Below are 72,089 nucleotides of genomic sequence, written 5' to 3' on the forward strand. Positions count from 1 at the left end.
TACAGATTGCAGTTGGTTCAAAACGCGCCAACAACACTTTTGCTCGGGGTCCCTAGGTTTGTTTCAGTGCGAGAGGGGCTTAGACAATTACACTGGTTGCCAATACCAAGACGTGCTCAGTTCAAGGCTCTGTGCACAGTTTTCAAGGCACTGAAGGGTATGGGCCCAGAGTATCTGATCAGTGGGATAAAATTGTATGTGCCGGGCAGAGCGCTTCGATCAGCCGAAGGCATACTAGTTGTTGTGCCACGTGCAAAAAAGGCCAGATGGGGAGGAAGTAGCTTCTTCGTCTGTGCTGCAAAAGCCTGGAACAACCTGCCAGGGCATCTCAGAAAGACGTCAGAGCTTCTTTTATTTCGAAAGGGGCACAAGACCTGGTTATTCATGGATTAGCCCCCCCCGTTTAGCTCTGGAGTCAGCATGCAGCGCCAGGACGCCCTTGGACATAAGTGCGCTTTATAAGCTCATAAATAAGTAAATAAATACTATGCACCACTGCTGCACCCTCTGACTGCCCCCCTGGAAGAATGCCTTCAACAAGTCTAATCTAAAATAACTTCAATCGCACATATCCTAACCAACGAACACACGGTAACTTAACTCGCTTTAAGACCTTCCACAACAGATTCCCCTTTGGACTCTGCCCTCTCTCCTGATACACACACGACTCTGTCCACACAAACTTTCTGCCTTTCCAGCCTCAATGGCACTCAGCCTCCCTATAGCATAGCTCACTCGTCTTCCTTTAACACGAGACCGGGCGCTGAAACCTTCACTGACAGAATCACCCAGCTCCTGAAACGACTAGAGCAAAAACTTGACTTCTCACAAGTAAAGAAAGAGCTTGTGATCCAGGCCAAGCGTACCCACTACCACACCCTGGGCATGGAGAAGTTGTCTCCCTTTATAGGCTCTCCAATTGTCCGCCAACATACCCACTGGACCTCTATTCCCTTGAGTCGTACGTCCCACAGACCCCTCCGAGTCCCTAGCTCCATTTCAGCTCGTAAAGCTGATGCACTCTGCGAATCCAACATTACAATGAACCAGAAAATTGTCTACAAGCCTCATCTACAATTGCAGTTACAGTGGGACCTAACATAATCCCTTGAATGATCACCTCGCCCAGACCACCAGCTCAATACACCACTTGTCATACAATTGATACCACTGATAATGGATCTGGGTCTCTAACTTAATGAGCACTCAACCCCCATATTTGACCTGCTAGCACCTCCTGGATACTCCGTCATTAGACAGGACAGACTAAAGAGGAAATGTGTCGGACTAGCAATCATCCACAAAGATGGAGTCAATCGTTCCACCTTCAAGACCGCAAAATATTCGACTTTTGAATACCTCACCTTGAGCTTCGGCAGCTTGTGCAGGACGGTGGCTGAGATATGGCTGACGCAGATGGAAGCCCTTTCTATAGCCACTATTAGGGCGAAAAGCAGACTACCTGCAAGGTGTCACTGAGAGACCCAAGGATATGGCCATAGTCTGCAAGTCCTTAAAGCATTCCAGTGCCATGTCTGCCTTCCCCTCAAAGGAGTCCCCCCAAAGTCCCATTGAAGGTCATGTTCAACAGGTTCGCCTGGACATCCCCGGAAAAAAGCCAGATGTTCTCCACCAGGCATGGTGTTGTAAGGCCACCGTTGCCAAACTGCTCTGCCCAGCGAGTCAGTCGGATCCAGACCACACCTAATGGTGAGTTTAGCTGCATCTCTCCCATCTTTCACTGCTTGGGAGAGAAAGGCTCACCACGTATTCAACAAAGCAGACGCAGCCATCTCACCCCAACTACGGAAGGTCATTAACATCTCCTTCGAAACAGCGACATTCCCGGAAAGCTAGAAGCATGCCGAAATCAACGCCCTCCTCAAGAAGCCCAAGGCGGACCCCAAGGACCTCAAGAACTTCCAGCCCATCTCCCTGCTCCCGTTCCCGGTGAAGGTCATCGAGAAAATCGTCAACATGCAATTGGCCCGCCACCTCAAAGACAACAACATCTTGGACCCGTCCCAGTCCGGATTCAGATGAAACCACAGCACCAAGAAAGCCCTCATCGCCGCCACAGATGACATCAGGCGCCAACTAGACAACGGCAAAAGATCAGCCCTCATCTTCCTGGACCTGTCAGCCGCCTTCGACACGGTCTGCCATTGCACTCTAAAGACACGCCTCCAAGAAGCCGGTATCCAAGAGAAGGCCTTTGACTGGACCACGTCCTTCCTCTCCGGCAGAACCCAGAGCGTCCGCCTCCCACCCTTCCGATCCGAAGCGTCCCCCAGGGCTCATCCCTCAGCCCGACGCTTTTCAACGTCTACATGGCCCCCCTCGCACAAGTGGCCCTCCATCACAACCTCAACATCATCTCCTACGCCGCCGACACCAAGCTCATCCTCTCCCTCACCAAGGACCCACACACTGCCAAAACCAACCTCCACGAGGGAATGAAGGCTGCTGCCGACTGGATGAGGAGCAGCCGTCTGAAACTGAACTCGGACATGATGGAGGTCCTAATCCTCGGACCCACCCTCTCAGCCTGGGATGACTCCTGGCTGGGAACAGCACCCACACCCACCGACCATGCACGCAACCTACGATTCATCCTCGACTCTTCCCTCTCCATGTCTAAGCAGGTCAACATCGTCTCCTCCTCCTGCTACAACACCCTCCACATGCTCCGCAGGACCTACAAGTGGATCCCGACCGAAAAAAAAAGAACGGTGACACAGGCCCTCGTCAGCAGCAGACTGGACTACGGCAACACACTCTATGCAGGAATCCCAGCCAAACACCTACGACGACTACAACGCATATAAAATGCCTCCGCCCGACTGATCGTCAACGTCTCCCGCCACAGCCACATCACTCCCCACCTGAGAGACCTACACTGGCTCCCCGTCGACAAGAGGATCACCTTCAAGCTCCTCACCCATGCACACAAAGCACTCCACAACGCCGGACCAGCCTACTTGAACAGCAGACTCAGCTGCTACCCCCCAACCCGCCAGCTCCGCTCCGCCAGCCTCGCCCTTGCCGCTGTCCCCCGCATCCAACGAACGACCTCGGGTGGCATATCCTTCTCCTACCTCGCCGCCAAGACCTGGAACACCCTGCCTATCCACCTACGGCAGACTCAAGACCTACTCGCCATCAGAAGACTCCTCAAGACCTGGCTCTTCGAGCAGTAGCGGCACCCCCTTCCCCTCAGCGTCTTGAGACCCTCACGGGTAAATAGCACGCTTTACAAGTAGTCTGATTGATTGATTGGTTGAAGGCTCGGGCCTCCTCCGGGACCTGTGGCAGCACTTAAGCAACCGTTTCCTATAGGTATGGGAGTAAAAACCCAAAAGGCTTGCGGTGTTTACCACCTGCAATGCTAGGCTGGTGGAAAAAAAACACTTCTTTCCAAGTTTGTCCAGCCTCTTGGATTCCCTGTCCGGGGGAGAGACAGGGAATGCACCATGGGAAGTCAATCCTTGGACCAGCAAGCTCTCTGGGGTGAAATGTTGGCTGAGAAAACTAGGATCACCCGGGGCAGGGCTATGGTGTCCTATTATCTTGTTCAAAGGATCCCTGCGATAGGCTTGAACCAAGTGCCTAGAAGGATATCAGTCAGTGCTACATTAAAGGGCAATAGGGGTTTAGATGAGGAAGCCCCAGGCTGAAGCACTTCGGTCAAGAGGTTAGTTTTGACCTTCACTGAGGGCAATTCCAGGTTAAGAACCTCGGCTGTCCTCTTTACCACCATTGCATAAGGTGCTCCCTCCTCCAGAGCCATGGTAGGTGGAGAGAGCAAATCAGAATCTGGAGAGGTGTCCAGTCCACTGGCCTCTGCTACTTCCTCATGCCAGTCCAAATTCTCACCATGGATGTGTAACTTGTGTTCTAAAGGGTCCCGTGACTCCTACCACTCTTCTCTCATGCTGGTTTGCTCTTCAAAAGGCTCAAGCAACGACCTAGGACCACTGGGCCCAGTCAGTTCCAGAATCGTCTTCGACCGATGCTGTTCCAACTCTGAATAGTCAGGATGAGAATGGGGCTGGTGCCGGGAACATCGAAGTCAGGACCGGTGCCTGTCTGAATCCAGATCGGATTGGATCCGATGCTGAGGCCAGAGTCGTCAGTGTGGAACCCAATGGGGCGTCCTCTGACACCACGGGGCCCAAAGTCACTCTGGATGGGTCAGCCCGCTCAAATACCTGGTGCATGGCCTTGTAAAACTCCTTTGTATGAGTGAGAGTCACTCCGGCTCCCAGAAACGAGGGGAGGCGTGGAGTCAGACCTGGAAACATCTCCGCCGAACCGTGCTTGGAACGTTGATGTTCCCCATTCGTCTCGCCACCTGACAGACGTGGTGAAGTAAAAGTCCATCTACACTTCTTCTTTTTGTTCTTCTTCTCCGAGTGTCCAGTAGAAGACTTTTATTTTATTTTATTTATTGATTTTGCCAATAAAGTACATAACAGTGGTCACATCTGTAACAATCACATGATGTATGTCATATTGAGAAATCCATACAGCACAGTATCCAATATCACATGGCTGAGCAGTCATAAAACAGAACAGTAGCATACAAAACAATCAAATCTTAGAATCAGCGGTTCGTCTTTAGCAGATCAGGATGCTCACGCAAGTAAACAGAAAGGGGTTCCCAAACATCTGAGGGTTTGGAAGCAGTAGGTAGTTCTTTCGCGTACATTAAAACATTGTCTCTGCAGTATATTGCATCCAGTATCCAATCTTCCAATGTAGGAGCCCCACTACTATCCCAGTACATTGCCACTCTCCGCTTGGCAAGTAGTAACATTATTGCCACTAGTTGCTTCTTCATAGACCCCAAAGGTATATTAAGGCCTAGTAGACACAGTTGTGGTGTGCAGGACAACGTGCAGGACCCAATCAAACCCAAGTGGCTAATCACAGTTTCCCAGCATTTCTTCACCTTCCCACAACACCATGAAAGATGTGCAAAATATGCCAGATCCATCCTGCATCTTTTACCGTAAGCATTGTCCCTTAAACCATATTTACATAATTTGGCCGGGGTATGGTATTGAGACCCTATAGTCAACACAACATCTCATCTCTCTCTTACCACCCTGGGTGTGAAATTTTGGTACCAAGACTACTGGACTAGCCCAAGGGCTATCTGAGGGTTCGATAACTCCCAAATCTAACATTTTCTGGACTTCAGTCCTGATACAGTCCCTGACATGGTAAAGTTGCCCGTAAATCTTATTTTTAATAGGCAGACTGTCCCCAGTGTCCACTTTATGAGTGCACCAGGTAGTCTGGCTCGGAGTCGGAGAGAACATGTTCCTATACTGATTGAGCACCTGTCTACAATCAGCTTGTTGCTGAGCAGTGAGGCAGCCTGCCAAGGCTACACCATCTACAGACCCATCATCAGGGTTCTGTGAGAGCAGGTCAGGGAGTGGATCACTCCCTTCCTCCTGTCCCTCAACAGTAGCCATGAGTAAGCCCATGTCTACCCTGTTAACATAAGGTTTCAGTCTGTTGACATACAGCACACTATGGGGGCTCCTGGGAGTTTCAAGGTCCACCAAGTAGGTAACCTCTCCCTTCTGTTCAAAAATTATATGGGGGCCACTCCACTTGTCTTGGAGAGCTGCTGGGGCCACAGGCTCCAACACCCACACCTTCTGTCCTGGCTGGTAAAAAGTCAGCACAGCCTTTTGGTCATGACAGGCCTCTTGCAATTCCTGGCTAGCCTCAGGTCTTTGGTTGCCTTTTTCATATTCTCAGTCATCCTGGAGCGGAGACCAAGTACATAGTCCACTATGTCCTGTTTAGGGGGTTTGAGAGGTAACTCCCATCCCTCCTTAACCAGACACAAAGGACCTGTTACAGGATGCCCAAACAGAAGTTCAAACCCCCTTCTGAGTAACCTCCCTGTATGCAAAGAAAAGGCAGGGCAGTAGGATTACCCATCTCCGCCTAAGCTTTTCTGGGAGACCCTTGATCATTCCCTTTAACGTTTTGTTGAACTTTTCAACTAAACCATTGCATTGTGGGTGATAGAGTGTGGTGAATTTGTAATTAACCCACACTCCTTTCACATTGCAGTTAAGAAACTAGACATACATTGTGCACCTCTGTCTGAGACTACTTCCTTAGGGAAACCCACTGTTAAGAATACTCCCAAAAGGACCCTTGCCACCACAGGTGCTGTAGGTTTCCTAAGGGAAATGGCTTCTGGGTACCTGGTGGCATGGTCCGCCATCTCCAAGATAAATCTGTGCCCAGATGCTGTCTGAGGATCCATTGGCCCATCTATATAAATCCCAACCCTCTCAAAGGGAACCCACACCACAGGTAGTGGTATCAGGGGGGCCTTTGTAGTACCACCTGATTTGCCACTGGCTTTACAGGTGACACAGGAGCGACAAAACTCCTTGGTGTCTTCACACATATGGAGCAAATCAAAGTGAGGGACAAGCCTGTCCCAAGTCTTGTTTTGGCCCAGGGGTCCTGCTAGGGGAATATCATGGGCTAGTGTCAATAGGAAACCCCTGAACTTCAGAGGTATAACCAACCTCCTGGCTGCACCAGGCTTGAGGTCTCTACTCTCTGAGTACAGGAATCCATCATCCCAATATATTTTATGGGTTCCACTAGCATTCCCAGCAGCCTCAGCAGCAGCTTGCTGTCTGAGGGGTTCAAGAGAAGGGCTGCCCCAGAGATCTGCCTTGGAAAGGCCTCCTGTCCCAAGAAACTCAACCTGATCAGGCTCAAGCTCATCTGGGACAGTTTCTTCTTCAGGACTAAGATCATCTCCCTCAAGAGACTGATCTGTATTCTGAGTCACTGGTGAAGGCACTGCCATAACCCTACTGCTTCTTTGCTTGGAAGGCACCTGGTCCATTCTTGCAGAATCTAGGGCCTGTTCAGTGTTAGACATTTTGGCCTCTGACCTAGTCACAGAAAAAACATGTGCAGATATTCCTAACATTTCTGCATGAGTCCTAAGCTCCACTTCAGCCCAGGCTGAAGTTTCCAAATCATTGCCAAGAAAGCATTCAACAGTGAGGTCTGCACTTACCACAACCTTCTTGAGGCCAGTTACCCCTCCCCAGGAGAAATTAACAATTGCCAGGGCATGGTTGGTCCTGACATTGCTAGCATTGGTCACTTGGTAAGTTTCACCAAGAATGATCTGCTCAGGAGCCACAAGGTCTCGTGTCACCATTGTGCCACTTGCCCCTGTGCCCCTGTATGCCAAAACCTCTTTTCCATTGATTAAGGGCTGCTGTCTGTATTTGCCCAGATTACTGGGACTCACAAAGGAGGACATATCCATGCCTCATCACAGATCCGGTTAGCCTGAGTTGGAACTCTGACTAGTCCAGAGTCCATCTCAAAACCCAGGGGTAACCTGCCAAACACCCTTATTCCGTGTACCACCATTTTGAGCTGAACTAGGGGGAACAGTTGCCTTAGGGGCAATGGTGGCTGGCGTTGAGTCGTTGGACCTATTACAGGGTCCAATGACTGTTCTGTTTACAGACTTTACACCATGGTTTCTTTTGCCCTGTCTTTTTGGATGATTGGGATTCCCCACCAGTTGAAATTTTCGGGGGACCTTGAGAAGACTTCTGGTCTTTACTCTTTTCCCCATGCTTATAAGGATCCTGCTTCTTCTGGTCACCACCCTGGTTCTGTACCTTCTGCTTCACCCTGGTTCTGACCCATTTGTCTGCCTTCTTTCCCAATTCTTGGGGAGAGGTCAGATCAGAGTCTACCAGGTACTGATGCAACAGCTGATTCTGACAATTATTAAGGATATGCTCCCCTGGGTATCTCTGAACGTTATCCTGTATTGTTCAGTGGTTAGGCCAAACCCTTCAATCAGAGCCCTCTTCAGGGCTGTATAATCATCAGCATCCTCTTCTCTAACAGTGGAGAGCTTATCTCACCCTTTGTCTGCACAGGAGAGCCACAAGATTGCTGCCCACTGCTCCTGGTGGACCTTCTGAACTTTGCAGGCCCTTTCCAGTGCAGTTATCCATTTGTGGATGTCATTCCCACTCTGGTAGGGAGTTATAATCTTGTTTAAATTTCTATGGTCATGAGATCTTTCTCTACCACTAGAGAAGTTGCTGCCACCATGGGACACTAGTCCCATCTTTTGTCTAGCTCTTTCAAGCTCTAGCGACTCCCTTTTCTAAGACTACCTGCTGTCTTCTAACCCTCAGCTGGGCTTCCTGATACTTCAGTTGCCTTTCTCTCTACTCCTGGGAGGATTCCCTCCTATGAGAAGAGACAGAGATCCCTACAGATACACCAGAATGGTCAGACTCCACAGAAGGATATCTGGGCCTTCTAGGTGTACCTCCAACCCTTCCCGGTGGAACAAACAGAGGGCCTATAAGCCTTCATCCTCATTTCCAGGAGGAGCTGCACTGTCAAGGTCAAAGTCATTGTCACCTCCCGGGTCAGCATCAGAGTCTTGATTCTGGTGGTTTTCAGCACTGGGCTCTTCCTCATCTGCCGCCCCATCCCCACTGCCTAACCCTGCAGGCTCTGAAGCCTTTCTAAGATCATCTAGCAGTAGCACCTCCTTGAGGCGTTGGGTGTTGGCACTTTTGCCAGTCTTCAATTTCCTCATAGTGCACAAGGCCCTCAATTCTAAGAATGAGAATGTATCATACTTGGATGCCTGTAATATACTGATATCTGGCAGGGACCAACTGGTTCCTGGCCTTAAAGACATTACTAGTGAGGTGTGATGTGTGCACCTACCTACTCTAGTGTAACCTACTAAACTCTCTTGAGTTGTAGAACGAGTGTGCTAAGCTCTTAACACACAACTCTAAGTTCAGTAGAACTTACTGTATTGAAGCTTGTATTATATGAACCTGTGGTACCTTTAGTGGTTTTCAGTTAGTCAATCACTTGAAATTATCTGGTAAAACAATGGCAATATGGAATCCACACGCTGCACACCAATGTGACTAGTTGGCCTGGCATATGCTGACCACTATTCTAGTGGGCACCTTGCACCAGTCCAAATGACCCTTATTGATGGTAGGTTGAAGAAAGCTATCCTAGTGGTAGCTATGGAGAGCAGCCTTCAGGCTAAGTCTTGCAGGAATGTAATTGTAAAGCAGCTTGTTTTACCAGTCTATAATCTCATGAATGACCAAATGAAAGGAGAACCACACCAGGTATATATATGTAAAATATATGTATTTATTCTAAACACATCCCACTAGTCTCTTTAGGAGGCTAGAGTCAAAAGTACATACAGTAAACTCAATAGCACCCAGTAAATTAGCACAATATATGTTGAGCCCTGGGGGCGTACCAAACAATATATCAATAAAGTGGTATAAGAACACAACTTCAGTAGACACAAGGCCTAGAGCCGTTAGAAGTGCTGGGCCACAAAGAACCACCCAAGGTAGTGATACAGGGGACCCACAGGGAGCGCGTGCATTGTCTAAACACAGCCGCATGTTACCAATAACTTCTAAGGGGGAAGTCACAGTTGAAAATTTACAGAAAAGGGACACTTCGAGGACGACTTGGAGCAAATTCCTTGAGACTTTGGGTTTCTAGAGCCAACATCCACGGGCGCACCGGAGTACTCGAGTTACCTCACCCAGGGAAGCCCTGGAGACGTCAACGACAACCAGGAGCTGGATTTGAGCTGTTCCCAGTTAGCGACAGCTTATAGGCTATAGCTATAGGTTTGGGGCCCGCTTTGCATGTCAGCAATATTTATCACTAATGACATGCAAAGTGGGCGTACCTAACCTGTTAGCGACTGAAAGCAGTCGCTAACACAGCTATCACCTATTAGCAAGGCAGGCGAAGCGATTAAAAAAATCGTGCTAAGCGCGAATCTCGCAAGAACCTAACGCCTGCTCAGACCATGACTTAACCTGTATATCCAATGGGAGGTGGATATTCAGGTTAAGTCCCCATTAGCGATAATGCCTGAATATCGCTGGATTTCCAGCAATATTCACGCATTGAGCCGCTATCGCCCGATATTTTATCGCTTCAGAGATAGACGTTGCTAATAGCACGTTATCTCTGCGATAATATACGCGATAGGCGGCGATAAAAAAAATGCTCTAAGCGCATTTAGCGATAAGTATCGCTATTTGGTGCTAATATGCCCCATAAATACCACAGGATATATTGGGATCTATATTTCGGCGGACGGGATATCTGTAACCGTTGTGACAGAATAACTGGTCCAACAATATCTAAATCAGGATCTAAATCTCCCGGTCCAAAAAAATATTAATGATGTGACTTTGTTGAATATGACTCGTGCTCAAGTTAAGCACCAATACCTATGGGTCTAGTTGGTAGATGTTGGACTTGGCCCTTATGGCAGGTTCACCCCTAATCTTTTTGCTTTTAATCTGTGATCTGTGTGATTATTTTCTGGTCTCTGCGCACTTTTTTCCTGTGTCCCAGGGTAAAGTGCGTGCATGTAGTTAGGCTGGCCGGCTCTCCCATAGGGATGCATGGGGAATGTCTGTGTCCCTGGTAGTTCCTGATGCGTGGGGAGTGCGAGCTCGAATTTGGTATGTGCGAACTCGTGGGAATGAATGCTTCGCAATGGTGTATGTGGCATGAGTGTGTCATGTGTAGAAATGCCACTTCTAGGACTTGGCATATTAATGTAAAATATGCCGGCCGTGTGATTGGCTGGAGCTGGCTGGTGAGCCTGACTCCAGGAAGGCTGGATGGGTCTGCCCGATGGTGAATGTGAGATTAGCATGTTGATGGCTTGGGAGGGCTGCACCTGGTCCCTGATGGGCCTGGACTCTCCCCACACAATGCTGGCTCCACCCCCTGTGGTGCGACTGATGACCCTAGCCCTGCCAGTGAATGAAATGGGTGGTTGAGCTATCAAGGGTACTTCAAAACCAGCTGCGACTGGTTTCTCCCCCACCCTGCACCTACAGACAAAGGAATTATGTGTATAAAAATGGGGCTGTGTCCCCACAGAAGTTGTTCTCTTCCAGGATCCTTGCCAGAGGGGGCTGCTGCTGTTGCTGGGGCCAGGAGGACCGCCACTTGGATTGTCTCCCTGCCTGGAGACCCAGTGAGCTGGCTCTGGTCCAGCCTTGCCCCCCTGCCTGCCTCCAGACCCTGTTGGAGCTTTGCTTTTGACCCCTAGCGCTGTGGGCGCTGGATCCTGTCCCCTAGCGCTGGGGAGCGCTTCACGTTTGCTCTTGGCGCTTGAGAGCGCTTTGTTTTGTCCCTGAGCGCTGGGGAGCGCTTTTTGTGCAGCCGGTGCCCACCCGGCATTTGCCAGCTTCAATTGCCGATGTGTGGCAGAGCGAGTGCACACCTCGCTTTATATTTTATTTGGAAGCCGGTGTCCACCCGGCATTGCCCCATTTCATTTGATTATTGAAAATCCGGTGCCCACCCGGCATTGCCCGTGATCACCGCCGCAGCACCGGGCCGAGACAAAGAGCCGCCGAGAGAAGCTTGCCAGGAGAGCCGCGCTGGGATTGGCCCAGCCGGCCGAGCCTCCCGCCGCGTCATTGGAGGAAAGAGCGAAGGAGCAGGAAGTGCCTGCCACGTCTTGCCGAGGCTGCCCCGGAGTGAGAGGAGCCCCGCGCTGCCCAGGGGAAGCCGGTGAGTGGGGCCGGGAGAGCGAGTGGAGGGAGGAGGGCGTTGGGGCACATTGCCGGTGCCCGCTCCTCCCCTCCGGTTGTGTTAGAGCCCCAAGAGGCTCGCAGGGTGCATAGTGGTTTTCGAGTGGTTTTGGGACATTGGCTGCTGATCCAGAGTCCCCCGTGAGGGACTCCAACGAAGCCCACAATTGAGATTGGAGCCCCGAGGCTCCAGCGGGCAATTTGTTTATCTAGAGCCCGAGAGGCTCCCGCCCTAATTACAGTTTACGAGCCCCGAGGCTCGAGGGGGCATTTGTTTTAAGAGCCCACAAGGCTCCAGTGCCCCGCAGGTGTTTATTGAGCCCCGAGAGTCTCACAGCCCAGATTTGTTCGTCGAGCCCTGAGAGGGGCTCACGGCGCCACAGTGATTTTTCGAGCCTGCAAGGCTCGAGTGCCAGTGCATTGATTTAGAGCCCTGAGAGGCTCTGGGGCCAGTTTCATTGTGTTAGAGCGCAGAAAGCTCTAAAGTGCCATATTTGTCGGTTCAGAGCCCCGAGGCTCCCACACAGTACTTGCCCTCAACCTTGTTCTTGAGCCCAGGAGGCTCCAACGTAGGCCATCTTGATTCACAACTGTCCAGCACTTAGTGGACAGTTGCTACGTTTAGGCTTTGTGTTCCTTGCTGCCTGCGCAGCCTTCCCTGACATTGGGCTCAGGGCATTCCACCCCTTGCGAGGCCAGTTGGCCTGAGGGACAATTCTAGTGTTGTGCCACATGCACCCTGGGCATTGTGATTTACTTGCTATTTGATTCCTGCGCAAATGTTCTACCTGCACCTCTGAATGTGTTTTAATGCCTCATGTGCAATGTATTTTATGTTTTATCCCCTTTTCTAAAAGTGACCTGCTTAGAGGATTGTTGATGTCCCATTACCTTTGCTAAATGTGACCTGCTTATGTATTTGTTTAGGTTTCCTTCCCTTTGCTAAATGTGACCTGCTTAGGTGATGGTTTTCCTTCTATAGGTCCTGATGATAAGGTCCTAGTTCCCTGCGTGATTTTCCTACAGTGTTTAGGGTTGCATAGGAGGTATTTACTCTTTACCAGTGATTACTGGTTGTGTGCTGCATTTACTATTTTAGTGGTACAGTCATTATATGTTTATGTGCTAAGTGTTATACCTACAAGTATTATTTCTAAAAAGTGCCTACCCCTGACAGTGGTCCATGTGGCCCTGTCCTGTACATAATCCCTTGTAAATTTTGCCCGTGCCTGTTGGCACATTGTAAAGTTTGTGTGTTATCTAATGTTTTTTACTATAATACAAAGGCTATTTTTTTTATAACCTTGTGTGGAGTTTCCTTTGTGGTGGGCCTTGGGTGTTGTTGCTGGGTGCGCGCGCAAACGGTTTACACATCGCCTCCGAGATTAGCCTTGCTGCTCGCGTCACGTTACCTAGAGGGTGAGCAGGGGTTATCTTGGTGTGTAACTCCCTTGCCCTGACTTAGACTTGGTGATCCCTGACTGATTTTGGAGTGAGCTTTGGCCAGCCGGGGGTCCCGGGTCTAACAGTGGAATAAAAATAAAACAGCAGAACAAAAATGCAGTGTAAGCCGCATCCCAGATTGTCTACTAACATATGAGGTCCCTCAGAGAATATATATCAGGGGTATTCAAGATTCAATAGGGTTTTTTTTGCAACCGTTGTGAAGGTGTGTGTACACAATGGCAAAACTCTGTGAAGGGTGTCGATTTTTACGCTTTGCCATATTTGTGTAAAAATCAATGTTCAACAACTAAGGGGCTATGAAGTGAATATTGGAAAACTTGTGGAGGGCTAATAATGGGCTCTTCACACAACTTTGCTTGTCCTACCCTGCAAATATCTTGGGAATCCTGTCATTGACAATTGCTACAAACTATGGAGCACTTTCATTGTTTAGTTTATTAAATGCATACATACCTTAGATTAGGTTATGTAGTTAGTATCACTTGGGTGCTCTGTGAGCTTTTGGAATCCTTTTGGGATCTGTAGTAGCAGTTCCCGAAACAGTGATGAAATGTGGGCCAAGCAAGAAGAAATATGAGTGCACAATCTATTTATATAAAAACAAAAGTATGTCTGTTTGTCCTTTATGCATTACTTCACCATTCATCCGATCAGCATGAAACTTTGGGAAGTTATCGAGTACACTCCAGCGAAGTTTTTTTAAATTGTTAAATATCGGCCCCCCCGGCCTGCCAGGGCCCTCATAATCTTTCCAATACTGAACGTTTACAGTTTCTGGTGCGACTCGCTTTTGCAATGACCATCAACAAAGCACAAGGACAATCTTTGCAAGTGTGTGGACTAGATTTGGAGAATCCGTGCTTCTCACATGGACAACTGTATGTGGCCAGCTCACGCTTCCCCTTGCGCCGCAACGCCTACATGTAGCGGAGCATGAAGCTGGCTTTGCGCCGCCGCTGCGTTACAAAAGTGACTCAACGGCGGTGTAAAAGAGGCGCAAGGGGCTTGTAAATCTGCCCTTTAGTTCATGTCCCTCTTCAGCTGGTGTGACTCGCCTGCGTGCATATGATGTTCGTTTCTGATTTTCTGCTCCTTCCAAGCTAAGGCCACAAACAGAGATTCTGAGATTATACTTGGTGAAATATATGCTGATGCCGCTAGAAGGTTCCTGCGTGATTGCCATCAGGGCATTTATGGTGATGCTGATGAAGGATTTTTGCAACACTCGAGATTTTGTCTTTTTTGTAAATTCCTCAGTACAGTAGTATGTACAAGTAAGCATCATAGCCATACAGAGCCTTTTTGATTATGGAAATGATAAAAAAATTAGCAGAGACATGAATAAATCTAATCCATCTCTACCAACGTGAGGAGAAATATCAGAACTAATCATGTCCAATATGCTACTTGTTAGAATCAGTGACAGTTGAAGTTCCCCTGAACTACCCTTTCCAGCATGCCCCACTGCCGCCCACCCTCCAAGACTCACACATGAAAACAGAAAGGGCCTGACTCACAAAGGGCCTCGCACTCATGGTGAAGACCCTGCACTCGTGGCGAAGACCCTGCACTCGTGGTGAAGTCTCCGCACTCGTGGTGAAGTCTCCGCGCTCAAGGCGGGATCCCTGCAATGAGTATTCTCATTACAGAGATTTTGCCCGGAGAAGGGAAACACACCCTCAACTGCGGGCTTCCACCACGACTGCGAAAGCCCTTTGTGAATCAGGCCCACAGTGTCTAAAAATACATGTAAACAACACAGGTAGCCGTAGAAGTTAGATTGCCAAGTGTAATATAAATAAATCTACACACTCAGCCAAGAAACATAGTCAAATCAAAATACCATCTGAACCATGACTATAGGGTAGAGATCTCCTGTGTGTAACATACATGAATGTACATGTGTCTGTGTATGTGTTGAGTGTGTGTGCGTGCCTCTCTGTGTTCCAGAATATTTGCAAAGGGAAGGAAGGATTAGGAGTTACAGTCTTTCCCAGTAGACCAATGCAGAAGAACATGGTATTTGTATAACTAATAATATTGCAGAATAACTCATGATTTGTACAACATGTAGTATTTTATATCGGATAGGGCACCGTTGGCTGTTATTGAGATGATGGATACACTGAGTTCTTGTCCCTCTTCAGCTGGTGTGACTCGCCTGCGTGCATATGATGTTCGTGTCTGATTTTCTGCTCCTTCCAAGCTAAGACCACAAGCAGAGATTCTGAGATTGTACTTGACGAAATATATGCTGATGCCGCGAGAAGGTTCCTGTGTGATTGCCATCAGGGCATTTATGGTGATGCTGATGAAGGATTTTTGCAACACTCGAGATTTTGTCTTTTTTGTAAATTCCTCAGTACAAGTGAGCATCATAGCCATACAGAGCCTTTTTGATTATGGAAATGATAAAAAACTTAGCAGAGACATGAATAAATATAATCCATCTCTACCAACGTGAGGAGAAATATCAGAACTATTCATGTCCAATATGTTACTTGTTATAATCAGTGACAGTTGAAGTTCCCCTGAACTACCCTTTCCAGCATGCCCCACTGCCGCCCACCCTCCAAGACTCACACATGAAAACAGAAAGGGCCTGACTCACAAAGGGCCTCGCACTTGTGGCAAATATCCTGCACTCGTGGCGAAGACCCTGCACTCGGCGGGGAGTCACCACACTCATGGTGAAGACCCTGCACTCATGGGGAAGTCTCTGCACTCCTGGGGGGAGTCTCCGCACTCGTGGGGGGAGTCTCTGCACTCGTGGGGGAGTCTCTGCACTCATGGGGGGAGTCTCTGCACTCGTGGGGGGAGTCTCCGCACTCGTGGGGGAGTCTCCGCACTCGTGGGGGAGCCTCCGCGCTCAAGGCGGGATCCCTGCAATGAGGATTCTCATTACAGAGATTTTGCCCGGAGAAAGAAAACGCACCCTCAACTGGGGGCCTCCACCATGAGTGCGGAGGCCCTTTGTGAGTCAGGCCCACAGTGTCTAAAAATACATGTAAACAACACAGGTAGCCGTAGAAGTTAGATCCTAACTGTAGTTCTGTGGGTTAATGCACCTGCTCACTTAGCATGAACGCATGTGCCCAGATGGACACAGGGGCCTAAAATCAGCCCCTCAATCTTATCGCTGTTTTGCTTCATATACTTGTTCTCCATCCAGGTGGAGGCTACTGCCAAACAAGAATTTAAAAAGTGTCTAGAATGTCCATAGGGTATTTATAAAAGAGATGATTAGAGTATCTTATGCACATGTCAAATATAAAAAACAAAAGAGCTGATCAGTGAGGCAAGAGGAGTAAGATATGAATTAAACAAAGTAGGGACACAGGCTAAACCCTGAGGGACCCTCAAAAATACCAGATTCTGAAAATTATTAAAGTGGAGGAGATATATCACAAGAGCCCACTAAGTAAGAAGAGATTTAAAGATAAGGCTGCAAACGACAACAACAGTTCAAATCAATCAAAACAGCACTCATAAAGCATAGTTAATCACCCGTGAGGGTCTCCAGGCATTGAGAGCCCTTATGCTTGGGGAGGGTTCAGTTGAACAGCCAGGTCTTAAGTCCTGGCCTGAATTCCACCAGAGTGGATGAGGCCCGGAGGTGAAGGTGGAGATTGTTCCAGGACATCACAGCGAGGCGGGAGAAAGAAAGTCCTCTGCTGTTGCTTCTGCGGACCCGGGTGGTGTGAGCGAGGGAGGGGCAGGCGGATTGCAGGTGCCTGGAGGGTTGGTGGAAGCTGATCCTTGGTTGTGTATGATTTGTACATGTGGATCAGCGTCTTGCATCTCTTCTGAATGGGGAGCCAGCGGGGCTTCTGGAGGTGGGAGATGATGTACTTCAACTTTTGGAGGTCGAGGGCCAGTCTGGCCGCTGAGTGCTGTTTGGTCTGCAGCCTCTTCACGAGGTGCGAGGTGATTCCCATGTACAGTGCGTTGCCATATTCCAGCCGGCTGGTGACCAGGGCTTGAGCGAGTGTCCTAGTATGGAAAGGCCACCAGGCGTTGTTCCACAAAGAGGTGTTGTGCTTGAAGATCAGCACTTCCATTTTGTTTGTGTGAGCTGCAGCTGATGTTCTCAGGTTCAGAGGTGAAAGGTGGTAGGAAAAATCTCTGGGTTTTTCCGGTGATGACAGAGGCGATCCATTTGAGGGGCTTTACTTGGATTCCAATTTGGTGAAGCCTCTTGATAAGGGTGTGGTGGGATATGGTGTGGAACGTTGCCTTCACGTCGAGGAGGATAAGGGCTGCTGTTTCACCCCAGTCGTGGAGGATTCTGGTCTTGTTGTTGATAGTTGAACATTGAGGCAAGGATGGAATTCAGCACAATCTTCTAAAAAATAATTTTTTGCGCCATGTCCCAAGTGGAATCATGCCCTTGAATTCTAAATAAAGGAAGGAGGATAGGGGTGCCAAGGAGAACTAGATGTAATACTTTAAACCAAGTCAATTGCCACATCTGTAGAACGAAAAAAATTGATTCAGAAAATAAAAAGGCATCTTTCAACATCTCCAGAAGGGAACCAAAAATATGATCAGTGTGAAAAGACTGATGTATGAGATTATTGTTTTCAAGAAAAAAATCACTGAATGACTTACAGAGACTTAAGAATGAAGAGGGGAAATTAACCGAGGTATCCAGGCTAATGAAGCTGTTTAACAGTTCTGAAAAATGCCTTGAGTAGCATTATTAGCAGCTCCAACTCTCTGAAGATAAAAAGATGTTCTTTTAAAGCTCATGAGCCACTTTATGATATTTGGTGGCTTTTCTCCGCTGTTCCATAACCTCCTGGATGGAGTTTGTGCTCCAGGAATATTCTAAAGCTTAGCAAACACACAGTTTGCTATATTCAACAGCTTTACCATGATGGTTAGCTGCAGACAGTCCCTCACTACAACAAGCTTAAAGCCGGAGCGAATCTCGGAGGACTGAAAACTGTAGGGGCTTAATTATGGGAAACTAACACAGCCAGGTGCCGTAAGTTATTTTGCTGCAGATCGTTAGTTAGTTTCCAGGCACGGGGATGCAACATATTTACAGCAACATGTTGCGTCACTCTGCCTTTCCCTGCGCTGGCGCACAGACTTCTGCCATGCGCCGGCACGCTTGCACCATAGTGCAAGGGTGCCTGTGTAGTGGGGAGATTGTTTTTGTGTAGGAAGTGGCATCTTCTCGATGCAGAGGTAACAGGGTGGCTCACAGCACATATCTACTGGCGATGAGGGGGGCTAGTAGACAGAGGCATCTCTGACACTAAGAGGCATATTTACAAGCCCCTATCAATACAACAACATCACTTTCAGTGACGTTGTGATGGCGATAAGGGCCTTGCTTTATTTACAAGGCAGCGTTAAGCCACTTAACGTGGCTTAATGTTGCCATGTAAATAAGTGAAAAACAACACTGGGTGTGGGCTTCCCACAGTAAGGCCAAGCCTCTCGATAACTAAACAACTAAACAAGTGCCAATACTGTTGTTTCTAATTAACAAACCTTGGGTTCTACACAAAAAGAGTCAAACTTAATGTGGGTTCTAGACTTAAGAATCAGTCTGAACGAATCACTTTATTTTTCATATATTTTCTGCAATTTTATGTTGGTTAAGATGCACCAAATTTCACAATTCATATAGAAGAAACAATACAAAAACACAATTTCATAAATAGACAATTTCATAAAAAACACACTTCCTCATTTACTTTCATACCTCGTTGATCAACATAAACATTCCAATCTCACATTCTCACACATACCTAACACACATTTACTTATTTACAATTGAATATTACAAAACACAGATTATTCACACCAAAGATATTTATTTGATTGATTTGAGAATTCTTATCACATGGGTGATTATTTTTTGAAGAATCTTATGGTGTAGAAGGGCGGTCTACGCGTTTCGAACCCCTAATTGGTGGGGGGTTCTCATTAGGACCTCAAAGCTGTGGGGAAGAAATGAGATCTCTGTCACTGTGGGAGGGATGGTACACTTCTGAACTAGCTACCCCTTGTTTTTGCTTCCTCTTACCTTGAGACTGGAGTGTGCCCTACTTTATGCAAAACCCGACGTGGACAACTGTAAGGAATAGAATAAACGAGCACAGTCACTCATACCATTCCCAACGTTGGATATAAGCAAAGTTTAGCCTATTAATAGCACGTGAGTGAAAACCAGTCCTACTTACATGACTTCTGAGTGCTCTTGTATTATGTAGGAAATCTGTGGAGACAATAAACTACATGAAGGTGTCCTGTCTAGAGAAAGATGACGTCTTATCTGATATGCTAAAGTGTGATTACTTGGTAGTTGCTCGTGTTCCTACGAAGATACGAGGTGCCGAAAGTCAATTCTGGGACCTGTCAACGAACGAATACGTATGTCAGAAAATGTCCATTTACATATCCGAGGTTGTGTGCAGTTTCTGGCAGACCGCGCTTGAAGGATTCCTCTTACCTCCGTATTGGAAGCGCTCTCTGTAGCGCAGTTTCTCTTCTTTACCGGCGAGTTGAATGACTGCAGTACGCCGTTGTTTGTCTCCGGAGGATATCCTGGTTTAGCTTGAATTCTGGGAGTGGGACTGCTGGGAATTGCAGTTCACTTCTTGATTCCGAGCGTCACGGGGGTCTGTCGCGTGAATCACTGAAATTGTGAATAAAATACTCTCTGTGATGGAAATTGGGTGTGCGGGCATAAACAATCTGCATGCAGTGAACCACTTGGATGCGTCATCAATATATGATGAATTATGAAAACAATGCCGGATCTGGGACCACATGTTTACCTCTAACTATTAATCTTGATTGTGTCTGTGATGAGGAAGAGGCAGAGTTCAGTCAGCAGGCTGATTGCAGTGTCACTGGGAACAATGCCAACATTGGCAGGTCTTATTGAAGACCGAGGGTGAGTGTAGCAGAGTCATTCTTAGGACAGTGGAAGATGGTGTTCCGAGGCATGATGGTAAGCACAGATCCAAGCAGAAACTGTCCATTTGGCCCAAAAGAATGCTACCGCTGACCTATTTGCAGGAATGTGGATTCATCCACATCTTCCTCCTCTGATGTGTCATGTGCCTCCCGTGTTTGTGATGGTGTATTGGCTGGAGCAGTGTGAGGCTGTGACACATCATAGGGGTGAGATGGATGTGAAAGTAGCTGCTGCAATCATCTGTTCCAAATGATGAGTCATCACTGTGGTGATGATGAGCTGCAGGGATTGCAAGACTCCAGCAACGTCTCTATGGTATGCAACCATGGCTGCCCATTGTGAGGCCTGCCTCCGCTCCAGTTGCAGTGGCATTAATTTCATCACGCTTGGACTACTGCAATAGCATATATGCAGGAGTGAATAGATCTACCCTACATAGGCTGCAGGTTGTCCAAAATGCTGCTGCACGCCTGGTGCTTAATCTTCCAAGGAGATATTCTGCTTCCGCTGCCTTAAAACAGTTACACTGGCTCCCCATACATAAGCGAGTGCTCTTTAAGATACTGGTAATTACTTTTAGAGCGTACCACAAAAAAGGGCCTAAATATCTGCTCCCATGGTTCAAGCCATACATACCAGGTCGGAACCTGAGGTCATCAGACATGTGTCTTCTAACGATCCCCAGATTTAGATTAGCCACCAAAGGAGGAAGATCCCTGGCCGTCCTTGGTACTAAGGCCTGGAATAAACTCCCACAAAGCCTACGGCAAATCTCCACTGAATTCGAATTCAGGAAGGCCCTGAAAACCTGGATTTTTAATTTACCAGACACGGTTAGCAAACAGCTAGTCTAAGCTCTAAACATCCCTCAGGTACTATGAAATTGATGTGAGTAGTGTTTACCGGCCCACCATTCTAGGCTACGGACTACAGCGCCAAGATGCTCCTTGGAGCGATAGTATGCGCTCTATAAAAATTATTTTACAATTACAATTACAATTACATGTTCTCCATGATCTTTCTCATTTTCTGCAAATGCTTGCTGAAATCCCTGGAGCCACTTTGACTGGACAGTTGTTCTTGTCTCTGAGTCAGTAGTCCAGGGATGTCAGCCATGGAATGCTGGAAAGCATGGAGCAGACTGTGGGTGCCTGTGATGGACTCTAGGTGGCCCCTAATGGGACTGAGACACCCACGAGCCACATTTAGTTTGGCTGCCAGGCTGTCAAACCCCACCCGCACCTGACCAGCCATCCCCTGCTGGACCTCTACCGCACAACGTTGAAATGTTAGTAGTGGGTCCTCAAGGTCCTAGGAGACAGCTGAGGTGGAAGGTGCTTGCTGCTGTATGTTTTGGGTAAGGGTGGAGCTTCCACGATGCTGCTCGATGTCTCCGCTTCCGGAGATGGGCTGCCAATGGAGTTGAGCAGCTCTTGGAGGGTGTCCTGGTCGATGGTTGAGATGTCTTGATCTTCATCATAGAAGAGGGGACAGGCTGCACCACAGGAGGTGATGTTTCTCCCACTGCAATGTCATGGGGAGATGCTGTTGTATGTGTGTCTCAAGTATGGTAATGCACAATGCAGTACACATGGATAAATCAAAAGCGTTGGGAACATTAGAGTTTATATACGTTTGCAAGTTATTCATCATGTTTTCCTTGCATACATTTCTTACTAACCTCCTATTGTCTTCCCCCCTTGTCAGTAGAGGCCAGGGCAGCGTGTTTTTATGTGGGTGTTGCAGTGTGGACACACAACATGACACCAATTTCCCTTAAGTTTCCCACCACTTAAAGTGTGTATGTGTGCCTTGGTTACATGGCAGTGATTTACAATGGCTTGTAAGTGATGGTAAGCCAATATCACCACCCCAACATCACAGCAAGTTACCTTGCTATGGGGAAGGATGCTTAGAAATATGCACAGCTAATGAACACATGGATGATACATGCAATTCTGCTTAGGCTGATTGGATGTCTTTGTTTATCCAAGGATGTTTGCACACATGACTGCCTATGCATTTGTTCACTGCTACTGTTGACTTTCCCCAAGGACTGGTTTCATTGTCTGATGGCCATCTAACACCAGGACTTTGATTTCTGTACAATACTGTTTACTACATGACACTTCTAGATAGTTTGGTGTGGATGACTGCATTTTGATGTATCATGTGAAGGTGACATATAGCAAGTTGACATGCATATGTACAACATTGTGAATATTGCTCTGTGTCATATTTCACTTGACATGCACCTTGAGAAGGACTGTATGGGTCAGTGAGCATGGCACACACACAAAGCATGTTTTATTTGCAATGGAACACATTCCTGATGTGTATAGTCTTTACACTGTACTTTGGATTACATTTCCCTTGTGCTCATAGTTGTACATCTCATTGGCCATCCAGTTTGTTGATTCTGGACAATATGGTCTATGTACCTTAGAGCCACAAGTGTACATATTTGCAATGCATGGGGGTTGCATGCGGTTAAGCTACAGAGACTCAAAACATGATTTGTCCCTTTAAAAACACAGGTCTGAATCTCATGAAGAGGCAAAGGGGCACATTGCCTGGAAAGTTAGCAGAGTGTGGCATAGGACTCCTAGGCACAACACCATGCTCAGCCAAATTGTCAACACAGGGCTGCATGTTATTGACAACAAAGAGACGCAGCCCTATGAAATTGCCATCTCTGTGGCCTAACTTCACAGGCCCACACTGATGCTGGCACACAGGCAGTATTGTGCAGGGGTGTATGAGTAGAGTTGAAGAGTGTGCATGTGCATGAAGGAGGACCTTGCTGCACATGCACAATCTTCTACAAAGCTCAGGCACCCCTGCGCAATACTGCAGGTGTGCCGGCATCAGTGTGGGTCTGTGAAGTTAGGCCTCAGAGATGGGAATTTCACAGGGCTGCATCTCATGAAGACGCCTGGAGAGTTTGCAGAGTGTGGCATTGGCCTCCTAGTCACAACACATCGCTCAGCCAAATTGTCAACACAGGGCTGCATATCAGTGACAACAATGAGATGCAGCCCTGTGTTGACAATTTGGTTGAGCGTGGTGTTGTGGCGTGGAGGCCAATGCCACACTCTGCAAACTCTCCAGGCAATTTGCCCCTTTGCATGTGCATGTGGCCTTATTTCTTACACTAAAGCATATGATGTTGTTTCTATATTTTTAGAGGCAGATTTCCAGTTCAGTGACACCACCATTATGTGTCTTTATATGTATTCAACAACTATGGTGACAGGCCTCTATCCCCCCAGGGACCAATGTGTGTGGAAATCGATCTGCAGACAGTCTTGGTGCACACTGAGGGATATATAGTTGGACATGACTGACATTAGTGCCCACACCAGCCTCCCCCAGTGCCTGGTTGTTACTCACCCTGTTGCTGATGTAGCTGGCCATGTGCAGCACTATCCTGTCACTGGACTCCAACCACCGACTCTTCACAGATGGCCACGGACACCTGTTCCTTCAAGGCATCCAGCTCCTCCTGTGGCACTGAACTTCCACCTCCAGTCTGCAGTGCTCCCTGGCTTTATTGGCCAGTTTCTGCTTGGTCTTGTGCTTAGCATCATGCCACCGCTTCTTGCAGTCAGTCACTTTCCTCTTGACGTCTGCTACAGCATTTACCTTGGCTACAATGGACTGCCTTATTGCATTTTCGGTCCACAATGACACACCTGGTGTTGTTTGTCGGTCACCTCTGCAATCAGGTTCTCATTTTCTTGCTGGCTAAATCTGGTTTTCCTCTTCCTCTTTCCCTGGGTCTCTGGCTGGTCCTCCTGTTTGTTCGAGAGGTTCAGGGGTTTGTTCTCTCTTGCATTACTGGGTCCAGCTTCCTCCAAGATTCTTCTCCTTTTTGTTTTTTGGGGTTTTGTGAACTTCGCAGGTGTTTTATAGTTAATTGTAGCTAACTAACGTTTGGATTAGTAAGCAGCAGTTCTTGTACAGATCCCTCTAAGTGTGCGTGGATGTCGCTGTACGTCATCTCTGAGTGTCTAAACGTGTGTTCTGTGAGAGAAAGTGTGTACTGCCTGCTTGCACGCTCTATTTCTGTGCAGATGTGGTTTGTTTTGGGTAAGTGCTATGCTTTCGTGTGTCTGCGGTTGTCTGAGCAGTGTGTATGCTGAGTGCAGAGGTATTGGGTTCAGGGTCAGCAGGTCCCTTGTCCACCCGAAAAAGTCCAAAAGGAAGCAGTAGATTCCTGGGAACTTGGACATGCAATCATGGCAAGGTTGGTGATTAAACAAAAACATAAACACTGCACTGTGCAAACAGCCAAATCCACATAGCAAGCACGACTCCAAAACACATATATTTTGATTAACAGTATCATTACTTACAGCCTATATAGCCTATCTTACCCGCACTTACAGTGTTACAAAACTAAGCAAGGACCATAAGTACAAAGTGTGTGTTTAAACATTGCTTGCAGGTTTTCAAAACAGACGCATCAAAAGCAATATCATTTACAATGCTAATAGCTCAAACTCTCTCAAATGCGAGACCTATTGCATTACAAATGCATGTTAAACCCCAAAACCGATCCTAGGATGCTTGTTTCCAGTCCAGGGATGACCTGGCTTGGCAATTCAGGCTGGGCTGTTTTAATGAGGCACAGGGTCAAGACTGATTTGCATAAAGCCAGGTCTAAACTGGGGTGGCATGGTGAGCAAACGAATTATGTATTTAACCCAGATCTCTTGACTGCCGGTGAATGTTTTGGTTTGTTCTGCAATCTGTCCATCAACTGTGTGCCTTTTGCTTTCTCGCCCTAAGTGCGCTGGGTATGCCCAGATGTAGGTCCTGGGCTCACTGTGCCACTTGATTCAATCTATCCTGGCTGATGATGGGTGAAACCCCGAAACTGGTCCTAGGATACTTCTTTCTGGTCCAGGGAGGACCTGGCTTGCATTGCGGGCTGAACTGTTCCCATGAGGCACAGAGGCAAGACTGATTTGCATATGGCCATGTCTAAACTGGGAAGGCATGGTGAGCAAAAAAATGATGGATTTATCCCAGATCTCTTGACTGGGGGTGAATATTTCGATTTATTCTGCATTCCGTCCATCAACTTTGTGTCTTTTGCTTTCTCGCCCTAAGTGTGCTGAGAATCTCCAGACGTGGGTCCCAGGCTCACTGTGCCACTAGATTCAAGCCATCCTGGCTGATGAGGGATAAAACCCCAAAACCAGACCTAGGATGCATGTTTCTGGACCAGGAAGGACCTGGTTTGGCAGTTCAGGTTGGACGGTTCCCATGAGGCACAGGGTCAAGACTGACTTGCATATGGCCAGGTCTGAACTGTGGTGGGATGAAGAGCAAAAGAATGATAGATTTAACCCAGGTCTATTGACTGGGGTGAATATTTAGATTTGTTCTGCATTCCATCCATCAACTGTGTGTCTTTTGTTTCTCTTTTCCCAGCACCTTCCCATGCACAAATATCTCTTTTTTTCCTCTCTCTCTCTGCCTTTCTTTGTCTCTCCCTCCCACCTCCCTCTTATGCCTCACTGAAGATGGGTGTTGGTGATGCTGGCCTGTTATCTTGACTCTCAGCAGCTCTCCATCTCCCACAAACTGCAGAAGGAACAACATTGTATCTGATCATTAGCATCTCCCTCCCTCCTCCAATGTGTGCAGCATGTAGAACAGCATCAGCACTTTCTAGGCCTTTTCCTGTGTCTGTATGAGATAAAAACAGATTTCTGCACGCTCTTCTTTTCACAGGGTCCTGTGGATTCGTTGAGGATCAAATGGCGTCAACCAGTGCTCAGAGGAGAGGTGAACCTGCACCCACAGGTAATTCTGATCCGGTCTGTCAAGGCCGTCCTTCTAGAAGGTATTGTGATACAGTCTGATGGGGTCAGCTTTCAGCTAGAGGTGATTATCATACCGTCTGGCAGGGAATACGTCCTAGAGTGGTAATCATTACAAAGCATGACACAGCCACGCTGCACCTAGAGGGTCACACTTCCAGCAGCAGCATTGCTTGCACAGTATGACACAATCATGTTGCACCTGGAGGGCCACACTTCCTACAGTGGTGATCCTTACACAGTATGAGACAGTAACGCTGCGGGAGGGTCACACGTGCCACAGCAGTAATACTTGAACAGTATGACACAGCCACGCTGCACCTAGAGGGTCACACTTCCTACAGCAGTAATACTTGCACAGTATGACACAGCCACACTGCACCTTGAGGTTCACACTTCCAACAGAGGTTATGCTTGTACAGTATGACACAGCCACACTGCACAAAGCGGGTCACACTTGCCACAGCGGTAATCGTTACACTGTGTCTGTATGGCACGGTCATGCTGCACCTAGATCACACTTCCCACAGCGGTAATCCATACACAGTATAACACAGCCACCTTGCACCTAGACGGTCACACTTCCTACAGCGCTTATCAATGCACAGTATAGTACCGCTGCACATAGAGGGCCACACTTCCTACAGTGGTAATCCATATACAGTATAACACTGCCACCTTGCACCTAGAGGGTCACACTTCCTACAGCACTTATCATTGCACAATATGACACCGTAACGCTGCACATAGAGGGCCACACTTCCTACAGCGGTAATCCTTACACAGTAAGACACAGTCATGCTTCACCTAGAGGGTCAAACTTCCTATGGCGCCAATCCTTACAGAGTCTGAGAGAGTCATGCTGCACCGAGTGGTAATTATCACACAATCTTACAAGGTCACACTTCCTTGGGGGAGGGGAGGAGTGGTGATGTTTATATAGTATGAGCGAGCCAGGCTGCACCTAGGGGTAATTAATATACAGTCTGGCAGGGCCACACCTCCAATGGTGGTAATCCTTACAGAGTATGAGAGAGTCAAGCTGCACCTAGGGGTAGTTATCATGATGTGTGGCTGGGTCCGACTTGCTACATTGATAATCCTCAAACAGGATGGGAGAATCACTGTGCACCAAGTGGTAATTATCATGTCACCTGGCAGGATCACATTTCCCATGGTGGTAATCCTCACAGGGCACAAGGCAGTCACTCAGATCCTATGGGCAATTGCCGTACTGCCCAGCAAGGCCACAGTGGTACTCCTTGCACAGTATGGGAAAATTACACAGCACCTAGTGTTAAATATCATACCATATGGAAGGGTCATACTTCCTATGGTGGTAATCCTGATAGTGTTTAAGAGTTGCTGCATGGAGTGGTAATTATCATACAGACTGGCACGGCCAACCTTCCTGCCTAGGTAATCCTCACAGAGTACATGAGAATTATTCTGCATCTAAGGGTATTATCCCGCTGCCTGGCGCGGCCACATTTGCTGTGCCGTTCACATTTCTAGAGTATGAGTGAGAGTCAGGTTGCGCCTAGGAGTAGTTATCATATAGCATTGTAGGATTACACTTCCCTAAGCGGTAATGCTCATGCCGTACAAGAGACACACACGCTGCACCCAGGGTTAATTATCATTTGGTCTGGCGGGGGCACACTTACTGTCAGGAATCACGGGAGGTTTCCTCCTCATACCTCCTCGATGGCTTCTACCCTCTCATTCCAAACTCAAAGAGTCATTCATCCATTAGGTTGGAGCGCTAGTTGGCACCGCAGGAACTCCAACATGGCTGCCAACCTTTTTTCACTGCAACAGCTTAATGCTGTTTAGCAGTCTAGTCCTCCACGCAATCAAGGTCTAGTGAAGTGCGCACCAACATTCTACTGCGCACTTCACCGAAGATTCCTCCCGGAGAGCATCTGAAAAAAGAGCGTCGTGTTGGTTAGTCAGGGTAGAATCGAATTACCCGGTTTTAGCTTGGTTGGTAAGGTCACAGTGTTTAAAATACATTTTCCTTGTTGAATATAATTGTGTAAAGCTGAGGAAATAAAGGTTGTTTTTTCATAGAATAGAGTTGTTTAAACGACAGCCAAGCACAGCCTTTATTCAGGAAAATCAATGTACTAAGAAATATTCTCTAGTCAAGTTGCCATGGGCGTGACCTTTCAACACGCAGTGTCTCAGAGATTATTTATGAGCCTCATTAGAGAAATAATTATTTCGAAGGTTTAATGCTTGCACATTTTTCCTAGAGAGCATTTCATCTTCATACTGCTAGAGTTAAAAGCTTATCAATCATTCACTTTGACACTCGCAGTTAATTAGTTCTAGGAACGAAGTTTGTCTTGTGCCTAATGGAAGAATAAACATGTGTAAAAGCTTTTGGCACTGCTTTGTTTATTCTTCAGAACCACATAATAATTCGAGTTCTTGGATTCTCTGAGCTACAGGTCTCTCAACAGAAATACTTTTGGCAACCAAGGCAAATCCTCTCATTAGCCCTTAATAAGAACATTTAATCTGTGCCCCCATACTAATAAGATTCTATAAAATAAGTTTGGAGGGTTGGTTTTTGGAGAGAAGTGAAAGACTCGCCCAGCAATTCAGAACCCCATTATAAGTCACTACGTATACTTGTTAAGTGAGTATGCCTTAGGAAGAAACCCCAAGATACCATATACCAGAAGAGAAAGAAGAACATTACTTACTTGTTTATTCTCATGATGACAGAGCACAGAAGAAAGTCGAAGGGCCTATAAAGAAAAGAACAAGAGACTTAGTGAAGACTTCTTTTAGTGAAAAAAGATACAGACATTAAGAGAAGTAAGAAGAGAGGCTAGCCCCAAAACTACTTTCTGGTAAGATAAGTTATTCATATGTCTAATAAGAAAGTAAGTTAAATGCAAACAGAAAAAGTTATATGAGTACTTGTTGTTTAGCCTGAAAAAAACAGAAGAAGCAGAAGACCGGAAGAAGCAGAGCCGGCAGAGCTTTAGAGCGGTCTCTTCTCTATCCCAATTCCCTTTTCCCCCCTTTAGTACTTACCTGCTAAGGAGTAAACAATCAACCAGGCAGTGGGGTTCTGAGAGGGGCATTGGGACTTAGCGGCATTCTGCTCCTGGGTGGTTCCTGGCTGTATATAGCAGCCCCTTGACATTATCAGAGCAGTTTCCGTCCCATGGCCTGGGCGGAACCCAAATTGCTCGTCCTCCAGCTTGTTATACGCCTCCATAAATTGGGACAGTGACCTGCTAACCAGGCGCTCCACTATCTTCACTGGGTATGGGATCAGAGAGATGGGCCTGTAGTTTTTTAGGCATTAGGGTCTGCTGTTTTTTCAGAAGGGGAGTTACTTTTGCCTGTTTCCAGCAGGATGGAACTAACCCGCTGCCTAAGGATTGGTCGCACAGCTGGCCAAGAACTGGAAATAGTTCCAAACCAACTTCCCTCCAAATTTTATGAGGGAGGGGGTCCAGGGGTGAGCCAGATGTAAATCCTAAAGCTATCTTTATAAATTCTTCCTTTGAGGGTAGTACAAAGTGGTCCAGGGTGGCGTCCTGCTTTGATGGTGACGCCTCTCTGTCCCTAACCCCAATGACCTTTGGTATTTGTCTGTCCTCCCGCTTTACAGTGCTAGATGTGTCCTCCGTCGTCATCCTTTCGATAATCTTGCTTATCTTCTCCTGGAAGAAGGAAGCCAGACTATCACATAATTCCTGTGTATGCAAGATCTTATTTTTAACACATTAAGGGTTGACCATGCTTTTTACTATTCCGAAGATGCTTTTAGTACTATTGGTTGACTTCTAAATTATTTTGGGGTTATGTTCTGCTTTGGTCATAACAATAGCTTTTTTATAAATTACTATTTTCTCCTTTCAAATTGCTGTTTTGTCCTCTGCATAAAGCTTCCTCCATTGCTTCTCTGCATGTTTACATGCCAGCTTATGGGTCCTTAAGTTTTCATTGTACCATGGAGCAAATGGTTTTCCAACCGGCCTAATATTTTCAAGAGGAGCAATCTGATCTAGCTTTTTGTTTACACATCCACAGAGGGCTGTATGGCTCTCATCGACCTGTTTACTCTGATCAAATGAGCTCGCCTCACTAGTCCCTTCCAGTCCCTCCCCCAAAAATTATTTCTCTTTTGGGAGAAGGCTTGTTTAGCCTGGTGTGTAACACTCCGAATTGCACCAGGTGATGGTCCGACCAGCCCACCGGCAAAATTTCGTAAAAAGGCTCCTAAGCTTCATGTAGATGATTTAGTCTGGTTGTGCACAAAACATCTCAGACTCAAAGGTCCTCGTAAATTTCAAACTCATTTTATGGGTCCTTACCCAATTGAGAAAGTCATAAACCCAGTCACCTATCGACTATCTCTTCCCAGTAGTACGAAAATTCATCCTGTCTTTCATGTTTCTCTCCTGAAGCCAATTCATTCAGGGTTGCATAGGTCTTCTCCTCCTACTCCTTTCCTCCTTCATGGTGAGACTGAATATGAACTTAAAAGAATTCTAGATTCAAAAGTCATTTGCAATGTACTCTTTTACCTCATTGACAGGAAGGGTTATGGACCTGATGAGCATTCTTGGGAAAAGAGTACAGATGTCCATGCTCCTCTCTTAATTACAGCCTTCCATGCCAAATTCCCTGCCAAACCCCGACAGGAGGAAACCCCGTTGGGAGGGGGTACTGTCAGGAATCACGGGAGGTTTCCTCCTCACACCTCCTCGGTGGCTTCTACCCTCTCATTCCAAACTCAAAGAGTCATTCATCCATTAAGTTGGAGTGCTAGTTGGCACCACAGAAACTCCAACATGGCTGCCAACCTTTTTTCACTGCAACAGCTTAATGCTGTTTAGCAGTCTACTGCGCACTTCACCGAAGATTCCTCCAGGAGAGCATCTGAAAAAGGAGCATTGTGTTAGTTAGTCAGGGTAGAATCGAATTACCCGGTTTTAGCTTGGTTGGTAAGGTCACAGTTTTTAAAATGCATTTTCCTTGTTGAATATGATTGTGTAAAGTAAGCATGGGCGGAAAATCCGTTCCGCTCGCGGATTTTGCGGATTTTCGGTAAATTCGCAATCCGCGAACGCTCGCGAATTTACCAAAAATCCGCAAATTCGCACGCAGCGGATTTTTTTTTCTTGGTGATACAATTTTGCGGCGCGCGGCGTTCACTTACCGTCATTCAGCGTTTGCCGAGTTGTTTCTCTCGATATTTTGCGAGTGCTGCGCCATTTTGGATCTTGCTGCGAGATCCCGCGGGAGTTTGGCGACCGCGATTACGTCATCGCGCCCGCCACCTTGCACAGCGAGAGTTTGTCAACACGAGTACACCGTGATCACGTATCGCGGGAGTTCGCAATTGCGAACCCGTACATGCGGCGGGCAGCAACAATCTCGCACTTGCGAAAATACCAAATTTGCAATTCTGCACAAGAAATCCACCAGCAAGCAGCATAAACCTTCTGAAAATGATGATTTTTATCAGAATAACTCCTCAGGTTGACATTTGCCTGCACTTTTTTTTGCAAGGAGTCCATTTTTGGGGGGGGGGGGGCTGGGAGGAAGGAAGTGCCCCACAGTCTCCAACTTTCTGTTCCGGTCCAGCAGGCTCCTCCCAGTGCTTTCTTCATGTGCTGGTCACTTTCATTCGGATATGGCCGGGATGCCCGTCACCCCCTCCCAACACAATCCCCAAAGGATGGGAAGTCGGACGCAGTCTTGAACTTTTGGAAGGCGGGAGGGAGTCACCCTCCCGGCCGTATTTATTAAAATATGAAACAAAATTTAAAACATTAAATAAAAGTTTCATAATCATGTACAATTTTACATTTATTACATTTTGATGAAGACATGTTCTTTGGCTAACCTTAACAGATCTCTAATACAAAAGTTTCCTAGCCGAGTCTAACATCCTGCAAATGCATACATTCGGAATTAAAATTGTACATCCTAGCATTAAGGGCCAACGGCAAGGTCTTAACCGGTGTCAGATCCCTACTACCAAAACTCTTGCCCTCACGGTGTGAGTGGCGCATGCGCAGAGGACTGTACCCTCATTGCCAACTGTAATTTCCCTTGTCTTGGTGGGGGCCCCCCTTTCCAATCGACGCCATCTTAAAGGTCATCCGAGTTCCCGTGTGAGGTATCTGTAGGAAGGACAGTGTGGACTCCCCCCCATCCCCACACTCTCTATCCGCCGTCGCGGATATCCGGCCCCCGGGAAATTAGTAGGAGGGGCATATAGCCGCCTCCTCCCCTGGAAGGGGCCTATGGCCGTCTCCCCTTAGGTGACCCATCCTTAGTGGGTGCCGCCTCCCTGTGGGAGGGGCCAATGGCCGCCTCCCCCCGGGCGCTCCCATCCATAGTGGGTGGCGCCCCCCTCTAGGGACCTTGAAATTACTGCTCACCGATCATGACCTTACCGCCCGACCAAAAAATAAATACGACAGTTGTTCACCTACTAAGGAAGGAAAATATTCAGCATGTCTAATTGTATCAAGACTGTTTACTCCTAAAAGAAAAAACAGTATACTACAGACAGAAGGCACATCCTCAACCTAAACATTCATTTATTTTTATGCAGAGGAAAAAGGGCCTATCACAGCAAAACTTTATTGCAAAACAAACATTGCCATAAGGGGCTGGTGGGTGGGTCAAAATTGCTGCTTGTTCCGTCGAGGGCTCACGAGCAACGAGTGGGTGCAGCCTTCAGAGCACAGGAACAAGAGGACGCTTCTTCGGATTCCCGCTCTATTTATTCTTCTGTGGGAGGGCGTGTACCCTCCTCCGATACGCCTACTGGGCGTGGCCATCGGTGTAGGTGTCTAGGACAACCCCTCTTGGGCGGGAAAAGGCGCGCCCCGGCTACGCCGCTTCGGGCATACCAGCCGAGACACGCCCCCCGCCCAAAATGGTTTCCCGGGAGGATCGGGGCACCCAACCATACGTTCGGGGGGACCGAGTGGTCGCCCCTTTCCATATGGCCGGGATGCCCGTCACCCCCTCCCAACACAATCCCCAAAGGATGGGAAGTCGGACGCAGTCTTGAACTTTTGGAAGGCGGGAGGGAGTCACCCTCCCGGCCGTATTTATTAAAATATGAAACAAAATTTAAAACATTAAATAAAAGTTTCATAATCATGTACAATTTTACATTTATTACATTTCGATGAAGACATGTTCTTTGGCTAACCTTAACAGATCTCTAATACAAAGGTTTCCTAGCTGAGTCTAACATCCTGCAAATGCATACATTCTAAATTAAAATTGTACATCCTAGCATTAAGGGCCAACGGCAAGGTCTTAACCGGTGTCAGATCCCTACTACAAAAACTCTCGCCCTCACGGTGTGAGTGGCGCATGCGCAGAGGACTGTACCCTCATTGCCAACTGTAATTTCCCTTGTCTTGGTGGGGGCCCCCCTTTCCACTCGACGCCATCTTAAAAGTCGTCCGAGTTCCCGTGTGAGGTATCTGTAGGAAGGACAGCGTGGACTCCCCCCCATCCCCACACTCTCTATCCGCTGTCGCGGATATCCGGCCCCCGGGAAATTAGTAGGAGGGGCATATAGCCGCCTCCTCCCCTGGAAGGGGCCTATGGCCGTCTCCCCTTAGGCAACCCATCCTTAGTGGGTGCCGCCTCCCTGTGGGAGGGGCCAATGGCCGCCTCCCCCCCGGGCGCTTCCATCCATAGTGGGTGGCGCCCCCCTCTAGGGACCTTGAAATTACTGCTCACCCATCATGACCTTACCGCCACAGGCCGGATAGTTGACCGGCTATCCGGCCCCCCCAAAACTCCTCCTGAAGCTCATGCTAAATCAAACCCCTTAGCCATGCTATGAAGTCTCCTATGAGTAAAACATCCCCCTTCCGGGACAGGTGAACCCCATCATTCAGATACATGTGATCACCCCGAATACACCCATGAGGAATGCTATGCAACTGCGCAGAGCGAAACAATCTACCAATTTTATTGTTTACCTTCTTCACCGAATGGTTCAGTGCTGACACCGAAAGGCCCCCCCGCCATACTTTCCTGGGAATCATGTGGGACCAGGCAATCGTGCACCCCGGGATTCTTTTTGCCAACCAGCTAACGGCAGACAAAACTTGCTCAAACAACACTCGTCTACCCAGTGTCACCAAGTCATTGCCCCCCAGGTGTACTATGACTACAGATGGCGGTGACCTTTGCCGCCCTAAGAGACCCTCAACAAAAGACTCGAATTGGTCAAAACAGAGCCCGCCCTTCCCATGGAAGGTCACTCTGTACCCGTATTCCCTAGCTGCGCGAGTCGTGTCACCTGCTTTGAATACGTCCCCGGCGCGCCTCACGTATGAGTGGCCCACGACCCACATCACTCTCTCTTTAGACGGAAGGATTACTTTTTGTGGATGCTGCTGGATATTTGGACTTGAGGCCTTTTTGACTTTCTTTAGATCACTTTTGGATTAGAAATTTCACAAGTAAGTTTGTTTGGGACATTACAGTTGCTGCAACTACAATTTTGGAATTTTCGATTTTTGGGCTGTTGTTGGGGCCTTTTGCCCAGGGGTACTCTGTGGTGGTTGGACTGAGTCTTTCTGTTGGGTGTCTTGAATTTAAACATCATGGAGGGCCTGGATGGCTTGGGATTGTGCTGATTTTTCTGTGATTTTCTTTTTTTAGGGCTGTTGTTGTGGCCTTTTCACCAGGGGTAGTGAGTGGTGCATGGGCCTAGTCTTTCTGTGGGGTGTCTTGAATTCAAACATCATGGAGGGCATGAATGGCATGGAATTGTGCTGATTTTTCTGTGTTTTTCGATTTTTTGGGGTGTTCATGGGGACAGGCCATGTGGGTGGGGGCCATTTTGAGTGCTGCTACAGGAAGGCCCTGGCCATGTGCTGGGAGGCAGGGGGCCATTTTGAATGCAGGCAGTGTTCTTAGGTCTGCAACCATTTTGCCTAGCTTTCAACCTTTATGCCCAGGGGTAGTGAGTGTTGCATGGGCCTAGTCTTTCTGTGGGGTGTCTTGAATTTAAACATCATGGAGGGCCTGGATGGCCTGGGATTGTGCTGATTTTTCTGTGATTTTCGTTTTTTTGGGCTGTTGTTGTGGCCTTTTCACCAGGGGTAGTGAGTGGTGCATGGGCCTAGTCTTTCTGTGGGTGTCTTGAATTTAAACATCATGGAGGGCCTGGATGCATGGGATTGTGCTGATTTTTCTGTGTTTTTTGATTTTTTTGGGGTGTATAACTGAACTGATGTTCCTCTGTCTTCCATTGCTTTTAGGTGCACAAGACTCAAGAGAACCACCAGTGCCAGGAAGAAGTCCTGCAGCGGTGTGTGTGTGCAGCATAACGTCATGCGACGTCACGTCTGGCCACAGACAGCTCTGCAACTCATGCAACTGCGGCCTGCTGTTCTGACCTGCTCTGAAGAAGAGGGACCCAAAAAAAGTTCCCCGTAGCTCCTCTAGCAAGAAAGTTGCCAGTAAGGAGCAGAAGAAGCAAGTTACCAAGGAGACTGGTGTGCCGCCCGCCACATTTTTTGGGTGTAAAATAAAAGTACGCCTGCAGCAGCAGCGGGATCTGCTGGGGACCAAGCTGGGAGCAGCACCCCCGCTCCATTGGGCTCAGTGCCACCACCACCACCACGCCAACTTAAGTCCCAGCCCTTGAGTGCTGCAGAGGCACTTAGTCTAGTTGTTCAATCACCATCGACCAGTGATGTTGGCTCATCGCAAGAAAGTAGCAGCAATGTCCCTCCGACGAGTGTTGAACAATAACAGCCGCAACAACAACAACATGTGCAAGTACAAGCCCAAGTACATGTGGAAGGAGAGGCAGCGCAAGGAGATGCGCAAGCAGAGGTGCATGGAGGGTCACAAGTTCCCACAATAGTTGTTCCTCCCGAAGTAGGGGCACATCAGGAAATCGACATTCAAGCCGAGGTATCATTTGAGGAAGCCACTCCTGATCATTCATTGTCTTCCACATCCCTAGCAAGGAAAAGATCAAGGATGGTGTCTACATCTTCTTCAAGCCCCCTTCCTTCTGATGATATGGATCCAAATTGGGAACCACCACTGCCGTCTGAGAGTGAGGCACACCATGAAGTGACAAAGGTAGCTAAGCGTAAAAGAAGGTCCCCGAAACTCTCGTACTTATGGAGTGTAATGAGGCTCAACAAGAAGTGGCGGATACTGCTGCTGATGAAGACTGTCACGACGACGACCCAGTCATCATAAAGGTCACTGCAGCCCCAGCGGGCATGCAGCAAACAGACATTTTGACCCTAGCCCGAGAAGCTGCTGAGCGTGATGATGTTGTCGACGAGGAGGCAATGGAAGAAACACCACAATCATTGGAGTTAACTAGTACACCAACACGTACCGCTTCCATATTTCTTCCTTGCCAGAAGGGACCTCCATCCACCTCGACCTCAATTAGTGGTGGTGAAAGTGCAAAACGTACTAAAGTTCGGCAATTAACATCCTCCACTTCATCTGGCATTAGCAACAGGACCACCACCACCAGTATCGCCGCCTCCTCCGGCCCCCAAAGACATTCGAAGTCCGCAGTTTGGGACTTCTTTAGTGTTTGCCCAAAAAGGAAAACCTCGCCATTTGTAGCATTTGTAAGCATGCAGTTAGTCGTGGTAAGTTTGGTACCAACTATGGTACCGGAGGCCAGAGAGGTCATCTTGAGAGACAGCACGCTGTCCAATGGTTTGCGCACCTAAAGGAGATCAAGGAAGCCCGAATTGCAAGTCAAGAAAACGTTGATGTTTCATCTGATGATGACGAGGAGGAAGAAGACGTGTCAAACACTTCACTTGCACCCAGTACCCCTGTCAGCGGCACACCCCATGTGAGCCACACTAAGAGTGTGGGAGAGAGTGAGACACCAATGCGAAAAGGTTCATCAGCGAGCGTAACTGGGTCGAAGAAATCATCATCATCCCGTAAATTCTTGGTCCAGGGCAACATTAGAAACATGTTGTTTACAGAAGCGCCATATGAACGCAACCACCCACTGACGCGTCTGTATAACACTAAGCTGGCTAAAATGCTAGCTCTGGACCTTCTCCCTTTTTCTTTTGTAGAAGGGGTTGGTTTTCTAGAATTAGTGGCAGCGCTCTGCCCTAAATGGAAGGTTCCTAGCCGGTTCTATTTTGCCAGAGTTGCGGTTCCAGCACTACATGAAGATGTGCTGGAGGTGATTGGGGCAGCTTTGCAGAAGAGTGCTGTTCACACTATACATCTGACAACAGACATTTGGACCAGTGGCGGAGGCGCTGATTACATGTGCATCACTGCACACTGGGTCTCTTTTTCAGGGGTTAAAGCAAAGCTAAACGCAGGTGTTGACCCAGACCAAGTTTTTGAAGCTGCTCGGAAACATGCAACACTAGCCATGTTTGGCTTGGAGAAACGTCACACAGCACAAAACATTTTGGATGAGTTTAACACAAAGGTCTTTCACTGGCTGTCCCCAATAAAACGCCAGATTGGTTATGTTTCCATGGATAATGGCGCCAATGTAGTTAAGGCCATGGAGCTGGGTGACTATTTCAGAGTGCCGTGTTTGGCGCACTGTATAAACCTGGTTGTTAAAAAATTCTTGAGTGATGAAGACAGTCCAGCGTGCGAGGTAGTAGCCACCTGCCAAAAAATGTGCAACCATTTCAGCCATTCTTTTAAGGCCCGGAAGCATCTGAGGAGCCTGCTACATGAACGTCGAATGCCAGAGAAAGCACTTATCCTGGAGGTGCCAACATGTTGGAACTCAACCTTCTACATGCTTGAGCGTCTGTATGAGCAGTATACGGTACTCGATCACTATTTCTTAAAACAGGGAGCAGCTCAGAAGGACCTGAGGATGGATGCGGCGCAATGGGACCTAGTTAAAAGCCTGACAGACATGCTTCGTCCTTTTGAGGTCTTCACGCGTGCAGTCAGCAAGGAGGACTGTAATTTGGGAAAAGCTATCCCATTGTTGTACATGCTGGAGCACCAACTGAAGGCGGTGTCTTCTGTGTTTCAAGAAGATGAAAAAAACCAAGACCCTTTTGTTTTGGCTGAGAAATTATTAGAGCACCTACAAGGTGATGAACGTCTTAAAATGATCCACTCAGAACAGCATTACATTTGTGCTACTATTCTGGATCCACGCTACAAAAAGGCGCTGGCAGGCCGAGCATTCTTTCCTTTTGCTGATGAAGATGTTACAAAGTACAAACGTTGGCTAGCCTTGTCAGCCAAGAGGTTTGAAAGAGAACGGCAGTTCATTGAAGGAAAAGGCAGTACATCAGCATCAGCATCAGCAGGCCATCCCCAGTCAAAACAATCCACTTCTGCACCTGTGGCTGTGGCACAAGTGACCTCTCAGCTGTTAAAGACACTGGCAACCGGATCATCTGCACCAGACACAACAGTAACATTGGATGCTGAAGAGGATTGGCTAACTCGGCTTGGGTTTGGTTCTCAAAAGGTCACAGCAAAAGCTAAGCAAAGTGGAGGAACCTTGGAGGACCTTGAGTCGATGGTGCAGGACTATCTGAATGACTCAACAGAGGTCTATGTTAATGCTGACCCATTGGCGTATTGGCATGGGAAAAAAGAATTGTGGCCACAGCTCTCCAACCTGGCTTTAAACTACTTGTCTTGCCCACTCGCAAGTGTGTCTTCTGAACGTGTTTTCAGTGCTGCTGGTGGCATTGTAACTCCCAAACGGAGCCGCTTCTCGCCCAAAAATGTGGAGAGGTTAACAATGATCAAGATGAATCAGCACCTCATACCACCAGACTACAAAGTATGAGAAAGCACGCCGGATGAAGACGAGGGAATTTCTTCTCTGTTAGGTGACACTGAACTCACCCTGCCTGAATTCGCAGAGTTATTCTTATTCACTGACACCGAGCCCTGAAAATGAGACTATGAATCAATAACTTTCTTTTTTGTCCTAATCACAAAAACAAGCCCATCAGCAGAACTGTCTTCACTTGTTTGCTTATTGATTTGAAGGTGCCGCAGTCTGCATTCCTCAGGTTCACAACTTCAGAAGAACATGCTCCTAATCTTGATTGCATTTGCTTTTCAGGAAATCCGTGGTGGAAAACGAGAGTTATGACCTAGCTGCACAGCGCGTTTGGACTGAAGGCCGAGCAATATTGTATGAGATTTTCCTTTTTGGCTGTTTGGGGGTGTTGTGCTTTTTTGCGGGTGGGTTGGCGGGTCTTGGGGCATTCCTGGGAAGGTCTAATACCGGATAGAGGTGGTTTGGACAAAATCCATAAGGAAAAGCCTTTTGGCACTTTTTGTAACTTAGGGTTCGTTAGGGTTAGCCCTAGCAGCAGGATTGCATGTGTTTTGGGGGGTTCTAGATTTTTGCAACTGAGTTCTGGGGTCTTAGAGCACTCGTGAGAATGTGTAATTTTGGTTGCAAGTCATTTGAAGAAAATCCATGGTGGGAAAGGGGGGATTTGGCATAGTTAAAGAAAGCCTTTGCCACTATTCTTAACTTAGGGCTCGTTAGGGTTAGCAGTATTTCTATTGCATGTGTTTGGGTGGGGGGGTTTTCGAGTCTTGGAGCGATGCTGGCTATGGATACTTTTGCTTGCTTGCAAATGGTTTGAATACAATCCACGGTGGGTAAGGGGGTATTTGGGCCTACTTTTACTTTCAAAGTACGTTTTGTCACAAGTTTTCTGCTAGGCCTCGTTTTTTGAGATCTGATTGGGGTCTTCTACATTTTTGCGACTGCCTTTAGTAAGGGTCTGGGTGGGAGCACTGCTGGGAAGGTCTAATTTTGTTCTAAAACACAGTTTACAGTACACCTAGCTTGAGGGGAAAGATCCGCTAAATTAATTTGCCCATACTTATTTATCCTTCAAAAGGTGACTCAGACAGAGTACGCACTTTCAAAAATATTGTACTGTCTATTAGGAAAATCAAAGTGTGACTTTTTGCACTACACAGCGTACATACCTTATATTTATTTATCAGTGGTGTTGTAATATCACTTCCTGTTTTTCGTTCAATAATTACATGCCGGGCTTCAGTCTGTGCAATGGGGAAAAAAGGATGGAGTCAGGCTTCACATTAGCGAGCCGCAATTCAGCATCCGCCAGGCAGGCAGTGGACAGGGTGTCTTCTGGTCACCAACATTGATGGACGAAGCGCCAGCTGGAATGGAGGAGTGCCGCTAATAAGAGGAATTGTTTGCTGCATGCAACTTACTTACTAAATTCAACAGGACAACTACAACAACATACAGATACAGTATCCATTGTTTTCTTCTATGAGTGTGACTGCATTTCTTGGATCTCTCTCTGCTTCTAAATTGATCCCTACAGCCATTCTATATGTTTTACTTTGGCTATTTCTTAAACCTAATTTAATGTAAGAAGTGTTTCTCTGAGTGCAGAGATAGGCAAGTGAAAACGCTGCAACCCTGTACTGTCGCATTCTAGTACTACTTACTTTTCAGTAACAATGCATGCAGTAGTGCATGCACTTCCTTTATGTCACTTAAAAGATTTATGGTTAGCTTTGTACCCAAAGATTTCTTTATCTTCAATTATTGTTTGTCCATGCTGTGCTTTTTTTCTTCTCTCAACAAAACCTACCCAAAAAGAAACCCCCATTCCCATTCATTTTCCAAACCCTAACCCTCTTCCCCCGGGCTGTTTGGTTTTGCTTGATGTGTGACTAAATGACATCAATAATTCCACACACTTGCTGGGGAGGATAAGGTCATAGCAACAGGCTGGTGAAGGAATCCGAGGATATATTCTAGACTTACTCAGCTTCAGTACTATTTCTTGTAGTAGTAGCCAATGTCAAAGAAATCCAACACAAGTACAAGTTATACTTTCAATACTTTACCATTTGTTAGGCTACATTGTGGCGCTATTCTAGTGTACTGTCACCTGCTATATTCTCTATCGTACCGTTGTAATGCTACAGTAAGGACAAACCAGGTTTCATTTTCTTTTTTTCCATAGGCATGCAACTGCCACTGTGTCACACCACTAGTACCACAGCAATGAGGAGGACATTTCATCCGCCCAGGATTGCCAACTTTAATCGCCATTTCCCGTGGAGCCAGCCCTGGGCATAGCCCTACTTTCAAACACAAATTACAGGTAAGATAAGCGTTTGGTTGGAGGTAGTATAATGGAGTATTAGGAGAGACGAGAGATTGCTGGTAGTACTACTAAAGTCCTAGGACTCTTCAGGAAAAAAAACTTACTGTTAAACCCCCACCCACCAGACTCAAAAGCAGTAAAAAACAGGTATGGTCAGATAAAGTTTCAAAAAGTATATTTTTGTAGCCCTAACAAAATAATCTCCCGCAAGACCCTCCCTAACCCCAACGATTGTCCTTCAAAAGTACCAAAAACAAAGCGACTCCCAATTCCCACCCCCCAAAAGTCTCTAAAAAAGGAGCAAGGGACACTACGGGAGGGTGCTGTTGACTTTAGCGGCCAGGGCATCATACTCCTTGCGGAGGGTGGCATGGTCGAAGCGGAGGCCCTCCACCAAGTTCTTATAGGTTAGGACCTCCTGCTCCAGGTAGGACACTCTGAGGCATAAGCAGCGCTGGCGTGCCCTGCAAATCCTGTGGGGGGCAGCTGCAGTCTTTGCTGCTCGGCGGTGGCGGTTGGCTTTGGTAGCCCGGCTCCGTACCGCTGGAGCACTGCGCTGGCTGGCAGCCGGTGGGGGCACGGAGGAGGATGTAGCTGTCCCAGTGGATGTTGTTGTTGTACCAGTAGAATACGTGTCCTCCTCCTCCAGGGCCACCAGCCGCCGATATTCGGTGACAGTGGCATCCAGCCTCTGTTGCCGGGCCATTCGAGCCAGCTCCCTCCTTGATGGTCTGTTTGATTTGGAAGGAGCAACTATATGAAGAAAGAAAGACATAGTCTGTAACCAATGCTCCTTAAGATTAACACAAAATGTTTGAGCATAAAGTTGTGTCACAGTACAAGTAGCAAATTGAAAGCACAGTACATAACTATTGAGGACAGTATCTATCTAACCTCCGACTTCTTCATCCTTGCTCTAACATTAGTGGGAGTTTAAAGCACAAATTCTACGAGCAGTATGGACTTCCATTACAGTCGACTATGACAGTACACCAGTCTTATTCTTCTTCTTCTCTCTTGTTTAGGAAAATTGGTACGTTAATTTATGCAAGCCGGCATAATGCCAGCGCTGTGAACTTGCACCCGAGAAAAACAGAGGCACACCATGATGAGTGAGACAGACTTGCGTTACTGTACCGGTCCAGTACATGCAGGTGGTGAAGCTCTTACTTTTCTATTACGGGTGGCACTGAGAATACTCTGTTAAAAGTGCTACTGCTTAATTAATTTAGCTTTCACCCTACAGTGCAAATAAGTACTAGAAAGGGAAAATGAAGAAGCTAAATAATCTGATTATCTATCACTTCACATGGGATGTATTTGATGACATATGGGATGACTTTAGGTGCTTTGCTTATTATTGAGTGAACAGTGATACACCCACACATGAATGACGCACTACTACTAAACTAAAGTTATTAAGAGAGGTAGGGAGTGTCCACCCTAATAACCGGATATATGCTGTGCTTGCAGTTGCGATACAAACTACTGCTACTATTCATGGTAGTATTTGGACAAAATTACAACTTCTTTTCCTTGCCTTTCCTACACTGGAACGGACGTGCGGGTGCAGTGTTACATGCTCTTCAAAGTAACACTTAGTTCATCCAGTGACCGTCTACTCTCTCTAGATACACATATGCTATCTAAGAGTCAGATAGTACCATGATCCAGGCATCCATCCATTCAAAGTATATGCACACATACAGTTTCTGTTTCACCCACCCAGGCTGTTCTCCTTCCACCCATCCTTGCTTCATCATTCACCCAGCCATGCACCATACCATATTCTTTCCTTCCCAGCCACCTTGGGGACCAAGCAAACACATATCATTCTTCTTTGCCAGTCATCATTAAATTTCTTGTCCTTTCACACTTAATTACACCCTTCTTTCGCTTTTCGTTCATCCCATCCATCAAGTTCATCTCAGATCTGATTAGGATTCTTCTCTCCAAAAACTTCACAGCTAAGTCGAAGTACATTTAGAGGAGGCTAATACTACCTGGTTGATTTATAATACACCCGTGCAGAAAGCACAGTCTGCAGTCTTCAATCTCAATAAGTAAGGAATATATAGCTTACCTCTGCCCGCCCCCCACCGTGTGAACCCTCACAGGCACGTCCGGCACTTACACCGCCTCCTCCCCAGAGTTGTTCCCCTCGTCAGAAACCACCACCTCCGCGCTGGCCCCGCCACCAGATGTTCCACCTACAAAGTACATTTAAGAATGTTAGAATACACCACTCACTACTATATAATATTTGGTCTAGGAGGAATAAAGAAATGTGAAAAAAACAGAATACAATGTAATAATTTGTGACTGTCTACTCTAAAGTAAAAATGTCCCTTTTTCCAGGGAAGGCTGTTGTCTTGCTGCACTTTTTGGCACAACTGATGAATGCTTGGTTTTTATTTTTAACACGCACCACTTTTTCTCCTAACAGACAGAAGCTTGACTTCTAAGAACACGACCAGGATCAAGTTCAAACCAGGTGAGAGCTCGCCTCGACCACAAGAAATGTGTCCAATTATTCGTCAGCACTAAGCACTTTTCCATTTTCAGTTAAACGTTTAGTTTTATGACAAACTTGATTTTAATATATGTGTTTACTTTTAATAAAGCTTTTAAACTTAAATAGACTCTGGGGTTTTTGGTCCTCCAGACTAGAGTGGATGAGCTAAAGGTTTTGGAATTTTTGCAAGCATGAGTCCGTGCCTCTGACACTTCTTGACTCTGACTCCGTACTCTTGTCCTGCGTTGGATAATCTAATCATTATTGGGGATCAATCATCGGTGACTTTGGGAGCTAAATGACTCTGCCACACTATCTAGTCAGTAAGGAGATTGGGGGTTCAACTACAAAGTCTGTTATCACTGAGGTATGTGGAAAGTCTAACAGCACCTATTATAATTGATAAGCTAAGCAATGCATTATTTAGTGTCCATAGTTCTGTTTGTGCAGATTTGTCCCTGCAACAGTAGTAAAATGGATTGTCCTACTATCCACCCAAAAGTAAAGTAGTATCTTATTCTTTCTTGGTGGTCATTCACCTTTTTATTGTTGGCAATTGCCAAAGTATAAACATTTAGAAGACTTGAAAAGACATTATGGACAATCCCAGAGGACTGCACTCAGTGCATAGAGCTATTGCTGACTAGAATGGGAGTCCAATGGAATTACCAAATGTGCAATCTTAGTTAGCTACACAGACAGACTAATAAGAATAATCTAGTAATACCACAGGGAGTCATAGTCGAGGCAGGATAAGAATTTAGATCCAGTCTACAAGAAGATCATAGACGATTTAGAAAAAATCGAATGTGGAACGCTAGGAAAAAATAGGTACTCTATATTAAAATTAAAACTTACTGGGGCCAGCAAAGGAGCCCTCGCCTGGCCGATCCTGGCCTGCATCCTGTTCAACAGCACCCTCCTCCTCCTCCTGTGTCCTCTTGCCCCTGGGGGGGGCTGATGTACAACATGAAAGAAAGAAAGACCAGAAAACATGGATGATATTTGTCAACCAAATCAAACATTTCAAAAGAACAATAACAAAACATTTTGGCGAAATAGCAAATAGACAACTATTCTACGGGATATATTGACCGATCTCATGTGGTCTACTACGTTATTAGTATTGCTTGATTTGCGGACCGTCGACTTGGAAAGTTCTTATGTAACTCACTAAATAAAGTACTAAAAAGGTTTGCCTAGGATTGGCAGGCAGCAGTCCGCAGCACGCGAAGTGACAGACAAAGTCCATCGTGATTGCAGATCAGCGACAACACTAAAGTTTCCTACTACATTAACCAGTCATTAAAAAAATACTCAAACTATCAATCCACCACCACTATTTCTTCTTATCGCCATGTGTACAAAGGAAGGACTGGACTTGAGTCTGTAGGGGCTGATTTAGAAGCCCCTTGCGGCTCTTTTGCTCCATTGTTGCATGACTTTTGTGACGCAGCGGCAGAACAAAAGAGGCGCAATGGTGCGGCGTATATTAACAACGTGACGCATATGGGAGATGCATCACGTTGTAAAGCCCTGCGCCATCAGGGGGGCGTTCCCGCGCAAGGGAGGGCGTTCCTGCGCAGGAACGCATCCTAAAAGTGGCTGAGGGAAATCTACAAGATTTCAATCAGTCACTTTAAGGACAATGATGCGTGACTCAAACCCTGCGCTTGCTTGAAGCAGACGTACGGCTTGACGCAGCATTGGGGAGATAGGGCACCCCAGAGCATTGATGGAGCTGCGCCATCGTTGCGACGCAACTCCAGCAATGCGCCGCCTTTACGGCACAGATGCGTAACGCTTTGGTGCTGTTTTGGGCCCATGGTGCGCGGCATTGTAAGTACGGCGCACCATGGGTGGTGGTGGCGTGGCGCACAATTACTGGCGCATCCCTGCTACTTTGCAGGGATGCGCCGGTAATTAAAAATCTGAACCTTAGTGTCTAGCATTACGCAGTTCTTTAAACTACACTCATACATAATTTCACAGGCCAATGAAATGAACACAAAATCGAAAACAAATAAGCATAGTAGCAACACTACTGAGAAGGAGAGCAGTGCACCTGAAATGCACAGAAGATTTTGAAATATAATTTACCAACAATGTAATCAGCAGCATTATTGCTCTTGGTAAAAAACAAAAATTTGCAATATAATAACACACAGAGCAGGAGAAAACAGAGTAGTAAAGAAATAGCTACTACTACTCACCAAGCCCGGGGATCTCAAGGCCAAGCAGGTCGAGCAGATCGCGTTCATGGTCCAGGACATCCATCCAGCGGTGGGTGGCCTGGTTGTAGGTGCGCCAGACCCTAGAGTGGTGGTACATGGCCCGGCACACCTTTTCCCACCGCTTCCGGCGCTCCCGGATCCCGTACCCGCTACCGATCTTGCCGCCTGACATGATGGTCCTGGGGAGGCGGCGCTGAACATAAAAAATTAGTGCGGCCACCTCCTCCGGGCTGAAGATCTCCCGGGGTGCGACTGTCTCCCCCCTCAAACGCCCGCACGGGAGCCGGGCACGGGGTGCGGGACCCTTCCCCTTCTCGGGCTGCTTCCCGGCTCCCTTTACCATGGTCTGGGCAGAAAGGAAGCTAAATAATAAAGAAAATAGAATAGGGAAGAGAAGAAAAGAAAAGAGTTTAAAAAAGTAGTTTAAAATTAACCAAAAGTAGCAGAAAACACAAAAATATAGAGCTAGAAAAATAGAGGGATAGATAATAAGTAAAATAGATCAAAAAAAACTTCAAACAAGCAAAGGATGGCAGAGATTCAGAGAGGATAGAAGAAGCATGCCCAGAACCATAGCAATGAATGAGAAACAAGATGGCCACGCCCGTTCACGACCGCGTGGGTAAGTTCGCGCGAGATTTTGCTCGCGAAAACACGCAAAATTGTACTAGCGAGCCGCACACTTTGCGAGATTACACATCGCGCCCGGAAACGGAAATACGTCATGCAAACAAGATGGTGAACGACCGCGAGGGTAACTTCGCGCCGTTGCGCTACAAGCGGCTCGCTAAAACGCGAAAAACCTTGCGAACTAACACGCCGCAAAAAAACAAATCGCATATTCGCACTAATTCGCGGCTTCCGAATTCAATCTTGCGCAAGTTCGCGCCCCGCGAATCCCACAAAATTGCAGAAAAACGAGTTTTGCAAAAGTGAAAGCACTCAGCAGGTGCAAAAGTTCAAACTCATCATGAGTAACCATTCCCTGTAGTGCTTCCTGGCTGACTGGGGCCCCTCCAGAGTTCAGTTGCTAGTTGCAACAATTGTATGACCCTGCTCTGACCCTCACAGCAGGCTCATAGAATAGCTACAAGTAGGCCACAAAGGTCCTGGAAAAAAAATGCACTGCAACAGAAAGCAAATTACTGATAAGGAAGCAGGTGCCAGACTGGAATTTTAAAACAGTGACACCTTAATAAACCAACCCCAAATTAATTCATGTCAGTTGAAGCAGGGCAGGTGTGCTTGCTTTCCCCCCCAATAATCTACAGTGATGATGAACCAGAGGGTGGCATTGATGTACCAGAGGGTGGCATGGGTGAAACAGATGGTGGCAGTGTTGAAACAGAGGGTGCTGTGAACCTGTGATGATGAACCAGACATAGAAACAACATAGTCGCGACCGTTGAGTGCTGACAAGTAAGTTCGCAATTGCGAACTGGTACAAAACCCTCGCAAACTGGCAGAAACCCCTGCGAACACAAAAAAGCAAAAAAAATCCGCAAATTCGCGAGAATTCGCGGATTTTGCGGATTGCGAGTCCGCAAATCCGCAAATTTGCGAACGCCAGATTCGCAAAATTCGCCCATGCTTAGTGTAAAGCTGAGGGAATAAAGGTTGTTTTTTCGTAGAATAGAGTTGTTTAAACGACAGCCAAGCACAGCCTTTATTCAGGAAAATAAATGTACTAAGAAATATTCTCTAGTCAAGTTGCCACGGGCGTGACCTTTCAACACGCAGTGTCTCAGAGATTATTTATGAGCCTCATTAGAGAAATCATTATTTCGAAGGTTTAATGCTTGCACATTTTTCCTAGAGAGCATTTCATCTTCATACTGCTCGAGTTAAAAGCTTATCAATCATTCACTTTGACACTCGCAGTTAATTAGTTCTAGGAACGAAGTTTGTCTTGTGCCTAATGGAAGAATAAACATGTGTAAAAGCTTTTGGCACTGCGTTGTTTATTCTTCAGAACCACACAATAATTTGAGTTCTTGGATTTTCTGAGCTAAAGGTCTCTCAACGGAAATACTTTTGGCAACCAAGGCAAAGCCTCTCATTAGCCCTTAATAAGAACATTTAATATGTGCCCCCACACTAATAAGATTCTATAAAATAAGTTTGGAGGGTTGGTTTTTGAAGAGAAGTGAAAGACTCGTGCAGCAATTCATAACCCCAATTATAAGTCACTACGTCTACTTGTTAAGTGAGTATGCCTTAGGAAGAAACCCCAAGATACCATATACCAGAAGAGAAAGAAGAACATTACTTACTTGTTTATTCTCATGATGACAGAGCACAGAAGAAAGTCGAAGGGCCTATAAAGAAAAGAACAAGAGACTTAGTGAAGACTTCTTTTAGTGAAAAAAGATACAGACATTAAGAGAAGTTAGAAGAGAGGCTAGCCCCAAAACTACTTTCTGGTAAGATAAGTTATTCATATGTCTAATAAGAAAGTAAGTTAAATGCAAACAGAAAAAGTTATATGAGTACTTGTTGTTTAGCCTGAATAAAACAGAGGAAGAAGAAGAGCGGAAGAAGCAGAGCAGGCAGAGCTTTAGAGCGGTCTCTTCTCTATCCCAATTCCCTTCCCCCCCCTTAGTACTTACCTGCTAAGGAGTAAACAATCAACCTGGCAGTGGGGTTCTGAGAAGGGCATTGGGACTTAGCAGCATTCTGCTCCTGGGTGGTTCCTGGCTGTATATAGCAGACCCCTTGACATTATCAGAGTAGTTTCCGTCCCATTGCCTGGGCGGAGCCCAAATTGCTCGTCCTCCAGCTTGTTATACGCCTCCAGGAATTGGGACAGCGACCTGCTAACCAGGCACTCCACTATCTTCACTGGGTATGGGATCAGAGAGATGGGCCTGTAGTTTTTTAGGCATTAGGGTCTGCTGTATTTTCAGAAGGGGAGTTACTTTTGCCTGTTTCCAGCAGGATGGAACTAACCCACTGCCTAAGGATTGGTCGCACAGCTGGCCAAGAACTGGAAATAGTTCCAAACCAACTTCCCTCCAAATTTTATGAGGGAGGGGGTCCAGGGGTGAGCCAGATGTAAATCCTAAAGCTATCTTTATAAATTCTTCCTTTGAGGGTAGTACAAAGTGGTCCAGGGTGGCGTCCTGCTCTGATGGGGACGCGTCTCTGTCTCTAACCCCAATGACCTTTGGTATTTGTCTGTCCTCCTGCTTTACAGTGCTAGATGTGTCCTCCGTCGTCATCCTTTCGATAATCTTGCTTATCTTCTCCTGGAAGAAGGAAGCCAGACTATCACATAATTCCTGTGTATGCAAGATCTTATTTTTAACACATTCAGGGTTGACCATGTGTTTTACTATTCCGAAGATGCTTTTAGTACTATTGGTTGACTTCTAAATTATTTTGGGGTAATATTCTTCTTTGGTCATCACAATAGCTTTTTTATAAATGACTATTTTCTCCTTTCAAATAGCTTTTTTGTCCTCTGCATAAAGCTTCCTCCATTGCCTCTCTGCATTTTTATATGCCAGCTTATGGGTCCTTAAGTTTTCATTGTACCGTGGAGCAGATGGTTTTCCAACCAGCCTAATATTCTTGAGAGGAGCAATCTGATCTAGCTTTTTGTTTACACATCCACAGAGGGCTGTTTGGTTCTCATCGACCTGTTTACTCTGATCAAATGAGCTCTCCTCACTAGCCCCTTCCAGTCCTTCCCCCCAAAAATTATTTCTCTTTTGGGAGAAGGCTTGTTTAGCCTGGTGTGTAACACTCCGAATTGCACCAGGTAATGGTCCGACCAGCCCACCGGCAAAATTTTGTCCATTATGATCGATTCTTCCCCAGCAAGAACCAGGTCCAATATATGCCCTCCATTGTGGGTTGGTTCAGTGACCCATTGAGGCATGTTCAAATTAGCACAGGATTGAAGGATATTGTCATACCCTACATCCATTTTCCCATTATTCCAAAGATTGAAATCTCCTAAGATCAGTAGACGCGAATGAGTAAGTGCCATATTATTGAATACATCAATCAATCTTTGTTGAAATTGTTCGCTAACAACACCCGGAGGTCTATAGCAGACCATGCCTGTCAATACATGGCCTGCAGTTTCTTTTATGGAGAAACCCAGTATTTCAATGCCCACCCCCTCATCGATATCCACGGGTGTAATATCCCAGAGCTCCTTGTAAATGACCCCTACCCCTCCACCTCTACCGCTGGTCCTTGGTTTGTGAAATAAACTCCAATGGGAGGGCCTATGTATATACATAGGAATGGGGTAGAGATTAGCTCCCGGACTCTGTAGCTCTGAGTGGGGGAGGGCAGGAGGAAGTTAGTTGTTGAAAGTTTATATTTATATGCAAAGTGGGCATATCCAAACTGTTAGCGACTGAAAGCAGTCGCTAACACAGCTATCACTTATTAACCACGCAGGCTTAGCGATATAAAAAGTCGCGCTAAGCGCGATTATCGTTAGAATCTAACGCCTGCTAAAAAGATGACTTACCTGTGTCTTCAATGGAAGGTGGATTGTCAGATTAAGTCCCCATTGGTGTTAATGCGTGAAAATCACTGGATTTCCAGCGATATTCAAGCATTTTGCCGCTATCGCTGGATATGTCACCACAATGGAGAAAAATGGTGCTAATAGCATGTTTTTTCTGCTAACATATCCAGCGGTAGGCAGTGATAAAAATAAACGTGCTAAGCACGTTTTGCGATAAATAACGATATTCCTTGCTAATATGCCCCTTTATTTCGGCTGTACAGCCATAAAAGCACATATATTTATACCGTTACATATATTACAAAAACATATAAAACGCAGAAGTTATACATAAAACAAAAAAAATACAAAATATTCTTAAAACCGAAAGAGGTAGAATAATGCAAGTTTCACAATATTTTCTGAGTCCACTACTACTAACCACCCTGTTATTAACAACCTTAGATGTCAATCTTTGCCTGGTAATCGATGAGCATGATTTTAAAAACATTTAAACACAATTAAAGGGGAATAAAGCAATAGAATAGCTCAAAAAGGGCAGGTTTCAAAGCAGTTTTTCCAGCTAAAGAGTTGTGCGAACGTAGCCTAGCAGCATAATCAATGGGTGAGCACAGTTGGATTATTTCCTGGCTCTTTTTTCTTTATAATGCCCCTACGTATGCTCCACATCGCGAATAAAAACCTGGAAATGGCAAATACAAATAGTCGGTGTATCTCATATTTTAGTACTAAAAGCCTCAGTGTGGTGCATAATCCCCACATTTCTGCAAAGCTGGAGCCCCCACTTATACCGTGGCCTTCTATAAGAGGGACAAAAGAGAAGGACATGGAGTTCTGTTTCTTCGGTCAAATGACACCCTGGGAAATCTAGTTTAATAGCTCCCTTCCATTTGTTTGTGAGGGCTCGGAGCGGGAGCACCCCGTGTCTAAATTGAAGGAAAAATGTATTTGCAATAAATGGATGAATACTATCCAGGGCCAACACCATCTTATATTGCTGTTTGACATCCAGAAACCTGGAGGTCAGACTGTTTGAGCTGATGCTCTGCGATGAACGGGTAAATTTATGTTCTTTATAGGTGAGGAATAGGGATCTTTTGGGAATGGAGAGACAGATCTCTTCTGCTGTTACATACATATTCGCCCTCCCCAATGCTTGGCATGTATTCCTAATATGGGACAGCCATGGTATATTCCCTGCTCCCAAGATGGTCATAACATCCTTCAATTCCTCCCTGTAGTTTACTAGTTCTGGGGTGCTCCAGAGACGGCGCCAGAATAGGAGTGCTCAAATAGCGATTATGTCAGCAATAGGGCCGATACCCAGGTCATCCTTAATGGTGTTAAGGGGGTGCTCCAACCACTGCCTAAGAAAGGTGTTCTTTTTATAGATAGCGTTCTAGTTGGGCAGTGGCCCCAGAGTTCTGCTCCATATAGTGACGCTCACCTTGCCTGTATTTTATATATTTCGGCAGGTTGACCTACCACTTTCTGGGTTCAGTTTTTATATACTTTTAGGATACCCCGATGGACTGTGTCCATTTTAAATTAGCTTTCTTTACCTGGGTTCCCCAATCCATCTTATCATTAAGTGTAAGGCCCAAGTAATCGAAGATGGACACCCTCTCTAAGGCCCTGCCTTCCATTTGGGGGTGTGGGCAATTGGTAGTATTAGCACGGAAGACCATGTATTTAGTTTTTTGGAGGTTTATCTCTAAATCCCTCTTCCTGCAAAATGAACAGAACTCCTCCAATACCCGCTGCATGCCCATGGGAGACTTGGACAGTAGCAGCGTATCATCCGCAAACATTAAAGCTGGCATTTTGCGGTTCGCTAACCTCGGTGAATCTATGTCTTTTACTGCCAGTTGATTTTCAATTAGACCGTTTAAAAAGAGGGAGAACAGGGTCGGGGCTAAAACACATCCCTGTCTCAGCCCCGTCTCTACAGGGAAGGGAGCTGTCAATTCCCCTGTTTTACTGTATCTTATTGTCATAAACTTATCCTGGTGCAAGCGCTTCAGCTGGTGGCATTAATAGGCCGATACTCCCATATCACGGAGTAAGTCCCATAGCTGATCACGCTGCACCATGTCGAATGCAGATTTAAGATCCACGAAGGTTAGGTAAAGGCTACCACCCTCCAAGATTACAGTTTTCCAATGGATCAATTGCAGTCTGAAGATCTGGTCAATGGTTGAGGTTTTAGTCCTAAAGCCAGCTTGTAAAGGTGTTAATACATTGTGTTCTTCCATCCATCATTGCAATAGGCCCAGGAGAACACGAGCAAATACTTTTGGGTAACGTCTATAAGACTTATTGGACGGTAGTTTGCCGGATTGAGCAGGGAGCCTTGGAGCATATTAGCAAGGGCCATATTGCAGCTTTAGCTGGACTTTTTCCTGCTAAAGCATCAATATTTTTATCGCCCTATCAGCAAGCTGTCACTAACAGCAGTTAGCAACAGCTTTTAGGCGATAGGGACCGGTTTGGGGCCCGCTTTGCATGTCAGTGATACTTATCGCTAATGACATGCAAAGTGGGCTACCCAACCTGTTAGCGACTGAAAGCAGTCGCTAACATCGCTATCGCCTATTAGCTAACCCTGGGCATAGTGGGCGTAGTGGGGCTCCGCGGAGCTACGCGGAATGGGCGAGAAGCTACGCCCACTCCCGCACTCCGCGTAGCCCCACTACGCACCTCCCTCCCGCTCTCCAATACATACATTATTTAAGCAAAATACCCTAAATAAACAAGTTTAAAGCAGTTACTGTGTCCGGGGCTCGTCCGGGGCTCCCTATTGGAATAGCGTCCCGTCAAAGATACCAATGCGCATGCGCGGCCGCCCGCGCATGCGTATTTCTCCCGAGAAATGCCCATGCGCGGGCGGCCGCGCATGCGCATTGGTATCTTTGACGGGACGCTATTCCAATAGGGAGCCCCGGACGAGCCCCGGACACGGTAACTGCTTTAAACTTGTTTATTTAGGGTATTTTGCTTAAATAATGTATGTAGGGGAGGGCGGGAGGGAGGCGGGTGGCGGCCGACTCGGCTACGCACACGGAGTGGGCGTAGTGTTGCCAGGCTACGCTGTCTACGCAAAATGCATAGGAGGCAACACTACGCCTACTCCGTGGGCGTAGCCGATTCGGACGCCCAGGCCTACTATTAGCAAGGCAGGTGAAGCGATAAAAAAAGTTGCGCTAAGCGCGATTATCGCTAGAATCTAGAGCCTGCTCAGACCATGACTTAACATGTTCATCCAATGGGAGGTGGATCTTCAGGTTAAGTTCCCATTAGCGTTAATGCATGAATATCACTGGATTCCCAGCGATATTCACGCATTTAGCAGCTATCGCCTGATATTTTATCGCATTGGAGATAAACGTTGCTAATATCTCTGTGATATTATCCGCTGTTTGTTGCTAATATGCCCCCTTTTTTATAAATGGGAACAATTTCTGCCCCCATCCAAGTCGGGGGCAGCCCATACCTTGTAGGATAGCGTTAAATAGTGTCCATAGGTAGGGTATCCACACAGCTTGTTCCTTTCTGAATAGGTCTCCAGGAATTCTATCCAGCCCCGGTGCCTTGGCTGTAAGCAAATTACCCAGTGCCACAGTGACTTCTTTCATTGTGCAAGGGAGGGGCACTGATATTTAGGGGGGGTTATCTACTGCTACTTCCCTAGCGACCGCAGCTCCATCTAAGGCCCTTGAGTATAAAGTTGTAAAATAGGATCTCCAAACTTTTTCCCCCAAGTTTGGTTGGATTACTGAGTTGCCTTCAGATTTCCCAGTTTTGACTAGATTCCAGAAGCCTCTCATATCTTGATTGTCTAAGGCTTTTTTAATTGCTTCCCATTTGTCTATCTCCCAGGTGGTTTTTGCTTCAGCTAGGGTTTTTTTTATATTGTGCCCTGGTTTCTTTAATACGTAGATTGTCATTCTCTTTAATCCCCATTAATAGAGCGTGTTTAGCTTCCCTACACATTTTGTTATACCAGGGATGTTTAGGTTTAGGGTCAGAACTAGTATTGTCGCTATTATTAAAAAAACTCTGCCAATTTTAAAAACATATCCTGGTGGTTCTTTCCTGGTAACAACAGAGATTCAGAACATTGAATGTTTTCAAACAATCAAAATGCAGATTCTAAGAAGGGAATGATTTCTTTATACAAGGTGGCCACTTTTTCCGTCGACTGTACAAATGCTCCCCAACGTACTCTTCTACCTCCTTCAATTGTAACTAAATTTGGAGCAGGTTGTGTGGGTATACTCTGATGGTCCTTTGGCAGAGGGAGATCTATTTCTAACACCAACGGATTACGGTCACTTTCGTGTCGGGATTTGACCGAGAAATCTTTAATTTTGTGCCATAGTTCAACGTCTACAAAAATATAATCAATTATAGATGCCTGTCCCAACTTATTAAAGGTAAAGTAACCAGGGCTGTCAGAGGGGAATTGACCATTACATGCCCTTAGAGAGTGGCTAAAAGTAACTGAGTTCATCTGCAGAACTAAAGAGGTCCAGCCCCTAATTAGGTTGATGTTGCATTCAGGGATTGGCCATGCCGAATCTTACTCACTTGTAATGTTAGTAGTAATGCCATTTAGTGGCTTGAAGCAACAATGAAAATCTCCACCAATAATTACATAGGTATACTGGGGCAGAGTATAGAGAAAAGTGGTGAGACAATCTAAGGTCTGTGAGGTTTGCCCCTGCCTCACTGGGCGAGAATAGATGTTGATGATAGCAATCTTCAAGGTGTATTAAAAAGAGAGTAGGATGCAAAAAACCATCGGGGGAGAGGGTGTCTATCATTTTAATATTGCATCCCAGATGTAAGGCAACCCAAGCATAGTCCCCCTGATGGTCTCCCTCTGGCCCCCTGGGCGGCTGGGATACAATACTTGACATATTCCACTCTATGTAGATCTCACCTTGACCATGTTTCCTGGAAGAGGCATAGCTCATGAGTGTCTATATAGTCTCCTCAATCTGGGAGATCCATTTTTGAGCTAAGACCTGCTATGTTCCAGGATAAAATCTTGGTGTTCTTTATTTCGTCTAGGATGGCAGTCTGAGTGTGGAGGGAACGTCTTTCCTGTTGTGTTACTTGGTGCATGGTTTTGGCTTGGTCGTGAGTCCATGCCTCTATCTGTGGGCTACAGTCAGGGTCCCGAAGCGTCTTAATAGAGACACCGGGAGTACTAGTTGCTGTAGTGGCCTCATAGGTTTTCTCAAAGAGTTGGTCACCATTTTTGGGTCTACCACAGTTATGGAGCTCAACTGACTGTTTAATAATATTGGTCGAACTTTTACAGGTAGGATTTAGTCAATCAACTAAATCCAGGGGACTAAATCTATTGCTGACGGGGATATTAAATGCCATGATGTTTTTTCATCCCCGGCCCATGTTTAGCATACTACCACTCTGGGCTCTCGATTCCCACTTTTTGTACCCAGTTCCCACTCTGTCTGACAGGGGACTAGGGGATGCAAATAGCCCAAGGGCAGTGTCTGGATGCCTCCTGACTCCCTACAGTATCCTCATTCAAGAATATATTGGACCCCCTGCGATCTCTAAAGTTTATCAGAACACAGTCCCCCGGAATTTCCTTTCGCCTCTGCCCCAGCCAGTTAACCCTGCGTGTGAATAGGATTTCATTTTGTACTAAGTGGGGGAGGGGTCTTTATTTGATTAACGAGAAAGTGACTTTGTTTTTCAGTTCAGGATATGACTCCCTGTTTAATTCAATAAAATAAAGATGATGGGTCCTCGTTGTAATGTTCATGTAGTATATTTATTCTTGGGATTAGATGGTCAGGTACAGCAATGAAGTAGGAATGTAATATGGTAAGAAACCCCACTGGGAGCAGATAACCACCTGCTCAGCCTCCAGGTAACTGATAAATCCCATGAACAGCAACAGGTAGAATCATGGATGACATCACAGAGACATGACATAGACAAGCAGACACTAACACTAAGGAGGGAAAAAGAGAGAGGAAGAGCTGGATATAACACACCTCCCTCCTTTAATTGAAAAAAATGGATAAGATGAAACAGAAGAAGGCAGAAGCAGAAAGAACATAAATGCACCAGAAATAAACACCCTCTTCAACATGATGGAAAGAAGAGGTAATATCAAAGGGGCGCAGGTACAAAGGTTGTACAAGCACCGTAAGGTAACAAAAGAATGTAAGCTTAAATGAAATGAAAACTGAACATCTCAATACAAATGAGTAAAGGTACAGTATGTCTCAGTACCGTAGATAGAAAATGAAATATCAACTCCTCAAATTCGAATATTTTTGATTCCTCTAAAATAAAGCACAATAAAAATGAACCCAATTCCTCACAGTAAATACATGAACGCCTCTAAACATAGAGCACAGTAAAAGTGGTTCATGACAATAAAACGGCAATAAAAATGAACCCAACTCCTCAAAGTAAATACATGAACTCCTCTAAACATAGAGCACAGTAAAAGTGGTTCATGACAAAACGGCTCTTAGCACACCACAGTACTTAGAAGAAATGCACTCAAGGGTAAATTACAGCGCAAACTACACATTGCATAAATTAGGAAATATGCAAAATTGTTCACAACATCTTAAACATAACAAATCAAAATAATAAAAGTAGTCACCGTTGTCATTTGAATGAAGGGAGACACAAACAGCTTTGTAGAATTCTCCATTGTGAAGTAGTGTGGCTCACTGGTTAGAGGCGGCAGACCCGAGAGCAGAGGACGGCCCGGGACCAGGGTTCGATTCCCGGCGTGGCAGGTTTCTGGACCAGGGTCAGCGGACTCGATAATTCTCTCGCCTCGGTGCCCACTCTGATCAGCGATCACACTCGGCAACTCTGGGCATTAGCTTGCCTCATCTTCACTAACGGCCCCACCAGACCGCCGGGGATGCCTGGTCTCACCCTGGAGATACCCATTAAGGGACCATCTCTCAGGGAAGCCAGGAAGGGTTTCGCAGCGGTCGAAGCGCCTTGGGACCCTACGGGTAAGTAGTGCGCTATATAAATGCCAATACATTACATTACATTACATTACATTACATTGGAAAATGTAAAGAAAATCAAACAGTACCTTGTTAGAGAACACCCTTTTTTTCCTAGGAAAATAAATAAATAAATTATGAAACAGCGAACTCCGGTGAGCAATCTCTCACCCGCTTTGTAGATCCAAACGTAGTGTAATGTCAGAAGTTAATGGTGTGCAGATCAAGTTCCAATTCTCGAAGTCGGGAATGTAGACAGACTCCCAAATGGTGTAGAGCCAAGCGCTGGCATGTGAATTCCAGCACAGTTTGCAGAGTATGCTCAGGACGTGGTTGGCAGAAATAGGCATCAGGTCTCAGCGTAGGCCACAATGCAAGCCAAATAACAAAGTAGAATAGCCGTCTCTTCACTCAAACTGCCAGTGCACAACCTCCAAGGTACCGAAACACGGAGTTCACACAGATTGATGCAGGCAGACTTTAATTTTAATTGCAGGTTGTAACGGTCCCAGTAAGTAGCGCATTTGTAAACAGGAGACCTTTAAACAGCAGGTTGGCACAAGTCGCGCAAGCAATAAACTCAAGTCACAAAGTGAGCTGACAATCTTTCAAACAGCAGATTCCTGAAATAGCACAGGCACACTTTCATTTAAACAGGAGGTTGCAGAAGTAGCACAGGCACACCTAGGACAGACAGCAGCAGCCACGTTACTCACGTAAAACGCTGACTCACTAGATGAACACAGGGAGTCCTTTAAGTTTGCTCTAGTGCCCGATGATTTAGTAGTAGTATTACTTCAGCAAAGGTTATTCCAATGCTCTGGGTTGAGGCTGTCGGTTGGATTCAGACACCGGTGGGGAACCCAGAAGCAGGAAAGTAATTTTAAACATTTCTCTTCTTTTCTTTGGTTGCAATTATGTCCTTTTTAAATTCAATGAAGTCCTTTTTCTTTTAAATGGGTCCTTTTTTACCTCGTCGCCAGTGTTAAATTCAATAAAATAAAGATGATGGGTCCTCGTTGTAATGTTCATGTAATATATTTATTCTTGGGATTAGATGGTCAGGTACAGCATTCAAGTAGGAATGTACTCTGGTAAGAAACTCCACCAGGAGCAGATTACTTCCTGCTCAGCCTCCAGGTAACTGATCAATCCCTTGAATAGAAACAGGTAGAATCATGGATGACATCACAGAGACATGACATAGACAAGCAGACACTAACACTAAGGAGGGACAAAGAGAGAGGAAGAGCAGGATATAACACTCCCCTCTGCCTATTTCCAGCTCTGGTACTCCAGCTAGAATAACAACATAGGGCGTGGAGGTAGATCTATACAGGGAAGTGTAGAATTTGTTTCCCTTGGTTTCGGATGAGATGTGTTCCTATTGTCCTCAATGCCGGATCTTTGTGCCTGTTGTTTTGTTAGCGGACCTGAGGAAGTTGCTATAGGCCTAGAATCATGAGCGTTATCAGGGCAATGGGGAGACCTGTGTCGGAGAATAGCTGGGGCCTGATTTTGTGGGGCTGGAGATTTAGTCCCAGTAGGCGCATTCATTTGTACAATTAGTTTATGCCCTTCAAAGAGGGGTGGTGGTATACAGACAGATGGAGTTGCCTGGTTTCGTTGGGGGGCCATTTCCAAATTTGGGGATTTCATAGATTCAATGGTGTGCATGATGGCTTCAACTTTACTCCCCCATGAGCCCATCAGTGTGGTTCGGTTGTCAATACGTCTCGTTGCGACTTCAAGTTCGGATTTTATGAGCTGTTCGAAATATCCTTTGAGCTCCGGTACCAGATGTGATACCCATGCTGGGGGCTCTGAAGTTCTGTAGCTACTCTCGTCGGTGACATATCCCCCTGGGGGTTGATTTGGTGCCATCCCGGGAGCATGTTTTGCATGCTTCCCTCCCTTTTGATCATTTTGCTTCCGAGGCCCTCCTTCCTTTTTTGTGCCCCCCCCCACCCGTGCCAGTCTTGGTAGTATTTTTCAAAGCCATGGTTTCTTGAGTGCACGGCAGTACTAAAATAGTGGGGACAGTTAATGTTTGGGGTGAGTAAAGTAGCTCCGACTCCATAGTTGGTGAGGTGTTTGGGATCATCGGTGTTAGGGACAGGCGTCTCTCAGTGCGTTCTATTTCACTGGAGACGGCTCCTATTGCCTGCTGCAGCATTTTGTCAGTTGGGCAATGGGGTTAGCATGGAAGCTTTCTGCCTGGTGGTTGGCCTTGTGAGCGGGGGATACTTTTTCCAATGGTTATTTACTGTCTAGTCCTCCCCAGCCCACGACAAAATTCAATGATATTAATCATTAGATTAGGACAAACGCTAACCCCGCTGGACTCCAGAGATGTAAAGGTCTGCAATTTTTCTCTGTGGGACCCCCAAATGCTGTCCCCAAATCAAATCACTCCATGGGAGCCAGTAAACGAACATTAGGGCTAGCAGGGAGCGGATTAAAGGGGGGTGGCCCAGCCCTTCCTCGTCGAGCTCAGACGGGCCCGCCCTTTGCCCGGCCTTGTCCCGCGCAGCGGGGTGTGAGGCAGCTCTTTGTAGTGCGATGGGGACGCCTCCGCCCTCATCAGGTGTGGGTAATTAGCAGCGTTTCATTCTGGGACTCCGAGTCCCACCAGAGTGTATCCGCTATCAAAGGCAGCAGCAGGGGACCTCCGCGATGTCTAGCAGCTCCTCACGGGAGGGGGATTTCCCCCAGGCTCCCTGAGGTTCCCTCCAGCAGCGGCAGACGATCCTTGAAGCAGGTAAAACAACCTGATTTTTATTGAGGGTGTTTTATGGTTGCATATGAATTTGTAGCTTCTGTCTAGCTCATGTATTCACTGAAGCTGTTTAACTGTTATAACTGTTTGTACTGTGCTTTTATGATAGCTACTGCATATCGAATAAAGATAAATTCGATTAATTGAGATAAAATACAAGAAAAGTCTTGAGTAAACTCATCCAGAGGGTAGGAACGAGAAGCAAGGTATGATGCAATTAAAGCATGAAAATGCAGTGAACCCAGGGAGCAGTGCCCAGGCCTACAAGCACATGGGTAGCTAGCTAGTGTTCGCTGGCACATTTACAGGAATGCTGCCAACACAGCATAGTCTGGAAATCAGGGGACAAAAGACAAAGCTCACAGTGTTGTAACAGCTCCCCAACATGGGGATTGCAAACTCCACTCAAGCTGGGACAGTGCAAGCTGTCCGAGGCAAAACAGGCTAAGGAATGGGACGCGGGCTACCTAAAGATGTCAGTTGGCACTGCAGGAAATCCTAACCGACTCAAAATAAAGCAGATAGGTAACAATCACGGAGAAGGTATGGGATTATCAAGAGATGGAAAAGGCTAGCAGATACGGGAGCAGCCAGAAGTGGCCAATCGGAATCCGGATGTGCCAGGCAAATCTGTAATCTTAGGGAGATGAACCGCAGGCCTGAGCTGGAGAGCTGATTTGATATGAGCTCAAGGGAGTAACCAGAAAATTAAAGTACCCCCCACTCTGAAATAAAAACTCTGGTGGCTAAAAGCAAACAAAGCAAGTGAGCCCCCCCCTCCCTAGAACAGCTCCCCTGACTCTTCCATCGAGACATAAACCCATTCATCCTTTCACCCTTTCATCCACCCACTAATATACACAATTTCACCTTTTAATTCTTACATCCATTCATTGTTTTATGTATCAGTCAATCTTCCCCCGTTCCATCAATCTATCCACCGATCCATCCACCCCCTCTGCCATCCATCCACACTTCCATTCATCCATCTATCCATTCACTCTGCCATACATCCACACTTCCATTCATCCATCTATCCACCCACTCTGCCATCCATCCACACTTCCATTCTTCCATCTATCCATTCACTCTGCCATCCATCCACACTTCCATTCATCCATCTATCCATTCACTCTGCCATCCATCCATGCTGACATGGAAAGCGGGCCCCAAACCGGTCGCTATCGCCTGAAAGCTGTCGCTAACTGCTGTTAGCGACAGCTCACTGATAGGGCGGAAAAAAGTGCTGCTAAAGTGGCAAAAAAGCCCTTGCTAATATGCCCCGCAAGGCGCTGACTGGATGAAAAACAAGAGTGGAGCGAACAATTGGACTGTCTCCCAAATTCTGAAGGTAGACCTGCAGGTTGCATGCAGATATCGATGTAGGGTGTGGATTCCCAACCACAGTTTGTCAGATGCAGATTTATGAGAAACTGTCAAGCACTACCACCCAGAGCGATGAGGGTAATGTGAGAAGTTAGCCTGGCATATGATGCCCACTATTCTAGTGGGCACCTTGCACCAGTCTAAACGACCCTTATTGATGGTGGTTGTAAAGTCAACCTTATAGGGAATACCTTCTGGTTATCTGGTGGCATGATCCACTACCACCAGAATAAACCTGTGCCAAGATGCTGTTTGGGGGTCCATTGGACCAATAATGTCTATCCCAACTCTTTCAAAGGGGACCCCCACAACAGGTAATGGTATTAGGAGGGCCTTTGTGGTGCCACCTGATTTGCCATTGGCTTGGCAGGTGACACAGGAGCGACAAAACTCGTTGGTATCTTGTGACATATGGGGCCAGTGAAAGTGAGGGACACACCTGTCCCAAGTCTTGTTCTGGCCAAGGTTTCCTGCAAGGGGAATATCATAGGCTAAGGTAAGAAGGAAGCCCCTGAATGCCAAAGGTATGACCAACCTCCTGGAAGCGCGAGGCTTGGGGTCTCTAGCCTCTGCATACAGGAGCCCTTCATCCCAATACACTTTATGGGTACCTGTAGCATTCCCAGCAGCCTCAGCAGCAGCTTGCTGTCTGAGGGTTTCAAGAGAAGGGCAGTCCAACTGCGCCTGCCTCAGATCTGCCCTTGAAGGTCCCCCTCTCCCAAGAAACTCAACCTGATCAGGCTCAAGCTCTTATAGGGCAGTTCCTTCTTGGGTCTCACAGTCAGCTTCCTTGGAAGGCTGATCTTCACTCTGAGGCAGAGGGGAAGGCACTGCCTTAACCCTACTGCTCTTTCTCTTGGTAGGCAACTGGTCCATAATTTCAGGATCCAGGGCCTGTTCAGTTTTGCACTTTTTTGCCCGTGACCTGGTCACAGCAAGGACATGTGCTGATATACCTAGCATCTCTGCAGGAGTCCTATACTCCACTTCAGACCAGACTGAATATTCCAGATCATTGCCAAGCAAACATTCTACAGGGAGGTCTGAACTAACAACAACTCTTTTGAGGCCAGTTACTCCTCCCCAGGAGAAATTAAAAATTGCCATACTATGGGTGGTATTGACATTGCTTGCATTGGTCACTAGGTAATTCTCACCCAGTATAAACTATCCAGGGTCCACAAAGTCAGGTGTCACCATGGTGACACTGGCACATGTGTCCCTGTAAGCCTGAGCCATCTTATTGTTAATTAAAGGAGTCTGTCTGTACTTGCCCAAGTTCCTGGGACTCACAGTAGAGGACATAGCCATGTCCACATCACAGACAAGAACAGCTTGAGTTGGTATTCTGACTAGGTCAGAATCCATCTAAGTTCCCATGGTTAACCCTACTACACCCTTCTGTTGAGAACCACCACTATTAGCTGTACTAGGGGAACAGTTGCCTTAGGGACAATGGTGGCTGGAGCTGCCTCCTTTTCGGTGCAATCACTGGTCCAGTGAGTATTACTTTCACAAAAATTACACCATGGTTTCTTTGGACCTTTTTTCTTTTTCTTAGGTTGTTGGGGACCCCCACCAGTAGAAGCTTTTTGGGGACCTTGAGAAGACTTCTGGTCTTTTGCTTTCTCCCCACCCTTTCGGTCTTGCTTCTTCTGATCACCACAGTGGGTCTGTACCTTCTGCTTCACCCTGGTTCTGACCCATTTGTCTGCCTTCTTTCCCAATTCTTGGGGAGAGGTCAGATGTTGATGCAACAACTGATTCTGACAATTATTAAGAATTTGTTCTCTCATAATCAAATCATACAATCCAGTAAAGTCTTTGAACTTACTGCCCAGCGACCAGCCTTCCAGAGCCGTAGTGGCACAATCTACAAAGTCAGTCCAGTCCTGAGTCCGTGTCTTCTGGGTGTCTCTGAACATCAACCTATACTGTTCAGTGGTTAAGCCAAACCCATCTATTAGAGCACTCTTCAGGACAATGTAGTTGTCAGCATCCCCATCAGTAACTGTGAGGAGCTTATCCCTGCCTTTATCAGAAAAGGAGAGCCATAAGATTGCTGACCACTGACTTTGGGGTACCTGCTGTACTTTGCAAGCCCTCTCCAAAGCAGTTATCCACTTTTGGATGTCATCCCCTCTCTGGTAGGGAGGGACAATCTTACTTAGGTTTCTATGGTCATATGAACTTGTCCTATCTCTAGGGATATTGCTGCCACCAGTGGATTCTACTCTTAACTTAACTTTTGCTCTCTTGCGAGAGCCAGGGTCTCTTTGGTAAGGGCAATTTCTTGCCTCTAGATTTACCTCCTTCATCCTAGCTTTAAGCTCCCTTCTCTCAGGGGAAGTCATTCTTCTGAGAGTAGAGGCATCTGACCCTATTGAGTCCTCAGAATGGTTGGAAGCACTGGAAAGTGATCTTCCCCTTCTGGTGTCAGTGTTAGGCCTACTTGGGGGTCTGGATTGGATTCTCTCTTTTCCAGTCCCATGTAGTCTTTGGTTGACCTGGTTCAGTTCTCTAACTTGGACCTGATGTTCATCCACTTCATCATCATCATCCCCTTGATTTTCATCCTGGGGATCTTCTGTTGAGGGATGGGCCCCATCTATACTACCTGTCTGATTTGGGGATGCTGCTTTTTCAGCATCATACGCCACTAACAAATCTACTAGGTGTCTAAATGTTGGACTCTATCCTTGTCTCAGTTTGCTGAGTGAACACAAACTTCTAAGTTCATTAAAAGTAAATGTGTCATAGTTAGAGGGGATCCTTGGGGGATCCACCTCCCGCAGTGGGGTACTAGCCTCTGCAGTTAAGGACATTTTCTAGTGAGGTGTGGTGTGTGCACCTACCTACACTGAATATTATCTACTAGAACCTCTCCAGGAGTTGTAGTAAGGGTGTGCTAAGCCCTTTGATTTACAACAGCTAAGTTCAGTCGAACTTAAGTATTATAAGAACTTAGGGGCATATTACCAAGAATAAGCGATAATTATAGCTAAGCTTGGTTAGCGGCGATAATTTTATCGCTGTGCTTCACCTATTTTTATCGCTTATAAACCTTGCTATTATCAAGGTTTATCTCCTAAGCGATATAAATCGGCCGAAATGCATGAATATCACTGAAAAGTCAGCGATATTCATGCATTACCGAGCTAATGCTCTTAGCCATGTTATCCACCTACCATTGGATAACATGGCTAAGAACTGCTCTGGGCAGACGTTAGCTTTTGGAGATATTCGCGCTTAGCGCAAATATTTCCAAAAAGTAGGTAATAGGAGATAGCGATGTTAGCGACTGTTTCCAGTTGCTAACATCTTGGCATGCCCACTTTGCATGTCATTAGCGATAATTATCTCTGACATGCAAAGTGGGCCCCGAGATGATCGCTATCTCCTACTAGCTGTCGCTAACTGGTGTTAGCGACAGCTAGGTAATAGGGCGATAAAATTATCGCTGCTTTAGCGGGAAAAATTCCCCCGATTTATTTGTACCTTCAGGTACCTTAATGTGATCTTTCAAATGATATTTTAAGATTATATGGTAAAACAACAGCAAGCTCTTATCCCATCCGCTGCACACCAATGTGAGAAGTTAGCCTGACATATGATTTCCACTATTCTAGTCGGCACCTTGCACCAGTCTAAATGACCATTATTGATGGTGGTTGTAAAGTCAACCTTATAGACAAGCTATCCTAGTGGTAGCATGGACCAGCGGTCTTAGGCTAAAACTTCAGAGAGCATGTGAAGCCAGCTGTTTTACCATATATAATCCCTTGAATACCAAATTAAAGGACCCCACACTAGGTATATATCAAATATATATGTATTTATTACTAACACAACCCCTCTGGACTCTTTATGAGGTCAGAGATCGAAGTACATTACAAGTTAATCAATTAGCATACTATAAGTTGCACAAAATACAGTTCTGCCCTTATACAAAGTAAGTGGTATAAGAACCACTTCAGGAATGGTGAATAGGACTAGCACCTAGGGAATCGCGGGGGCTACACTGAACAACCCAAGGTTAGGAAGTAGGAGACCCACGGGAGGCACGTGCAGTGTCTAAACACACACGCAAGTTACCATAGAGATATAACGGGAACGTAAAAGTTACAAAGTAGTTGATTCCGGACACTTCCGGATGGACTACGGTAAAACCTTTTTAAACTAGGACACTTGGATAGTCAACACCCACGGTGACACTGGAGTACTCGAGTTACCTCACCCAGGGATGCCGGGTGCATAGGTGCCTTTTCGTGTCGGGTTTCGTCGCTGTTTCCTATGGAGAGCTGCAAAGAAGTGCTGCAGGCGTCCAGAAGAAAAGTGTCCGGGTGGATCCAAGGGTGGATTGGGATGTGAAGAACCTGAAAGCAGAGGGAAAGAGTCTGGGTCACTAGCCAGTGACCAGGAAGGAACCAGGGAGGAACCAGGCCATGTTGAGAGATTTCGGGTGAAGAGGTGAAGCTTGTCTCTGCAGCCACGAGGACCAGGAGGTGTTGACGATGACCAGAAGCTGGATTGAAGCTGTCCCACAAAGGTTCTTATTGACTGCGGTGTCCGTATCCGCATACCAGTCAGCTCCAGCCAAATCACAAGCCAGACAGTGAATTCACAGATTTTACTCAGACAGGCCAACTTCTAGAAGTGGCACTTCCACACTAGACACAATCATGCCGCACACATCATCGCGCATCATTTAATTACACGAGTCCGCACATACCAAACTCAAGCCTGCACTCCCCACGCATCAGGAACTACCAGGGACACATACATTCCCCATGCATTCCTATGGGAGGGCAGGCCAACCTTACTACACGCACGCACTTTACCCTGGGACACAGTGGTAAAGTGTGCAGAAGCTAAAAATCACTAGCACCAAGTCACATATCAAAAGCAAAACGTTTAGGGGTGAACCTGCCAGAAGGGCCAAGTCCAACACAACCCCCTTCCAGCCAAAACGCTGGGTAGACCAATCATCACCGTGATGGGCTTCCCTGCTTGGGGAAATAGAACACAGACGCGAGCCCGCAACTGCAGGGACACCCTCCTGTTCTACGCCACAGTGAACCCATGGGATTCCTTCTAAAAACCACTGTTTGGAACAACTGGGCTACCCCACTGGTACTCCCAAGCTGTCCGCGGCCAGGACCAGGCCCTAGGCCACCCAGGTGCCACTGGTCCTTGCCTATTCACAGAGTGGGGGGTAGTAACCCCTGGTACATTGTAGCCATTCTCCACTCTGCCTGTCTGGAAGACAGGGCTAGACTGCCACTGGTTTTCCAGCCTAGGGTCTACACCCTCAGGCGGACCAGGAGTCTCAGGGGAGGCTCTCCTCCCCCTACCTCTCCTTCTAGGGTTCCTCCTCCTCCTGCGAGGGGTACCCTTAGAACACTATTATCCCAACCTAGGGTTTGACCACACAGTTGCACCGGGGTCAGAGGTGGGCTCTCCCACCCTTTGCACTCCCTTCCAGAGTTCTGCACCCTCCCAACTGGGGTGGTATCCCTGGAAGATGAACCGGTCAGGACACTGATTACAGACGTCCCACCCTTCAGGTCAGGAGGATCCTGAACCTGGCCTCCAAACCTCTGGTCTAGAACCATTGGAGGAATAACTGCCTGGACACCCTTAGCACGGATCTTTGTTACCTGCACCAGGACGCTAGTGGAGCGCGGCGGTCTTGCTGCCCAGCTGTCCCTTTCTTTCATCACTGAACCCACGACTCGCCGGACCCGCTTCGCGGGTCCCGCAGCGCGTCACTTGCTGGGAGGCTGCACTGAGGAGTCAAGGAGGAGCGCGGGGTCAGGCAAGTGATCTAGCGGGGCTGCGAGCGCAGGCAGGGGACTCCAGTGTCCAGGAGCCCCTGCGCGCCCAATCAGCAACACCTGGGCTGCTCTCCCCGCTGGACACGCCCCCCCGCCAACGGAGCTTAAAGCAGTCTCAGCCTCAGAGCCTGTGGGACACCCTTAGCACGGATCTTTGTTACCTGCACCAGGACGCTAGTGGAGCGCGGCGGTCTTGCTGCCCAGCTGTCCCTTTCTTTCATCACTGAACCCACGACTCGCCGGACCCGCTTCGCGGGTCCCGCAGCGCGTCACTTGCTGGGAGGCTGCACTGAGGAGTCAAGGAGGAGCGCGGGGTCAGGCAAGTGATCTAGCGGGGCTGCGAGCGCAGGCAGGGGACTCCAGTGTCCAGGAGCCCCTGCGCGCCCAATCAGCAACACCTGGGCTGCTCTCCCCGCTGGACACGCCCCCCCGCCAACGGAGCTTAAAGCAGTCTCAGCCTTAGAGCCTGTGGGACACCCTTAGCACGGATCTTTGTTACCTGCACCAGGACGCTAGTGGAGCGCGGCGGTCTTGCTGCCCAGCTGTCCCTTTCTTTCATCACTGAACCCATGACTCGCCGGACCCGCTTCGCGGGTCCCGCAGCGCGTCACTTGCTGGGAGGCTGCACTGAGGAGTCAAGGAGGAGCGCGGGGTCAGGCAAGTGATCTAGCGGGGCTGCGAGCGCAGGCAGGGGACTCCAGTGTCCAGGAGCCCCTGCGCGCCCAATCAGCAACACCTGGGCTGCTCTCCCCGCTGGACACGCCCCCCCGCCTATCACCCATTGATTACATAGCTGTGGTGTCATAAGGAGAGCAGTATCTCCGCTTCGCGGGAGCGAGCGGGAGCGACCGGGAGAAGCCCGGGACAAGGGCGGGACCGTCTGTGGACGTCCGGGGCCGATTGGGGCCGGGCTGGGCCATACCCCTAACATTTTCTTTCCTTCCCTTTTACTATTGGACGTATAGCACTATTTAATTGATATTTTATCTTTTTGCTTTTTAATTAACCAAAGTGCCTTAACTTAATATGGGTTGTGTTTTTGCATTAGCCAGAATATATTTGGCATATTCTCACATTATTGACTGTATATTACTGAGGTTGGTGTTAATTGTCTCTCTTTTAGATTTAAAAATGACCTTAAGATCGGGTAAAGAAAGACAAGTTCAGGTTTCCACCTCTAATGGTACCTTTTCAGGGACTATCGATCAGTTTTTTAAACGTTCGACAGCCATATTGGAGAAGGAGATCGCACTAGCAGAAAAACGGCTCTCGCTGGACATAATTACAGGCAAGCGATCCTCCCTTGGGAGAATTAACGAGGCTGCCTCCCCTGTCCCACTCTCTGTGTTAGATTTAGATAGCGACGTTGTTAATGCTGATTTAGGATCTGTAACTATTCCTGAGATCCAAATTGTAGAGTTAGTAGAGTCTGGTCATGAAAGTCGATTTAACACTGCACATGATAATCTGCTAAATGGTGGGACTATTTCCCTAGACCGGTCCGTAGAGAAATCAGGTCTCTCGGATTCTCCAAACCTCAACATAAGTAAGGAGCAAATGAATTCCCTTTCTGGTTTACAATGTTCACCCTTGCAGAATCCCGGGAAACGTAAAAGGATAGATTCTCCTGACCTAGAGGTACATAGTGAGGGTATAGGAACTGTTCCTTATTCCCCCATACAGTTGGTTAATGCAAACGAGGTTATCCAACCAGAAGATCACAATACCGTAATTAGCATAGCGGAAGGAGTATTTTTGGCTAAGATAGAGTTGTTACTTAAATCCCTACTCTTACCGCTATTTGAGAGAACAAGACTCTTAAACACTAAAATGGTGGTGAAAGACAATATAGCTACCTCAAATAGAATCCTTGCTAGCTCAACTTCTAAAGGATTGATTCCCCCTGCTTTGCCCCTTTCAAAGGTTAACCTGGTGAATAGTAAAACAGGGGGTATTAGTACAAAAGAGGGACCCTCTGTGTCCAAAGTTCAGCAGAAAACTACTGTATCTGCTTCTAAGAAAATAGCTACTACTGAGGATGTTCCCAAGTCTAAGGCTGTTAAACTACCCCAGGCCAAGAAAAACCCTATTCCCCCTAGTAATCAAAACCAAAAGCTCTGGGCCAAAATCTAAACCCATCCCAAGGAGACATTGTGTGAACCTCCCACCAGAGTCACAGCTTTACACCATCATCTTAACTGGCGTGGCTCCTCTTGACGATGGCAAGAGAGAAACGCACATGGACCTATATAATAAGGTTATTTTTTGGCTTAATAAAAACCGCCCTCTTCCACCCAACGTAAAGCCGGAAATCCTTAATGTAAGGAGAGTGGACTGGGTCGGCTTTAGTAAGAAAGATCTTGAGGGGGATTGTGTAGTAATAAGCTTTAGAGAGCCATGGGTGGCAGAACTCATTAGTAGAGAACCAAGATTCGGAAGAGTGGGGGATGTGCAAACCTTATTGTTGAATTATTTCTACCCTGCCTTATATTCAACTAGACCCCAAACTCCGTTTTATTATCCCAGAAGAGACAGGCAAAGAGAGAGATTCCCTTTTGATACTCCTATTTACCCATTGTTTCATCCACGTCTCACAAATCGGTTCGCTCCACTGTCCGGTCTGGAGGGCGTGGACTGACTCAATAAAGAACCATCTGCTTTGGGGTTGACTGAGGAAGTAGGGAATTGCCCTACTAACTATTCTCTATCTCCTAGGGTAGAGATAACTTCAGGGACTTGTAGAAACTCTCAAGAGGAGGTAGGAAGGGAAATATCCCAAAATCTAACCACAAGACTCCCGACCTGTGGGAAGTCAGCGAATTCTTCTACTAATCTGCTAATGGATCCCACTCATTCTCTTGAAGTCTTGTCATGGAATATAGCGGGACTAAAGGGGAAAATGTCTGGGGATGATTGGGGCTCCTTTGTGGATACCTATGATATAATTATTCTGCAGGAAAGTTGGACCACTGAAGCCATACATCGGGCTGGTTACCTTAATTATTATAAACCAGCAAGCAAAGGTCCTAAAGGACGTCCTTCAGGTGGTCTTGTCATCTGGATTAGACAATCTTTGGCAATTACAATTACAACTGTTCCCACTTCCAGTAATGATATTCTGGCCTTAAAACTTTCTGGTAAAAACAACCCAGATCTTTTTCTGATAAACATATATGCAAGAGGGCAACCTGGTGGGAAGCCCATGAGAGAGGCCAGTGACTTAGATTCCTTATTGAAAGAAATTAGCAGAGAAAAGTGTGTCATGGTGGCAGGCGATTTTAATTGTTCCTTCGAACCATTTCCTACTCTTGACAATGATGGGTATGGGGAAATTGACCTAATTTGGAACATTCCACATCTATCCATTCCCCCAATTAAAAAAGTTACAGAGGCCGCGATGCAGTGGTTAGGCCTTTGCCTTGAATGGGATTTGCGAGCTGCCAATGGCAGAACTAAATCTGACTCGATGGGCAAGGTCACTTTTGATTATTCTATGTACTCTAGTCGTATTGACTATTTTCTAATCAGTATAGAGTATTGGAAAATCCTAGAGGATATGGAAGTAGTTACAAGACCAGAAAGTGACCATAATCCTCTGGCAATAAAATTATTATTGAATGAGGGATTAAATAGGGACTCATCAACATCTATTGCCACTGCTGAGGCCATTCTTACTAATGATTGTAGAAGGGTTCGATGGGCTAGGTTTTTAGATAACCCTACCACCATAGACAAGGTTGCAGCGGAGGTGTTAGCTGCCACTGATTTGATGGTACCCATACTTAATGATGGCACTTCATTGGAACAAATAGGGATGATTCATGACTCCCTTTTTAATAAAATTAAAACCTTTTTTAATAAACCTGTAAAGGGGAGAAATAATGGCCCAGCTCAAAGGAATAAATGGTATAATAAAGCTTGTCGCACTGCCCATAGTTCCTTGTTAGATGCAATTAAATCTAAGTCTGTCACTGACATAAGATTAGCTAGGGTTAATTATAAGAAAGTTCTCAGAGAAGCCAAAATAAACTGGGACGAACAGCGCTGGTTGGACTTATACCAAGCAAGCACCTCTTCCAATCAACAAAAATTCTGGGAGGTTGTGAGATGGGGAGGATCTGGGGATCAGAAAGTTCCTGTTAACCACGTGCCTGCCGAACAATGGGTCAAGCACTATGCGACGCAGTTTAGTACCACGGAACGGATCTCCCTATCCAGGGAAGATGCCAGTGTGCAGACTGCAGAGCTTTTGCCCGATCACATTGTCTTCACTGAAATGGAAGTCGTTGCTGCTTTAAAACAAGTTCAGAATGGCAAAGCCCCCGGTATGGACTGTGTCCCAGCAGACCTTTTTAAGTATGATCAAGTGCACTGGGTCCTATATATAACTACCCTAGCAAATGCAATAGCAAGAGGAACCAGCATTCCAAAGTCGTGGAAAGGGGCAGAGATCTTGCCCGTGTACAAAAAAGGGGATAAGACTGATGCGGGAAATTATCGTCCCATCAGTCTTATCGACGCCTTACACAAGGTAGTGGCCAGAATGCTACTAGGGAAAATTGAATCATGGATGTTAGGAGCTGACATTCTGTCTCCAATGCAGGCTGGCTTTAGGGCAAATATTAGCACTGTAGACCAAATATTAAGATTTGTGATGATTTATTGGAAAACTGTGCTACTTGGGGGTGGCAAGATATTCGCTGCATTTGTAGATCTCAAATCAGCGTTTGATTTGGTCCCCAGAGGGAAGATGTGGGCTGCTCTGAGAAGGATGGGT

This window comes from Lissotriton vulgaris, chromosome 6, assembly GCF_964263255.1.
Source record: "Lissotriton vulgaris chromosome 6, aLisVul1.2, whole genome shotgun sequence".
Classification (NCBI taxonomy): domain Eukaryota; kingdom Metazoa; phylum Chordata; class Amphibia; order Caudata; family Salamandridae; genus Lissotriton; species Lissotriton vulgaris.